This window comes from Thermobia domestica, chromosome 6, assembly GCF_964235325.1.
Source record: "Thermobia domestica chromosome 6, izTheDome1.hap1.1, whole genome shotgun sequence".
NCBI classification, from domain to species: Eukaryota; Metazoa; Arthropoda; class Insecta; order Zygentoma; family Lepismatidae; genus Thermobia; species Thermobia domestica.
Window position 1 is genome coordinate 66,767,081 of NC_137459.1, and position 72,089 is coordinate 66,839,169.

Below are 72,089 nucleotides of genomic sequence, written 5' to 3' on the forward strand. Positions count from 1 at the left end.
ATATATATATATATATATATATATATATATATATATATATATATATATATATATATATATATATATATATATATGTGTGTGTGTGTGTGTAACCAGTGGACACATTTTTTTAATTCAAAAATCAGTTTAAAAAAGTCCGGTTTTCTATCCAAACCGGTTTTGGTGGAAAAACGAAACCATTTTAGAGATAAATGAAATGTCGGTTTTCCGTTTTTTTTCTGTAAATCGGTTTTTGCTTTAAAAAAAAAACAAAAGTCAGTTTTGCCCATCCCTAATACGTACTATAATGTGTCAAGCAATGCTTATTTGTTAATGCAATATCACATAATCTATTGCAGAAGTAGATTTTACTTTACAAGGTGAGTCAAAATTCTCATATAAAACAAGAAAGTTTCGTTTCACATTGTTAAACTATGTAAAACTTCCGAACTATTGAGCTCCAATTTTCTAACCAGAAAATCACCGATCTATCAGTTCATGTTTTAATGAATTGATATAGGAGTGAGAAATGAAATCTATTCTCGGGGCGGTAAATTTATGTCAAGAACACTTTCCGATTGTTTCTTACTGTTTTTTTATGGTAAGAAAATCCAATATTATTTAGCGAGACACTTCCACAATTTTCGTTTTATATAGAGGGAGTAAAGCCGAAATTTCATACATATTATTTTTTTATACATGCAGACGAACGAACGGACATAGCCAGTTTATAAGACGTTCTATACTTTGTGTAGCATAGTTCGGAAATCTAAAATTCATTATATATATATATATATATACAATATAATAATTTAGTTATTACAACACTATACGCTTACAACGATAGATGTGGGAATAAATTTTGTTGACACGACACAATTCAAATTCGTTCATATAATAATTACTGTTGACAGTCTTGGTTACTCCCAGTTCAAAATGTGCTTTGAATGCATGATGAAAACAAATTATATTTATACTTGAAATCTGTACAGCCCTTGTGGATGATTTTGGTTGTTTTATCTGGTTTTAGCATCCCTTTTCGGTACGGGTGCTATATATGAGACGTATAGGAATTCGAACTACCATAATGCATTCACATTTTAGCATTTTTTCACCGGAAATCAAACCCGAACCCTGTGCATTAGTCACTAGGTCACCGAGGAATAGGTGTATAACATTTCGTATTGACATTTGCTGAGATGTGGTGTTTCGGAAATTTTAGAAAGTTAGTGATAAAAATAATCAAGAAATCCATGTCATACACATTCATGCGTTTATAGACTTTACAACAAAAGGCGCAAAAAGCAATATGCAGCATCACAACGTCTTGTGTCAGAAATACATAAATAAATAAATTAAATTAAATTAAATTAAATAGCAAGTCTTTCGTTCTTGATAACTGCTCTTTCAACTTATTGTTGACTCTATATTTACTGACTTTCTGAAGCGCAACGAAGTGCAAAGGGCATACGAGGACAGATATCCAAGAAATACAGAGCTAATGTATATACATAGAAATTAGTTCTCATGTGGAATGTACAGAATAATTAAACATTATCAGTATAGAAATTAACTTGTTTTCATGTACCGAAGTTCAAAAACCACAGAGGTGACCTACTTATATAGTACTAACAAGTAAAACTGATCGCTCCAGAGAAACGAAAACAAGTTGGCGTGTTCTGCTGTACTTTAGTTATTATTATACAATATGTATGTGGTCAAAGAACCAAGTTTTACTTAAGAGGTAATTATATTTAGCGCTTTAAACTTTCCTTATTGGATGTTCTTACTAACAAGTAGTTAATGCAGCATCAGACAAGTTGCGAAACAATAAAAAAAAAAGTTCACATTTCAATATAAGAACCATTTTCTATTAATAATCCAGAGTCTTTGTAAAGTTGTATTTAATGCCTCGCAGAATCTGCGGTCTCAGAAAATTTCCTTACCTTTTCTTTGATGAAGCTATCCAGAACCTAATTAGCGACTGAAATCATACTTCTCTTAAAGTACATAATCTCTATTATTTTTGCTCATCCCTTACACTAATTAATATTTGCTCTATGCAAACAACAAAGTTTGTTAAAGGAAACAGTGGCATTCTACGTTACTTTGAGAAGGACTTGGAACTCTATTGTCTACGAAACTTCCGATGTTGGTATTTGTGGCTACTTTTGTGCGATAGAGGCCACAAGGAAAAATATCCCTCAGTAGCATCAGTAAATTATAAGGAAATGCTCACCAATACATGTTGAAGTTGGTTATTTTATTTTATTTTATTTTTTAAGAGTTCCAAAGCAGACTATTAAAACTTGTCAGATGATAAATTTATTTAACTAAATATGAACATTACTAAGTTAATGTGCTAAAGGAAACTAAACTTCAAATAATATTTTCTTGCCCGAAGCTAGTATTAAAAAAAGAGTAAACCAGGATTTCCTCTGCTTTATCAGCAACAATACTTTGACATATTTCTTGTTTACCCTAATTACATAAACTTCTAAACTTGTACATTAGTTCCGTTCACTATTATTCTTCTTCTTAGTCATTAAAATAAACTACCGTATAACACAAGAGAGTTGAATTTTCTCTAAGTACTAAAACAACAGATACATTTATCGTACACTGTAAAAAATGAGGTGTTGAAACAACACAAAATGACTACCACTTTAGCGTGTTACTTGTGTGTTAAATCAGCACAAAGACATCGCCTTCCGAGCATATCAAAAATAACTAGTTACTACCTGAGGGAATTTGCATTGGTATTTATCGTTTAATATGAGCAACGTATTGCGAAATATTTTTGACACTTCTGCCAAGTAACGAATAATGTTCTATGTTTTCAGTAATCGGTCACAATAATATTGTTTAAACCTGTGAATCGTCTTACAGTAATAGCACAGGCAACAGTTCTGCGATCTTATGTTCATATATGCTAAGTCACAAGAATAACATATATAGAAAACAGATGGAAGCACAACTATCTGTGTAACTGTTGTCAGATGATGTCTTTTTTAGATGCCGATTTGTTTCCTATTTTTCTCCAATTATAGTAATTTTCTGCGATTAACATAACTAATATGTACAATTCCTTTAAAAAGGAACCTATAAACCACATCTACCAAATTTTTCATAAGAACATAAATTCTGTCACCTCTTGCAGAGATCTTGGTGTTACTATTGACAGTAAGCTTACTTTTGCGAATCATAAAAACAAAATATTTTGTACTGCAATAAAAAATGGGATTCCTTTATCGCTTATAATAAATCCTAATTCTTTAAGCTTGTTCTATAAGTTACATGTTCCCACCAGTGGCGGCTCGTGAAATAAAAGATAGGGTGGGCCAGGTCTCAAGATAGATATTTTATGGTTACTACTACTACTACCAGTGGCGGATTCAGGATACGATCAAGGGAGGGAAACCATAGTTACCGCTTTATCCAGTGTAAAGCAGGATTGAAGCCCATTTTATACAGTGTACAAGCTCGTATACCTGACCGTGAAGGAGGGGGACTCTAGCCCCTATAGCCCCCTTGGATCCGCGCCTTACTACTACTACTACTAAGATATTATTGCTGTTATTATTTGATTATTAAGTGAATTGCTTAAAAAAGTCGAAATTACAGTCAGAAAAACTTATCATACGAATACATTAGCTATAATCACAAACAGCAACAACATAACATACAATATTCTCTGTAATAAATGGTGCTCACCTATTTATCTGTGCATACACTCTGCTCTTCTGTGCTTAAGGCTGGAGAATTTCTTGATCACGTTTGTGTTGAATTCCTTTATTGTGGTAATATAGTATTCATGTGTAGAGGGAGCTCCTTCGTGGCTAAGCAATTACTGTGCGCGCCTTTGGCATGGGAGACCCGGATTCTGTTCCCGGCGGGAGACCATGTGGTTTCGATTCCACGTTAATCAGTAGCTCCCGTCTCATATAGCTTCGCTGCTGAAAGGGACGTCAAACTGAAAATCAACTCAACTCTTTATGTGCAGACAACATTGTTCGTGCATTGAGTCTGTCTTGGCTCATCGAATTCTTTAGAAAAATCTTCACCCTTTTTAATGTACTGAAACAACGTTTTGATGCTGCTGTAGCTGCAGGCGTTGTCAACACTATGTCCACCAGTTTTGACACATCAGGGAACGTATTTGTTAAGTCGTTGTTACGTAGAAATATTAACAAATCACTGGTGTTATTAATTGTGCGAAGAATATAATTGCTGCATGAGGTCGATAGTTCGGATTTGAGTTTTTTTTTTTTTTTTTAACATCGGATAGGAACGGGATACAACTGTTTAAGTCATTTTCCGGGAAGGGATGTTTAAAAGTGGAAAAGTTCTGAGTATTCACTATTGAAAATGAGCGTAATACTTTCTAACAACACACATACTTTATTCTTCTTCGCACTACCAAACGAAAACACATGGGAAAAATAGCATAAACGACACTAAGAAAATTCAATCTAAACTGAGGGATAGGCACGCCATTGATTTTCCATCACTTCAGTAGAAGTAAGAGAGAGAGAGCAAGGTCAAGGGACAAAACAAGTGAAAATATGGGATCAACAACCTCTACAGACAGCGAATTTTGGTAATAACAGGCATGCTTTAAACCTTTTCGTTCGGAAGGGGTCGGGAGGAATCATGTGATGAGGGCCAACGATTCTTGGCCCATGCCACTCACATTCAAGCTGTGTTTTCACGTTGTTTGCCACTCAATGCAATACGATACTAAGTCCAGACTGAATCAGCTCAGGCCCTTTCTGCCTTTACTTTGTACTGGCCCCGTGAATAGTGTGCCCATAAGCGTAAGTAGTACGTGGAAAAGCTGATTTGATGGAGTCAACACTACTATTTTTGGTTCAGAGGGAAATTATAGCAACAACAGCAGCAGGATAACCTAAGATACATATATTTTTCTACGATAATACAAAAACTGTGGGAGAGCTGGGCCCATTGGGCCCCTTGTGATGGACCGCCTCTGGTTCCCACTATTTAGTACTGTTCTTCTATCTGGTCTCTGGCCTGCCTTACTCATCAAAAAAAAAAAAAAAGCTGTAATTAATTTATTTTTAGCCATTGTATCCTACTGAGTGCCTCAACTCTGAACACTTCCGAAAAAATGGCCTCTTAAAATCCCTCAATACCAAACTCACCTAGTGAGAAACAAAGTTCCCACTGGGTTTCTGACTTAATAGCTTTGCATAAAATTGTAAATGGCCGTATATCATGTGAACAGTTATTAAGTCAGGTCAAGTTTCTCGTCCCGCTAGAACAACAGATTTGGGTACAAAACCTCGCGGTGACAACCTCGCGGACCAAAACCTCGCCGCCCAAAACTTCGAGGCCGAAAATCTCGCCGGGCCGAAATCTCACCTGGCATAAACCTCGCCAACCAAAACCTCCCGGACCAAACCTCGCCGCCCAAAACCTCGCGGGTCAAAATCTCGCCAGGTCAAAACCTTGCCTCTCCAAAAACTTTGCGGGCCAAAATCTCTCCGGGCCAAAACCTCGCGTCCCAAAATCTTATCATACCCAAAACCTCGCCTGGCCAAAACCTCGCGGTCCTGATTTCGGGACACAGAATCTCGCCTGGTATAAACTACACGGGACGTAATCTCGCCTGGGAAGAAATGTTGTCAGTATAAAATGTCGTCACGATGATTCCTTCGATGTAGAATGCTCTATATATTGCTATACGTATTTTGTAATAACACATAATTGCATTAAAATAATGAGAAGAGAAATTCTAACGCGTGCATTGAAAATCTATCCTATATAAACATGAAAATGACTATATTTGTGACCTCTTACCTCTTGAACTACCCAACCGATCTCGATCAAATTTTCAGCATAGATTTGGTTCAGGCCTGGGAGGTATTTTATAATTTCATTTTGACGGCACAACGAAGGGGGAGATATTTAAAATGGGAGGGGTGATATTTAAAAATAAATAAAACTTAATAACTTGAACCACGAGACCAATCTCGATATAATTTGCCACACAGATTAGGTTAGGGCATGGGATGTTTTTTATCATTTCACTTTGACGGGAAGGGGAAGACATACAGAAATAAATAAAAATGAAAGCGGCTGCGTTTGTGACTTAATAACTCTTGAACCACTCGACTGGTCTCGATCAAATTTTCAACATATATGGGGTTTAAGCCTGGGATGGTTTTTATTTCACTTTGACGGTGACCTTAGGAAATTATAACAAAATCTAATTATATTTATGAAATAATATATGTTTTTACGTCCGTCGATTATGCCTTGTAGGTGAAAGGAGATGTAGATGATCAGGATGAAGGAAATGATGGAATGAAGAAAGTGGGAGGAAACGGGAATACCCCGAGAAAGCCCACGCTCACGATATTTTGTATATTTTTCTTCTTCCTTTATTATTATTATTATTATTATTATTATTTGTAATATGAAATTACAAACTCATTGGGTATTAAGAAACTCATTGGGTAAATTTTAAGGAAATGTTTCATTCTACGAGGTTTTGGCCAAGCTAGATTTTGGTTTGCGAGGTTTTCGGACGGCGAGGTTTTGACCAGGTGAGATTTTGGCCCACGCGGTTTTTGGCGGCGAGGTTTCGGCCACGCGAGATTTTGGGCGGCTAGGTTTTGGCCACGCGGTGTTATGGCCCGGCGAGATTTTGGCCCGCGATGTTTTGGGCGGCGACGTTTTGGACCGGCGAGATTTTGTCCCGCGAGGTTTTAGGCGGTGAGGTTTCGGCCGCGAGATTTTGTCCGCATCCCAGAACAACCACGGTCTAGTTCTCTTTTTTACACTCGAGCTGCGAGGACAAATATTGTCTAAAGGTTCCTTCTAAACCGAATTGTGAGTACTTATAATCAGTTACCAGAAACTGTAGATTTTTTTTTTTTCAAATGAGTACACTTTCAGATCATCTATGACTAATCTATCTTTGTAATGTTGACATTGTGCTGTACCATATTGAGCTCAAATTGTTATCCTATTGTTATGTTACATAAATGTTAAAATGTTTCAGCGTAAAATGGCCTAGTGCAGTATCTGAAATCTATTATAAGTAAATAAATAAAGTAATAAAAATAACCATTATAGAAACAGCATTAGGCTTAATATAAAGCTGTATTATCCAGAAAAAAATATGGAAATGTGTTTGCTGTTCATTTCTGTAATAGGATTTTAAAATTTTTCAGTTATCCTGATAACGAAACAACGAGAAAGTTGTATTTTCACCTAAGAACCAACAATGTCCACGAGAAGGGAGCAGAAACGAAATAAAAGGGAAAAGATCTAAGTAAATCCGAAGCTTTCTTCGAAACAGTTCAAACGGATTCCATTAATCCAATGCCTTCGGAAGTTTTCTGCAGATGTCAATCAGAGAAACTGCTATGGTTTTTCACTTGCTAGGCTCCCAATGCTATTCTTTATTTTCCCCCCCTTTGGCGCGAAAATTGGTTTCCTAGCAACATGTATTGACACTTCCAACAATGAACAAACGGTCAGAGGTCTCCAAGGAAACCGGGCAGAGAGAGAGTGAGTTGAGTGTGAGTAAGTGCATGTATGTATGTTTGTACGAGACAGGGAGAAAGTTAGAAAAAAAAAATACAAGTGTTAGTCACTCGCTTAGTTGATACAAGACTATCAAAAGAGTACTTTTTTACTCTTTATTTTTAAACTTATTTTCTATATCGTATCAAACACTTTGTGACCCTGTTTTCTTTCATACTTTTGCTTTTACAAATAACATTACTACTCTTTCTGAAACGCGTATTATATATATATATATATATATATATATATATATATATATATATATATATATATATATATATAATGCATGTTGAGATTGAAACAGCCTTATTTCTTTGCAACTTCAAGAGGAAAACATACAAAATGAATCATGAGAGCAAGTTTTTATTATTTACATTCATAATACGGAAATGTATTTCACATGTATGATCGCAATTACAATATCATATATCTTTATAACACAGTGTATAAAGATAATAACGTTAATATATATATAAATTTTTAAGTGTGTTAAAAATAAAATTTAGTATTGATTAATGGAATGTATATTGTTAAGAAATACTGAAATATTTGTTAGGAGGCGTTCAATTTTTGGTGGGGGTCGAATACTACAAACCACTACGTCTATATATTATTGAACGGGTATTATTCTTCACCCGAAAAGATGATAAGTAATTGCAAAAATAATTCCACTTATATGTTCAGTTAAAAAAAAAGTGATAAAAGTAGATTTTTTTTATTTTTATTTATTTTTTTTTTACTTTTTTTATAAGAGAAAGATTACAGACGAAATGTAATATCATATTTTCATGCTACATCAAAAATCTTGCTCTTAAACAAGTATAGTTTTAATGAGAATGTGTACAAATGTATGCTGAATTAGAAAGTACTGAGGAGGTTCTTACACGATGGATCCCCCGTGGGTACACCCCTGATTAGCCTGATTTTTGATTATGATGTTAAATGGAGATGACAGCAGCAAGCTTGGGGCTATAACTATTCACGTAGACTTAAAATAGTTCATATATATATATAGATAGATAGATAATCGCATATATTTAAGTTTCCTAAATCTAATAATAGTTGGTCACTTTTCACAATTAACTGTAATCTATTTCTCGTTGCGTAAATTTTTGATTTAAGCTCCAGCTTTAAATATGTGATCACTTTCTAAAAGTTTAATTTGCAATAGTTACCTGTGCGGCACTGAATTTCACAAAGTACTACTACTACTACTACTACTACTACTACTACTACTAATACTACTAATACTAATACTAATACTAATAATAATAATAATAATAATAATAATAATAATAATAATAATAATAATAATAATAATAGTGTCGTTGCATACTTAAGAATTCTGAGTGAATAATGTTACCTAAAGATAGTCAATGTTATTAAATGAAAATAGGTATAACCTATAGTATTATTTCCTGCGTTGAGAAAACTGCAAATAATATACATAAAAAAATGAAATGAAACCTTTGTGTTTTATGATCCCCGGTTATGCCGGTTAGGCTAAAGGAGACGTGATTATGAGCAATGAATGAAATGGTGGATTGAAGAATGTGGGAGGAAATGGGAGAGCCCCGAGAAAATCCACGAGCACGCTGTTTATCCACCACAAGGTCCACACGGCGCAAGTTGCGATCGAACCACGGACCCCAAGCACTGGAAATGAACGCTCTAAAATTATATACAGAGTAATATATACTTCATTCAATTAGTAGTTATCTATTCAAAGTGAACAATTAGATTTATAGTAATTAATTAACCTAACATCGTCAATTAATGGCAGTATATGATATGATGATAGTAGCAAATTATAACATTAGTCTTACATATTATATATTAGCCTTTCATATTATTTCAATTATATACATAATGTCCAGAGAAAAAAAGAGAGAAAGAGAGAGAGAAGTTGTACATTAAATTTCCCTTCTCTAATGGTCAGTGAATTTTCGATTCTGTGCTTTGACTTGTTTCACGTTTTGTATCTGGTCCTTGTTAGGTACGTATGTGCTGTAACAGCCACAGCATTGTTGTTTCACAATCTATGGACACACACATACACATACACACAGACAAATACACATAAACTTTAATGCTGTTCCCAAGGAAGAGTATATTTTGTTAAGGAACCATAAAGAGGCTTTATGCTTGCTGATACGTTTTATGACGGACATTAACATCTATTAAGCTGCCTCGTGTAAACACGATTAAATGCAAGTGTCTCTCGCAAAGGTCCTAACTGAAGAATGTCCAATTAACTAACTAACTAGAGATAGACTCTGCGCCGAAAGAGAATCTCATGGGAATGAGGCTACCACTACATAAGTAAGTAGATGGATGGATGAAAAAAAAGGCAATTTTAAGGAAAATTAGTTTAATTAACCTTACTGCAGCTTGCGTTGAGTTAGCTACACAAAGAGCACACAAAAAACTGAACAATTAATAATTACAGATATAAAGCAATATGATTGCCGTACTATATATAAACACTCGAATTATTAGTACAGCTAGTTACCTCCCCGATTCCAGATAAATCTTCCTTCAATTATTTAATAGCAAATATTTGTTAAAATACATGTGCCGTTAGGTTATTATATGTTATTAGATTATTAATAAAACAAAAAAAATGACCAAAGCACTCACATATTGTAAAGTTTTGCATGTGCAGGAGTATGTAGTGCTTTGGTAGATTACATTATAGTCCGGAATCGACTCCAACTACAGGTTTTGTTATAAAACTCTTCTATAAACAGTATTTTACAGGAACAGTACAATAATGTAATTTTTGTAATGTAAGGTACAGAACTTGACCCAAGGCTCGATCAGCCTAGGGCAGGATTCCCACAGAGCTCCGCAGCAAGCTAGGTACTATGGATTAGGAACCCTCAATGCTCCGAAGCAAGCAGAGAGTGGATTAAAAGTTACAGAGCTCCGCAGCAAGCTAAGCGACTGAAGTTGGGAATCCCGACAAAAGTCCGAAGCAAACTAAGAGGAGGAAGGAAAATCTGGAGTTCCGAAGCAAACTAGAGGCTTGCTATCTCCTAGAGCTCCGGGCAAGCTAAAGGAGGGATTGACCAGCCGAGACTAGTAGCTGTCCATGGAATCCTCTCGGTTATATAGGAACTTCAGGTGAGGTGATGGCGCTGCTGTTTCCTCCTCGTCATGTGACTGGCGGAGTCACTGCTGTCTGCATCGTCTGCAACTGTAATACTCCATAGTAAGGTGCACGTGGCGATTGTTTTCATATAGGAACAGGTGTAGAATGTTTATAAACACAAACACTTGTTTAATGTTTGTAAATTCTAGCACGTGGTACATTACAATGTAGTAATAATACCTGTGCAACAGTTTTGGCAATGTAACATCACCTTTGTCAGGTGCGTTTAACAACTTAAATATACACATAAAGTGAAAGGACACGCTCACATTACCTAGAGCCAATTTAATTTTACCTTCACTTTTTTGACACCTATATGTATGAAACTCAACTTTTTTTAATTACTTGTAAAATACAAACTTTTCACGTAAATGTCATCCTTCTACTTTTTGTCTATATTGTAAGTTGTTATTCTTGGCTTGATCTTTCATAACGTATCTGATGAAGACAGTATTATATTACCTAAAACTGTTACATAAGTATTACTATTAATATGTATTTCGTGTTTCGATGAGTTTGTTTCATTAATACTGTAGAACATTGTCAAAGTTATAATCAACAAGGTGAACATTATTAGATTATTTCACGTATACGTTTCCATTAAATTGTATGCTGAAGTAAGGTATGCAAAATTCATAAACATTCTAACTGCACATTTGCTTTCAATTCTGCTACTTCTAAGGACCGGGAAATATGGCGGATTAACCTCTATCTGCAACAAAAGTTTTCTTTTTATTATTTTTTACGCGTCGTGCCGCGTATATTGGTGAATTGAATTGAGTTGAGTTGATTTTGAGTTGAATGTCCCGTTTAACAGCGAGGCTATATGAGACGTGGACCTACTGATTAACGTGGAATCCGAACCACATGAGCTCCCGCCAGGAATGGAACCCGGATCTCCCACGCCAAAGGCTATATTGGTTAATTGTCCTATAGAAAAATTACTCATTTTTCAGATTTTGTTTGTTTGTTTGTTTTTTTTCTGTGCAATATACAGAAGTCAACTTTGTATCACAAGTGAAGTGATTGATGAATGCCTTCGCCAATACAGGAGACTATCGCAAGTACAACTGCGTAATCATCTTTGGGTATTAGAGAATTGCTGCTGTATCATTCCAATGACCGCTCATTGGTCGTGAGACTGTAGAAGTACAGTCATGCATTACCATGATTAATGTATTTCCTTTGGTTTGGTTTGATTTGAGTTTAGCGTCCATTTCAGCAGCGAGTCCATATGAGACGTGAACTACACCTTAAAGCGAAATCTGTACAACATGAGCTCTTGCCGGGAATCGAACCCGAATCTCCTACACCAAACACGTGTAAGCCATCCACATAATCACGAGGGAACTCCAGTGTTCCTCGTAAAATAGCCTTGGTTATTCTCTTGAAACCGGACCAAAACTGCCTCCAATGTCTTCACGTTTTATTTTACCAAGGTCTGGAAATTGTTTATTATTATTATTATTATTATTATTATTATTATTATTATTATTATTATTATTATTAATAATAATAATATATTTTATCTGCTACTTTCCTCATGATGAAGTTCCACAACTGTTCACGCCGGTGTAAAAGTCCTTTTCTATCCGGCATTGAAAACGATCCAATGAATGACATTAATCATCTTGGGTATGATCAGATAAATCGTTCTACCATAACTTGAGATATCCTCCAGCCCAAAACGCTTGACATTTGCAGCCCATTTCTTCATCGTCGCGTATGATAATATCTTGATATTAATGATAGGATGAGATCGTAGTTGATTTTCTTCGATAGTAGCTTTTTCACAAAAAGAGATTGCATTATCGGACTGCTCAAATTTATGAGTATCTGCAATCAGGGCTGTAAACCTTATTTTGAAGCCCAGAAAACATTTCTCACTAAGTTTATGCAAACATATTTTTTGTACGATATATGTGCACACAACCTTTGAATGGATGCAAATAATTTGTATAGCCATGTGATTATCCCAGCGGCTGGAAATGTACTAACTCCTCTACTATTCGGTAACTTTTATTTTATTCATTTATTTGCTTTATTTTATACACAATAATTAATTTAAAACAGGAAAGTGAGAACACTTAATATGTATGTAGTGTAGGATTGCAGATGTGAAACTAACATATGGTATACAATATTTACATTATTTAAATGTCAAAACTTTTTTGCAATTCGCAATTCCGGTGCAACTAAGTTGTCGATTTCAGAGGTGAAAGTAACATATGGAATATAATATTTACATTATTTAAATGTCAAAACTTTTTTTGTATTTAATAAAATTATAAACAATTCATTACACCGCAAACGTATACTATGTATTAGACCACACGATTCTTCTTCTGCACTTGGAGTAGCATTGCCTACTTATAACAAAACCATAGGCGATACCTACTTAGAACCTATTTAAACTGGAAATTCTGTTAAAAGTATTATTTTATTTTCAGTTCAATGTGCTACGTATATGCCATGGAGCTAAATGGGACGGTAACAATGAGATGGGCGGTAATGCGAATGACGAAAGCAGTAGGGAACGTTACAATTTCTAGGAAACCCACGTACACTTTGTTTGTTCGCCACGAAGTCTACTTGGTAGTAGCTGGGATCAAACCAGGGACCCCACGTGCCAGAGGTGAGTGCTCTGCGCTAAGCTGCAGTGGCTTCCGATATAGACTAAGAACGCAATTACACTTTGGGTAGCATGATTTTCTATACTACTTTGTTTTGTTTTTCCTTGTTTTTTTAAATATGTGATGAAAAGGTATTTATGCCATTTTATTAGGATAATGTTTTTGAGTTGTTCAGCAACTTTGATTTCAACTCGTGATTTAAAATAAACTACATACAATTCATTTATTTTATTTTTCTTTAATGTATTAGCGATACATATATGCTATTACAAAAATACATTTTTTCCCTATGGTTTTCAGGTAATATACCGTGTATTATACATTCTAAGCCAACGATCCCCAATCAATCAATCAACTAGAGACTAATGCCAAACTATCGTTGTAAAAGCTTAAAATAACAACAACATTAAAGAAAACTATATTTAAAAAAAAACACTCATAGAAAGTTACATAACGTACATAACTCCGTGGTTTCACCGAATGTAACGTCGATAATCAATCGAAATATCTAAGATAAGGGGGACATCAACACAATGAAATAAATGTGTCACGCATAGAACGCTAGTTGGAAAGTCTATGAAGAAAATATATATCGGTAGGTAGAGAGGAATTGAAACTCAGCGTTCTCAGATTAATCCTGGCTGGACTGTTTTGACACGGATTCTTTTTTAACGTTACTTTTGGTTTCTGCAGCTATGAATCTTTAGATTTCTTAAACAATCTAACTCCATTAAAAAAAAAGGTCACTTACCAAGGAATTAACATCAATCCTTAGATGTTTCCGAAAGTTAATATTTGATTTTCGCATGTTCGCTCAGAAAAAAAAGGATATGCATTAATTTTTTTTTTTTTTTTCGTTGAGTTTGGTAAGTCTTCTGTCCACCTAAGTCCGAGCAAACAGAGAGAAAAACGAACGAACAAATTATTTAACAAGTAAGGCTACAATCAGAGACGTGAAGAGAAGTGACACATTTAACTTTTATGATGCAATTACCTGAACAAACTCCCAGAGCACCTAGCATAGAGGACGTTCATGGCTTCAGATGGTGCAGTAGGCAACGGGGGTAGATAGAACGTAACGAAGTTAAAGAAGAGCTCAGGGGGGACTAATACGGAGAGCGACACGCCAAAAAGAAAAAGATTCACTTTCGATTGCGCTCCAGGGAGAGGGATGAGAGGAGTGGATACAGGAGAAACATTCTTACTGATATCTTAGACTTTTCCGCTCCAGTCACGTTTCAAAACACTTTCCAGTTTGGAAATGGTTCTTCAACGGAGCATGGCTTTCAGATGTGGTTACTTCCGAAGTAACTGCAGAACCTTGTACACATTCTCAGTGAATGGCGACAATCGGCATTTGCACTTTGCAAACATTTCGTCTTTTTCTTTCTTTCTTTCTCTTTCTGTCTTTCTTGATTTAGCACAACATAATTATAGTATTCTAGCTGTATTCGTCGGCCCCATATGTATTTTTGAGGATGATGATAATGATGATGATGATAGCATCATCGCCTTCATCATCATTGTAAGTATTGTGCCATTACTGGAAAGCCGCCTGCCGTTGCTGCAGAAGTTCCCGAGTACTACGGCCTCAAACAAACTTATTATATTAACAACGAACTTACACAAATAGGATACTTTAATACCGTGCATAAATAGAATGGATTTTGAGGTTAACGTCCCTTTCAGCAACGAGGCTATATGAGACGGGACCTACTGATTAACGTGGATTCCGAACCACATGAGCTCGCGCAATGAATCAAACCCGGTTTTTTCCACGCCAAAGGCGCGTACGCTAACCGTTTATCCACGAAGGAGCTCAACACCGTCCAGATCTTGTAGTATTCTATTTTCCTTCCTTTTTATGATTTTGCATATATTCATGACCATCTCAAATCTTGAACAAAAAAAAATATCTAATCAGTTTTCTTTGCTTTTTGTTTTAATCACCTCAAAGTTATTATCCTCTTTTGTCCCCAACTTTTGATAACGTTTCCTGATTCTTTTTCACTTTCACCCCAGTTTTATTTCCTGCTTTAATTATCTCAAGAATTGCCCTGTCTTTCTCTTCAATTCTTGATGTTATTTCGTGTTTTTTTTTTTTTTGTCCCATTTTATGTTCCGTTTTCAGTTATTTCACGCATTGCGATTATTTTATCAGGCTTCTGATTACATATAATAATTTATTTATTTCAGTAGAAAAACTTTCTTCATTCTTTCCACACACACTTCGAATTCTTTTTAGTCGTCTTTTTACGTTCTTTCGTTTTGGATTTCAAACATTTTCTCATCTTTCCTTTGGCCATATTATGAATGAAAAACATAATAATACTCAACTACATAATCCATTCCTGACAACATTTAGGATCAATTCCAGGGTTAGGAACTTTTGGAAAAATGTTTGAATCAAAAGTTGCTTGATTTATTGTGTTTATTTCTTTCTTTATCTTGATTACACATATTCTGAATCTAAAGGAAATGTTATAAAATTTTATGTCTGAAATACCACCTTTTGGGTAAATAGGCCACCTCTAGTATGTTGTGGAATTTGACAAAATTTCATCATTTAATATAGCATTGAAGAGTAGTTACCATACCGCTTAATAGTTTCGCAGAATCCGTTGGTTGGTTAGATTCGAATTTAGCGTCCTTTTCAACACGGATGCAAGAAGCGACATGCACTGTAGCTAGTGTGAGATCCGAACCACATGAGCTCCCACTGGGAATCGAATCCAGGTCTCTCGCGTCGATCGGAAATATAAAGTTTCTTAATTTTAGCAAGGATGAAAGAATAGTAATCCATGAATTAAACTTACTTTCGTCCTTTTGGACCGGCTCTACAATATGTGCAACACGTGCATTTACGCGGGGTGGTAAGTTTTGAGGGGCGGAAAATATGTTATAACTATATTATTTAAAATAAATATTTCTTGTTCGAAATGTATTTTATGATGATGATAGTTAAATTTACTAAGCTCATTTTCTATCTGAAAACTACATTCAAAAACCATGTTTAGGCCGTATTAATTTAAGGTCACATTGACAGTGCTAAAGCAAATGGTCAAAAAATCCCAGTGGGAATTGCTTGATTGTTGTCAAATACAAAAACTTAACTCTCGAACAGTAGAGAACACCTCATGACTTTAGGTATTCACAACAGTCTTTGTCACCAACAAGTTCCTTATCATTGAGGGTAGAAACACGTTTTTTTTTTAAATTGTGTTTAACAGATGTAGAAGGAAAATCAAGAAATAATGATAGAAGATATAGTTGCACTAGAATTGCAAACTTATATATCGAGATTGAAGCTCGATATTAAATTATATAAATGGATTTCTATCGTCCCTCTGCAGGTGTGCTTGTTTCACCTTTCATTAACACATTAGTTTGTTATTTAAAGAAAAAGAAACAGACATATCAAAATTTACTTGTAGTGTTTAGGTCTTTCTGAGTGCGAGTGCACTTTGCCTTCTTTTCGTTGTTCATGACGGGGTAGCATACTTTAAATCGCCGCTTTTAAGATTTGCTCTTTCTGGAGAAAGGGATGTAGCAAATGATGTCAATGCACCGGGCGGCAAATTCCCTGGGGTTGGCCTTGTTTACTTTACAATCTCAACGTTATTTTCAGTGCGAAGAATGTGTTTTAAAAAAAGCAAAATAAATGTTTTGTGCATGCAGTTTGAATCTGGATTTTAAAAAGATCCGCTTTCGGCACAACAGATAAATAAAATGGTCAACTGACCAGATTATACTATAACTTATTTTATTTGAATGAAATGTAGAAAATGGTGTTATAAACATACAGTCTGTGAATAATATAATAATGATATTATTAATCGCATACATCACTAGTATATGTATGGATCCCACGTCACACTCTAGCTCCAAGTCTCCATGGTGTCAATGCTAAAAGGTACGCTAAACTCCAACCAACAACCGAGCACATATACCATATATACAAAGTATATACAATCGCTTGCATATATATTCTGCCTTTCAAGCCAATTCTGCCACACAGTAAAATTATTTGTTGAAAAGTTTATCGCAGTTTCAGAATTTTTTTAAAAAAGAGAAAATAGGACACACATTCTCTCGTAACATTGATACTTTTGGTCAATTCCCTTTTTCCATGAAAATTACCACGTTTCTGCGAGTAACCCTCGAAAGTTTTCAAACTTTTGTTTTCAAATTTAAAGAAAGAATAGATACTAGAACGGGCAGGAAAGAGGGGGAAAAGAAAGAGAAAACAATCATTATTGCTAGGCAACCCCCACGGAACGAATGAAGAGAAGGAATACAGTGTGAACCAGTCTGCGATAAGCAAAAGCTATTGTTCGTTATTACTGCGTTCCAACTCAAGCGTTTCGCTTTGTGTCTTCAAACATTTGTTACGCTTCACAAATCACCTGAACAAAATGACAACGAGACCCAATGTCTTAATTAAAACGGTTGGGCCATGATATCTCTGATGTATTCATATTTCGACGAACATTACTATGGCAACAAATCTTACAACATTAGATAACTGAGAGAAATTCTTTTCTATAATGAAATGGCGCGGAGTCAAAAGTAAGACTTGACGTTTGACATCAACAAAGACCTCAAAAGCAAGTCTTCGTCACAAAACTGAAGCTTTAGTTATACAATTAGGCTACGCATGTTTGACAGACATGAAAGGTCATTAAGACACACAATAGCATTTAAAGTGTAATGCTTGTGTATGGCATATACAAAATCGAAGTCTCTTATTGTCTCATGTTGAATTATCACAATGACGACATAAATTTAATTTATTTTACTACAATAAAAATGCCTCTATCTTTAACAAATGTACAACAAAAACAACATTGAATCAAAAGACAACTTTCAAATGTTCTGTGATTGTAAATTCATTTACGGTTTAGACATAGGAAAGACAAAAATTATTTCATTAATTAAAAGTAAAACAAAATCCTTTCGGTAATTTACAAAAACGTTAACCTTCAATCTTTCATTATTATCTTCACTTCGGACTTTCGATTGTTACAAGAAAAAAAAAAAGAAAGAAAGAAGTACTTATGAAAATTCATTTTTTTTCGCAATCTCAAATCAAACTGCTAAGAGTCCTTCACTTGTTTTATATCATTGACAAAAAACATTAAATATCTTATGAGTTCAACTGAACTCATTCCAGCTAGATCGAACTTGGCATGATGGTAGACCAAGATCTGTATACACGTTACGGTGTGCATAAGTTTGGTTCCCAAGTTATAAGTAAAGAGCTAACGCAGAACGACTTTTGTTTTCGATCATACTTAAGTTTTGTAAGTTCTTATATGAAGTTTGTGTACGATTTGGTGATTTTATTTTCTTTCCTACCTGTTCAAGCCCATATTATGATGTGTCGTATCACGACTTAAGACAGTAAAAGAAAAAAAAAATGCTGATTTCTGTTTTAATAATATGTTTTAAAAAAAGTTGAAAAAGAAAGCATTATCAGGTTAAAAGTTCCATAAGAGATTTTTTTTATTAGATATATTATTTTACCGTTGCTTAGGTTAAAAGAAATAAATGTTAAGTGAATTGAATAATGATGAAAGAATTGGAAGAATGAGAAAATAGGAAAAAAATTAAGAACTTCGACACAATCTACGGACATTATCGTATCCTCTACATACTCACATACTCTTGGAATGAATCCGAAACCTTTCACTTCCAAAACTGACCACCGCTCCACCTCGAAACAACACTTGCCAGGTTCATAATAAAGATTTTTCGTACATTAGATTCCTCCGACTACTAAGCATATTTATATGTTATACCATTACTAAGTTCTCTCACCAAATACAAACACATATTTATGTTCTACAATTGAACAGCTAATACAGCCCATTTCAGAAAACCATCCTGGGCCAAGGAAAAATAAGCTATGCTATACGCAGAACTCATATTATATATATATATATATATATATATATATATATATATATATATATATATATATATATATATATATATATATATATATACAGTGTTTGGACAAAAAACATCTGAAATGTTTGCAATCATACCTAGTATGGTGTGGGGCCTTCTTTTGCGTTCAAAACAGCTTGGATCCGACCTGGAATGGACGTATAAAGCTCCTGAATCGTGGCGTGTGGAAATTTGTATCATTGTTCCTCCAAAACGTGTTCCAGTTCCTTAAGGGATGCTGGTGGGGGGTAATGAGACCGAACACGCCTTTCTAACTCAGATTACAATGGCTCAATGATGTTCAGATCTGGTGATGTGGGACTCACGGGAGGTGTGATAGCTCCTGGTCACGCTCCTCAAACCATGATTTCACCGTTTTTGCAGCGTGACAGGGTTCCAAATCATCTTGGTAGATGCCATGTATGCCATCACCATTAGGGAACAATATTTGAGCCATGGATAGAACCTGGTCCCCCAAATGGCCTCATACGCGTTAGCATTCATCATTCCATGCAGGGCTATGATGGGATCTGCGGAAAACCACGATATCAGTGCCCATACTGTTACAGAACCACTCCCATGCTTTGCATTTGGGAGCAGACAATCTGTATCATAGGCCTGCGATGGTGTTCTCCATACGTAAACACGACCGGTTTTGGAAACAAGGTGAAGGTCGATTCATCGGACAACATTACGTGTGTCCACTACTCACGAGTCCACGCCCTCTGGTACTTGCGCCACTGGATACGCCTCTTCGCATTTACTGCTGTGACCAGGGGTTTGGCGATAGCGGCCCTGCCATGAATTTTCATTTTATAAAGTTCCTGTCGCAATGTTTTCGATGAAACCGGGTACTGTACGCCAGAATTGAGTTCAGACGTAATTTTCATTGCAGTGTTATTCTTTTCAGCTGCTACGATCCGTTTTAATGCCCTCCGGTCCCTATCTGACAGGATTGTCTTTCGACCACTGTTGTGCTTTGCAGACGCCATGATTGTATATGCCCTCGTGACATTGGAAAGAGTGCCTTTTGACACCACCACAATGTTCGCCACTGTTTCCACTGAAGCTCCAACCAGACGGGCACCAATGATCATGCCTCTTTGGAAGTCTATCAGGTCACCCATTTTACCGCACCACTTTCACACCACGACACTCACAGGTGAACTGGTTGCTGCTGATGGAAGAGGAAGGTCCACATGACACATTGAAGTGTTTTTATATTTTTTGTCTACCTCATATGAGTGTATAGAGATTACCATAGTGTGTGTAGATTGTGTCAATATTTATCAGTTTATCCTATTTTCTTGTTATTCAAATTACGTTATCTTCATTCAACTAATTTATTTATTCCTTGTAACCTAAGCAACGTTAAAATAAAAATAATAAAAAAGTATATAGCCTTTATAAAAGTGAAAGAGACAAGTTGAAGAATTGCGCAGGTTAAACAAGCATACAATAGGAAAAATAAAACTGCTAACATCAAGAAATGTGTCGTTGGACGTTCGAAAACGATTATTAAGATTTTAATATGGAGCGTGGCGCTTTCCAGATCAGAGACGTGGATATTGAGAAAAGCTTAAGTATCCGAGCTGGAAGCATTTAAAATCTGGTGTTGGCGCAGAATGCTGTGCATATCATGGACCGAAAGGAAAAGGAATGAAAACGCACTGAAGGAAGGTAATGAAGGACAACAGATCATGAAGATAATAGGAAAGATAAGAAGAAACCGTGTGCTTGGCCATCTTATTCGGTACCCCGATTGGATCACTAAGTTGATAGAGGGAAAGGCTGAAGAAAAATCGGGGAGAGGAAGACCAAGGATAGAATATTTAGATGCAATTACGAAGAAAAGGCCTTATAAAGCATAAAGTATAAAATAGCTCTCCGAAGGGAGAGAATAGTTTTGAAATGTCCTTGTTGCCCACCAAGAGATGGTTGAGGTGAGTACGTGTCTTGAGCTGAAATGCGTACAAGCGAAGAAGAAGAAGAAAAAAACATACCCATAGCTCTCCTTATGCCTCGTCTTTAAATATAGCATTGGTCACGCAGGAGTGTGGTGCTAAAAACTAGTAACACGTTCATCTGGTTTTCTCTCTTGTATTTCTTTAAATATCACTCATGTTTTAATAGTTATGGCAGTCAATGATTATGCTAGTAGTTTACAATAGAATATGGAAAATAAGCCAAGAAGAGTTAACGTGCTTTCAGAAATGTGTGAATGAACAAGAATGTTACAGCATACAACGTCCTTGTATTTACTCTTTAATATTTCTACTCTTTAACGTATTTTCAAGTTTTGAAATTTTAATATTTAATCGCCAAACACTCTGTACAATGTTTTGCTCAAGTTTTTCTTTCGAAAGCTAAATTACCAGTGATTCTAATTAAAGCACGGAGACGTTACTAAATTTAATTTGAAGTCAAGGGACTTGCATCTGTTCCCCACACAATTCGTCCTCCCATAACTTTGGTAAACTTGCTTAAGAAGGCGACATTATTTGAATTTTTCATCAGTTCTTATGTTGGGGTTGTGTAGGACAAAAATTAATTCAGCGTCTGACTTCAGTGGAACTGTGGTTCTCCGCTCAGGTCACATTTTGCAGCCTTTGACAGTTTTTTTGTCTTTCCTTTAAAAAAAAAAAATATATATATATATATGCATACATCCATACTATATATATAAGAACTGTCAATTTGGGAGAAACTAATAAATGAAAATATTTCTTGGGACAGGCAGGATTATTGTTCTTAAACAGGCAACTACGGTTAAAAGTTATTGTGACTTCTCAGCCAACACTAAATATTGATCTAAAGGAAAAAAAATGAAAATACAATTATGCGCTTTGTATACGGACTATATGAACAATATTTCATAACATTCAAATTTATAAGGTAAAATGGTTCTAAGATTACACACGAATACAAAAAGTATGTTGTGGTTAAAAGTTATGAGGCAAAATTATATATATGAATAATTTTATATTACAAAGCAAAACAAAAGTACGCTACTACCATTTGGTTTGACAAACTAACTAGGCATGCAAATAAATCGTTTTATGTTTAATCTATGTTACAATCTCTGTTTTTTTTATTTTTTTTTAAGAATGCAAGGGAGAAATGCCAATATTTTTTCTTCTTATTTTTGGTTTTACATACATATCTTAGATATAGCTATTGAATAATTATTGTTGAAAAATGACTAAAAAATTCAGTAACGCCACTTCAATTTTTGCCAGGGGTGGGGGGCAAGATTATCCAGTGACATAGAAGTTTCACGTTTTTGTTTATTTTATTAATATACAATTTATTTTAAAGAAAATATGTTTCTGAAATTCAGGGTGCCAATATTTCCCGCACACCTTCCCCAAATCACGCCCCTGGAATAATTTAGAACTACTTTTCACCTCACTATTAAGTACAAATCCAAATTGTAACCCTAACCTGACCAAAGACAGGAATCAACATTCTGCACAAGAAACGTTTGTGACAATTTAACAATTTAACAAACAAAGTAGGGAAAAAATCAGAGAGTTTATTGCCGGAGAAACAAACTTTTGTCATTAGATACTATTCTTGAAAATCCAATTCAAATCAGGATTGTTTGTATTATTTTCTGTCTCTAAAATTCTGTTCTATATTTTATTCTCGCCTTCTTCTTCCTCTTCTCACATTCAAAGCTTGTTTTCCCAATCAATATCACAATAAATATTATGTCATCACTCGTAGGTCTCTTTCCACAAGTTGTTAAGTTACCATGCAATCTGGCACCTTTACACCTTAACATAGGTGCTTGAAACACTGGATATCAATTTGTCGTATTTCTCTCTTTTAACATGTTATGCTTTAACCACATCTTCTATTACGTCCTTCACAATGCAATTTCTTCCCAAATAATAGCCAAACAATTACTTCGCCTTCACTTGATGTTGCTACTTAAAAAGAAGCAATCACAAGAACAGTGTGACTACGTAAAGGATACACGTCATCAAAAGTTAAAAATTGAGAGATGAGATCTTTCAGTTTAACGTCCCACGATTATGCCTGTTAGGCTAAGGGAGACGAATGATTAAGAGAAATGAATAATGATGGAAGAATTGAAGGAATGTGAAAGTGGGAGGAAACGAGAGTACCCCGAAAAAATGCACATACACGATGTTATCACAAACTTACTTCGCCTGGGATCAAACCAGGGCCCCGATGCACCGGACATAAGCGCTTTACCACTGAGCAACGGTGCCTCCTAGTTATAAATTAAGATTGCAATTGTATATACAGGAAGTTTCGAAACAATGCCGACAACGTTTGGAAGGTGAATTCTGATACCAAGATAAGACGAAAAGTACACAATAACCTGAGTGTATAAATGCTTCCTTTCAAAGCTATGACAACAGAAAATTTGTCAGAAGAATGCAAAAACAAGCATAACTCGAGAACAAAATGCATTATCAAAGTCGAATATTCATTATTTTAATCGTATATTCCATTAATGTACGACTGAATATTGAGTGGGGGCGGCACAACGATGACTTCTAAATAAACTAGAGAATATCTTGGGTATTTTGTCAAACTTAGAATGAAAAAAAAAAAACAGTCAAGTACAATATTTCAACGATCGGAAAGCATAATTCGTAGTACAAGTTAGAAGATTACCGTTAAAATTCGAAAAAAAAGCAAAAATATATACATGTTTGATCGATATATTTTGTTTCAGTACAGAATAAGTTCTCGGAGCAAGAACTGAAATCAACCAAACACTTTAACGTCTTACGTTTATGTCTTTCAGGGTAATGGAGATGGATGATAAACGAAAGATAATTATTAAAAAAAATAATGCACGAAATCACAGTGTAGGATAAAACGGTAAATTCCTGAGAAAACTCACAGACACGATTATTTACTACAAACGTTCATGGTCTAAGATCGAACCAGAAATGAGGGCTCTGTCACTGAGCTACTCACCATGCCCCCACTTTGAGGAAGAACTATGATGTTGATAGATTATCGATCATAGAGTTGCAAATAATAATAATAATAATAAAAACAGTATGTTCTTTTCAAACACGCCTTTAAAAATCGTCACGAGTTGTCGTGTTTTCTAAAACTAGTTTTTTAGACAAATGTAAAAAAAAAATGTCTTTAAAAGCAAATAGAAAACAAAATGGTGCTTAGAATTGTACTAGAAGCTAAGATTAAATTGTAATATAGATTTACGGAAGAAGAGGAATAAAATTTGAACTTAAACCCCACATATTTTCTGTACAATAATAAAAAAAAAATGTTTAAAGTGTATTTTTATTTTAGTTATATTAACAATTTAGAATTCTTAAAATTATGGTAAAACAGTATTGAAAACGCAAACATATTATCATTTCTACATACTTACATTTTCTGACGTTTTCTTTTTTTTTTAATATGCACAGTGAAGAAACAAGAACTCATTTTAATATTGCAGTATATTTTTGAAGTTTCTAGAAATTCAAATGAAAAAATGAAAATATAATAATTCATTATTACATCTAGATTGGCTATCTAGAAACTATTTAACTAAAATAAAAACATAATATAAGAAAGAAACTTTTTGTTCTGGGAGCTAGCAAGAATTTGACAACAAACAACGATCCGATTCATGTTACAAAATCATAAAAAAAGGAAGCAAAATAATATGTTGTTGTTTCGTTTCACTGCTTGATGGTCAACACACATTAACAGCTGTTTCCAAATCACTCCACAAACAACGTAAGCAGCTTATGTGCTATTCGTGCTATAATAGTCTAATCTTACAGAAAACCTTCCATATACTAAACTAAATTGTTTTAAGCAGAAATAGTTTCCTCGAAGTTTTAGAGGTATTCAACATATAAGAAAACGGATAGGTATCAACCAGAAAAAAAAAATCAATATTTAATTTAATGACCTTAGAATATAATGAGAATTTCGCAAGATAAAACAGACGGCACACACAAATGTCTCACAATTTACAGGTAATCTACAGCCTATCAATCATATGAGGAAAGTTGCCAGGATAGGGACTCGTTGTATCCTGCAATACTATAGGTAAAACTGCTGAAGAATTTGATACTACACACGATTTGTATTCAGAAAACTTGTCACAAACTAGTTTAAAAGTTGTTAATGTAGTTATGTAATAACGTTCATAGTGATTTGATTTTCATCTACTGTATTCTGATTAGTAGGATGAATAAATATGCATATTAGACTTCTATTCTTACTACAACGTGTCATGGAAGGGCACACCTAAATCAGTTGTTGTTTGTAATGCTTCGTAGATGTATGTATATGGAAGCCTACAAGTGCATTTATTTACTTTAAATTTTGTTCGTTTTTTCTTCAAAATTCATATTCACATTAGGGAATGAGCTACACAGTCTTTATTTAATATTATATATATATATATATATATATATATATATATATATATATATATATATATATATATATATATATATAAGAAGAACATTGTTTGCTAATACTTTATTTTTCAAATAGAAACTGAAGTTCATCTTCAAAGAAATACAGTGAAATAAAATGTTTTTCTCACAGATTCGTGTGGAGAAACAATCCAATTTCAGGTGCAAAGAAACTTAAAAAGAAGGAACATTTATTACGACCCAAGACAAGTTAACGATTTGGAATCTTTTTGTGGGTGCTTATTACATGTGGCTACAGCTTCAACTACAAGAAACGTTTCCTAGACTACCCCCACTATAAGATATCTTCGTCACGGACGATCTAATTACCTGTTTGAGGAAGCGAACGCCAGGATTTCTAGCTCGGCTGATCTCCCTACTCCATGCTTTCGGGGTTACCCACTCCCTCCTTTCTCTGCTCCTTTGTTGCAACATTCAACGAACGTAATTAAAACTTAACACGGCAATTACACCAATTGAACTTAGCGGACTGCCTAAGGGAGAGGGAACCTGAGGGACAGCTCGTGGTGCGGGTGGAATCTACTTGACTTTTGCTGTGGAGAACAGCTCAAGAACGGGTGTTCTACGTTTGATCGTACACGCTATGTTCCATCCGATAATAGCTAAAAATAAAGAATTAATACCCACACCAGGATACAGTCATGAATACTATCAATGTTTGATCACTCTTTTACTTTATTACACATTCAATTATATTACACAATTTTCTCTCTTTCTTACCTTTTTCCAATGTAAGGTCGGATTGGATATACACGTTTTATTTGCTTTGTTTCACATGTTATGTTTTATTTGTTTTGTTTTGCATGTCGCGTTTTATTATTTTCCTTGATTCATAACTTAGGTTACATTAAACATGTAATTAAATTTGCATTGAACCTAGAATTTCTTTAATTTGTTCTTCACTCCCAACAAGTACGCGATAACAAAATAATGGAAAGTTTGAAATGTTATTTCGTAGTTATCTTATTGAATACATGGTCAATGTTGCTGAATAACTGAAAAATCATAAATAAAACTAGCTGAACCTACTCTCTCTACACAGTGCATCATTCACATACGAGCATAAATCTTCTGGTCATTTCTCAAAACATCTGTGCATGCTCCTTTACAGACACAAGTTAAAGAAATATTGATAAAAATCGGCAAGTGGTACTATAGTCAGATTTTGTTTTCGATTATTTATCCAATATCTCGCACCGCTTGCAAGATATGAGCCTACTTCTTGTTGAAGATTCTAATACAAGTATGATTACTGTTTTTTTTTATTTTGCATGCAGTATATAATAAGCAAATATATTACGCACACAATTAATTATAGTGTCAATTATATGTAGTGTTCATTATCATCCGTTTTTCGTTATCATTTGGCAATGAAACAAACATCTGAGAGATAAAGAATCTGCATATATAAGTTTGTGGTGTTGGAAAGTATAACTCGTAGAATATGCTGTTTTACTTATATATATATATATATATATATATATATATATATATATATATATATATATATATATATATATATATATATATATATATATATATACTTCCAGTGTACCCCTAAAAATATAATTAATAAATAAGGGCCTTTTTTTAAATATTCAGTTGGAACTGGACAACCTATACTAAATTTGGAATCGACCAGTGAAAGCGGCACGTTTCTAGCATTTATGATTTTCGAGATGTCATTGTCGAGAGAATTGGAGACAAACATATAAACTTTTTTCTTGGGAGACAAACATACCCAAATAGCATTTTTTATATATAGACTAGCTGAACCTGCGCTCCCTACACAGCTCATCATTCATATATGACCATGAATCTCCTTTTCATTTCTCACAACATCTGTACATGTCCCTTTACAGACGCAAGTGAAGGACGTCTTGATAAAAATCGACAAGGGGTATCATAAAGGGGAGATTTTTTAATATGTCGCACCGTTTGCAAGATATAAACCTACTTCCGGTTGAAGTTTCTAATGTTTTCTTTCTTCTTGCATGCACTACGTAATAAGAAAATACATTACACACACACAATTAATTATAATGTGAGAGATATATATACTGTTCATTGGGCAAAAAAAAAAAAAAAAAAAAAACTCCAAACAAAGATTCATCTTAGACTGGAGAAATGGATATTCGTTTTTCATTATCATCTGGCCATGAAACAAACACCTATAGATATGCAACCCCTAGATACAACTATGTTGCTATGTTGTGTATATATACAGTGTGCATTACCTCTCTGAATAACGGACACCAATGGGACGGGAATTTTTGTCCGTTACTAAGAGGTGTCCGTTACAGAGAGGTTGCAAAAATTTAATTTTCTCAATGGTAATTGTATGCAGTAATCTACAGTAAATACATTATGTATGAGCGTAAATACGTAAAATTCAATATGAAAATATTTAGTACGTATTTGAATTAATGGGACGGATGAAGGAGAAATCATCATTTCTGTTAAATAATATTATTGTTGGGGAATGTGCTAATATGTTCGTATACTGCAAATGATAATGCGTGTATGGTAATTTTCTTAAGGACATATCATCATCCTGTAAAAAACCCATTAATTCACTTACCGCCTATATTAAATGTAAAAATAGCTTAAAAAGTATGCAATATTATTATTAAATACTGAAAACGTGGAGAAGAAACTCACCAAATTTTTTGGGGAAATGTCTGCAGTAGTTGTCTGCCGTGTACATCCTACGGACACTAATTTATGTTCCAAAATTGCTTGCAACTGTTGAATGAATTGGAGAACTTCTATTTCACCGCGATTAATGGTAAATTTCTTTAATTGTTCAACTGTTTGACACACCAATTTGTACAAAAGAAAAATTTTGCTTTTCCAAAAAAGTGAGAGAGAAAACATTGCTCGCTGAAAAATGTTATTGCAAAATAAACAATGTTTCTTTTGTTATCTATGAAATTGTCCGGAAAGATGCAAGGTCCAGAGGGAAAAGCACTCAATTTGTTAGGGAAGGGAAGATCCGCATAGAATTATTGACCATACGACTAACCCTGCATGAGTGTTAGTGCTTATTGAAGATTTTCTAGGATTTCCACCAGAAAGCAGTTTATTGCGGGCAGAAAAAAAAAAAAAAAAAACATTTCAAGTTCAGCTTGAAGGTGTTCTGTTTGATGATAGATACACTTGTGGGGAAAAGACGTTTCTGTCTACTGTCAAATGTCGCAGAACCAAGAATAATTCCTGTCAGTTATGAAGAGGTTATTGAAACGTTTGGGGGTAAAAAAGGACTGTTCGCGTCCGTATCTGAGAGTGTCCGTAAAAGTGAGGGTTTTGTTCCGTAAGAGAACATATATTTTTGCCGGGACAAAAAAATCTGTCCGTATTATAGGGGTGTCCGTTATTGAGAGGTGTCCGTTAAGGGAGGGTTTCACTGTATATATATATATATATATATATATATATATATATATATATATATATATATATATAGAACTGGACAATCTACACAAAATTTGGAATCGACCAGTGAAAAAGACATGTTTCTAGCACTTGTGATTTTCAAGAACTTATTATCGAAAGGATTGGAGACACATATAAAAACGTTTCTTTGGAGACAAACATATGAATCTAACATTTTAATATATAGATGCTTCAGATCTATGCATCCCAAAATTCTAGATTTTCAGGAATAGCGCCACACCTTGTACTTTCCTCTTGCTACTCTAATGATCGTAGCATCAGTGAAGAAAACAGCAACTGCTTACGATGTCCACATTATTTGAAGTGTTGAAGAGAATCTCTTGTTCAGGGATTTCAGGCTGGAACAGAAGATAAGGTTGGCAACAGAGTTGTAACTGACAGGGATACGTGCCTCGTACTCGTTTGCTCATGACAGTTGCTGAGAAGGAGTAGCTCAAATGATTTTGAATAGAGAACTTTTTTTTTTTTTTTTTTTTTTTTACGGTTGAGAAAAATACATTACCTGAGAGTATGTTCTTCAAGCAGTGAATCATGGAAGCGGACTTGCTGAGTTTAAAAGTGTCGCATACCCTTCAAAAGACAATTTCAGTATGTGTTTATTAGACTTCCAAACTATGTTATGCACAAGTATCGGAAGTACTATACAACGGCTTTGTCCGACTATCCGCCTGTCGACACATATCAGAGCAATAACAAGAGATATCGAGATATATATATATATTGTATTTTTGCAATCGATTCAGTATCTCAATGATAGATTCAATTTTCTTCGTTAATTCTCAATTAAACAGGAAGTGGTTCAAATTGGTCATTTCCAGTTTCAAAGTTTATAGCCATTAAAAACAAAAGTAACAGATGACGAGAAGAGTTCTTTTGCGAACGATTCAGCGTCCTAAGGCAATGCACCATGATTATCCTAAAACTCTACCAAAACCGGAAACAGTTCAAATTTAATGTCACTTCCGGTTTCAATACTGACTTCCACAGAACAAAATACATCAGAATGTGATATTCTGCAATTGATTCAGAGCCCCAAGAATATGTTCATTCTCTTTCAATAACCTTCTATTCAAACAGGAAGTAGTTCAACATCTCCATTTCCGGTTTTAACGTTTATGCTCATAGAACAAAAACGGTAACAGATAGCGATAAGGTTCTTTTCCTCTTTTTTGCAAAAGATTCAGCGTCTCCAGGCAACATGCCATGACTATTCTGATCACTCTACCGAAACCGAAAGTTGCTGAAATTTGCTATTGTTACCGGTTTCAATACTGTTTACTAAATCGAAAACGGTAAGAGATATTGAGATTTTTTTTTTTTTTAAATTTCAATTCAGCTTCCAAAGAATACGTTTTGTACTTTCTTCTAGCCTTTTGTTGAATTCAGAAGTGGTTAAAATTAACAATTTAAGGTTAAAACATTTATTGCTATGGAACAAAAATGGTAATAGATAGTGTCAAGCTGTTTCTTTTTTCAATCTATTTAGAGTGTCAAGAGAAGATACAATCCGCAACATTCTACCGAGAAGTTGAAATTCACCACTACTTTCAGTTTCAACACTGATTCTCGTAGAACCAAAATAATAATAATAATAATAATAATAATAATAATAATAATAATAATAATAATAATAATAATAATAATAATAATAATAATAATAATAATAATAATAAAGTGAAAAGAAATATCAAAATGCAGTTTCTTACAATTGATTCAGCTTCTTAAACCATCTATTCAAGCTAGAAATGGTTCAAATTAACGATTTCAGGTTTCACCCTTTATCACCATAAAACAAAATCAGTAAGGCATAGCGAGTAATGGCTTTCTGATATGGATTCAGCGTCTGAGGAACAGATCCCATCTTTGATCTTCTTAATCTATTGCAAACAGTAGTTATAGATGCATTACTTGAATTTTCAGTAGTGAATTTCCATATTCTAGAAATCTACCTTAGTTTCACAGTATGAAACGTAACTCACTTATATATAATTTTCAGCAATAGAAAATTACGTCACGTGTGTCTAGTATGGTAGAGGCACAGCCTAAAATTTCAATTATTTAGGAAATAATAAAGTAAGTACTCATGCAGATTGGTTATGTTGGTGATTCTTTTGTTGTAATGCATGCTCAAAGTGAATACTAGCTAAAAATCAATGGCGTACCATTTTTTTTTTCTTAGTGTTTCAGTAAAACCCACTTCTCTGCCTATTACAGTTAGGCCATGTACGTATCTGGAATACCACAGAATACTGCAAAAAATGAGATATCAATGTAAAGTTGTAAATTTATTCTCAAATATATACCGTGAAAGACAAATCGTATTCTCCTCATAGAACGGGAAGGAAGAAATCTGCATTTACGCCTACTCATCTTAAGATGGTTTAACTGCCTCTGAAGACGTTAATTTGAAACAATTACATCTTAAAGAGAACATCAAATCAGCTACTCAAACTGTAGCCCAATTTAGTCTCTTGAGAAGCAATGAATGAAGAGCGATAATAATAATAACAGCAAAACATAATGGCTTTGTCGGAAGAAGCCGCGGAGAAAAAAAAAAAAAAACTCTAAAACTACTACAAACAATTAGGACCAAGCTTTATTATGAGGAAAAGAAAAGTTTAGCAATAATGCCGTGTAGTAAGGAAGGTAAATGGAATGTTGGTCATTTCTCCCCGTGAAAAATAAAACATATAAACGATGACAAAGGTCTGTTTCTTGTCACAGCCTCCACTGAAATTGCCGAAAAAAAAGAAGCTAGTAACAGGGAGGGGTTCTGAAGCAATATGAACAGCCAAACACGCTCAAGCAGGCAAGCAATAAAAACTTGCTGTCACTGTAAATTGTCCAACTCTTGCGGCTTGGCACTTTTTGTCAGAACCAACAGCACTCGGTTACGCAGACTAAATCGCTTTCTAAATGGAAACAAGACCAGTGGTCTTCATCTTCTTACCACACAGCGATAAGGAAACAGAAGCCAAGCTGTACTTCCTTGCAAAATAAAGCCATATAACTAAAAGTACAGAGACAAGTACTACTATTCGCGAAAGGAAAGAAGTGGAAATTTTCTTCGTAAGAAAATATTCCATCAGAGACATTAAACTTGAAAAGAAAGGCATTTTTGGGTTTTGGGTTTTATCAGCTTGTTTATCCGCTCTTTCGTCTTCAGCAAGCTCGTTTCTTTCTTGCAAGAAAATAAAATGGTAAGCTACAGGGAAACGAAAATAACAACTATCCTGCAAAGAGGAAATGACAACGATTTTATTATTGGTATTTTTTTTATAGTGAAATGACAAAAAATATCTCGCAAAAAATCATAACATTATATGTACGATAATGTAAGTGAAATAGAGATGGAAAGAATCAGATGTTTTCAATGGCATCTACCGTATTTATATAAGCTTTAAGGTAATAAAATACATGGGACTGAGTGACATCTGCGTGAAAATGTCCCAACTCTCAACTAAACAGTCCCTCGGCATACTAAACTTTACCAGCGATTTATAATAATGATTTGTGTAACAATTGCTAATGACGGTACGAACATTTGTATATATATATTTTGGCAAACACGCAGACCTATCAGAAATTAACTTTCTACTAGGAAATAAGTGTTTTTTTCGCCTTTCAATTTTTTAATCAAACACAAGGATAATATACGTTGTACACGATTAATGAAACTAATCTTATCTTGATCAAACTTAGACCTAGATAATCTTGGTATGTATGTGAAATCTTATAATTGCTAGGCAAAGTTACTATTGGTTTAGTCTAATTGGAATGATCGATTTTACATCTGATGGGGAATCGCCCTCCACATCACAACCAATTAACGGACTGAGGTCGCACGTACAATGCAAATATAATGATAAAAAGCACTATGGTAAAACGTAACAGTGGAATAATAATCTTCTTTTGACGGGCCTACGCGGCAAGGACAAAGAAATGCCCACGTTAGCATGAAAAGTAAAATGAGTCAAATACTTGTCGGGATTGATAATTAAAATGGAAGCAAAAATGCGTTGAATGACAACAAACAGGAGACAAACACATAGGAGAAAGCAATAAATATATTAAGTATAAACATTAGGACAATCACAGTACGAGTACGACATCGAGATGACAAAAGAAACATAAAAAAAAACTTAAAAACAGGTAGTCATTTTACAAGAATCCTGTAACTGTCATTACAAAAAATGCAAACCGATCTTTCTATTTACTGTTTACACATTACAACTTTCTGAAAGCAAGAAATATATATCCACTCATGCAGCACTGCACTCTAGTGGACAATGAACATCCTGATTAAAAACGTGAATTTTGGAGCTCTTCCCTTCCCCTTTCACAAGAATTCGTCGTTTCGGAAGCGGCAAAACTGCTTCTTCTTCTTTTTTTTTATCTTTATGCCAACGGGAGGTCGATAGCAGGTAGCAAGCAAGACAACCCAGAAAGTTGCATATGATTTAACTCCTTGCAAGATGTAAAAAGAAAAAAAAAGTATGTCCCTTTTAATAAATATAGTAGGGTTGCAAGATTTTGTTTATGACAGCTACAATATATCTTGTAAAATGACAATCTGGCTTTAGACATCGTTTGGCGATCATCTTTGAACAGTGTGGAATACTTTGTCTAACTCCACAGGTCGCACACAGTTTTGGGTCTTCGCCACGAAGTATAAAACCCATGTGTTAGGTGTGAATATCCAATGTGAAGGCGAGTTAAAATTCGTTTCTCCTGTCCAGAAGATGATGCTTGAGCTGATAGTTCAGACACCAATTGCATGTTTGAATACATATAATTTATTGCTCACAAGCTGGTTCCATTCGAACTGATGCAGCTGAGCAGTAAATAACGAACACAGATTTGTGCTGGATCAGGGGAGATGAAGTTATATTTCTTCATGGGTTTCAACTTTTGCTGCATAGTCTGCCTCCTCATTACTAGTTATGCCAACATGACTCAGAACTCAGCAGAGTTGTGCTTTACATATCTATCCTAATAATCTATAACATGATAGGATGATTCGCTGGACGAAAATATGTTTGCTTTGCAGATCATGGAGGCTACTCAGAACATTTTGTGAGTGTCAATAGATTAAGATTCCGGCCATATGATATGTAATATTCGGAAAATGGCAACTAGTTCAGCACTGAATTTTGAAGAGAAGGTGTGCGATTTAAAACCGTAAATACATGGGTTGTAAAAGAAAAGCATACGACAGAATCAGTATCTTTGGAACCAACAGTAAAAAAACATAAAATAAAAATAGAGTAAAGTATTGAAATCACTGTAAGAGAGAGCGAATCTCTTCCTGAAGTTCGCGAGAACTAGTGATTGGCTTCTTGTACTGGAACAGATGGAGAGAACTTGCTGGTCGAAGTATATTTCACGGAGGTGTAGGTAGAAAATACAGTTAATATAAAGGGGAAAATTCGATGGCAAGACCATTTAAAAGTTGAATGAATTCCGAAAGGCCTGCTAACATTGATAATGATCTTAAGCTTTCAGTGAACAAGATAAAAGGTGGCGAGGCATTGATTTTAGTTAAGCAAAATAGTAGAGCATCAACTGATGATAACACTTAGTATATTTCCTCATACACGCTGGGAACATAACTAATATGGGAAGCGCCAGTTGCCAAATGTAAGTCAAGATGATGGACAATATTTAGTTGTATGTGACAGTGAAACGTGGTGAGTCTAGCAGGATCCATAAACAATGCATCCATAGTACAACTTGGAGCGGATTAGGATATGATAAGTCGTAGAAGAAAAAATATGATCAGTGCGCCAAGAAATATGGAACATCATTTTCAGAATATTGAGGGCTCGTAGACAGTTATTTTTTTTCTCTTTCAGATGTACTGCCCAAGAGAGGCGATGATCAAATTGAAAACCCAGAAATTGGATGTTGTTAACAATAGACAAGCATGTATAACCTAGATAAAGGCCTGGATGATATGAGCAGTTGCGTAAACAACAAAAGTGGACGCTAGTCTTGTCGATAAAGTAAATTCAGAGGTCGTTGACCAACACGAAAACCTGTTCAAAGTGAGCTGTAATTGTCTAGCAGCAGCACGGATATCACAAAAGAGACAATAAATTTCCAGGCCCTTCACATACAACATTCCATGAACGGGAGTTAGTATATGTGTGATAGAACTATTCAACGCCACAGCAAAGATAGTCACACTTAAGACATTGCCTTACGGAAAGCCATTTTCTTGCACGAAATGGTTGCATAGCGTGGATCCCAGTCAGACTCGAAAATACTAATAAGAAACTGGTGTAGAAAGGGGGCCATATAGCCCCGTACTCCCCAAAGTGGTAGCTGAAGTAAAATTCTACAACGCCAAGTGGTGTCATAACCCATTGCAAGATCAAAGGAGATGGTGATCAGATGTTGATGATGGCGAAAAGCATCCTGAGTTGCACTTTCAACATGAACGAGATTGTCAGTAGTTCAATGGAACTTCTGAAAACCACACTTGACTGGAAAGCAAGGAGTAAGTTTCAAAAAATCATACTAAGCGTACATAGATCATTTTCTCAAATAACTTGCATAAACAACTGGTTAAGGCAGTTGGCCTTTACGTGGAGCTGGACGCAGCCGATTTCCGAGTTTTAGGATAAGAACAATACAAGTATAAGTTTCACGCCAGGCAACAATAATGGATCCCTCAATCTAGATACGATTATAGAGGTCTAAAATATACTATTTACCAGTGGCAGGAACATTGCGAAACACAGCATAATGTATAGAGTCTAGTCCAGCGGCAGTGTTTTTAATGCTGGCGAGAGCAGTGGTAAGTTCAGCAGCAGTTAAAAAAAAAGTAATCTTCATTATTTAGTGGTGTACACTGTAAGGGTCTATATTCGGCTCGTACTACTTGTAGAAAGTCAAGTAAATAGTACAACTAGGAGCTGCAGCAACATTCTGGCCCAATTAATTGGTATTCTGTTTCTGGTCAGAGATCAGTTCGTCTTCCAAAAGGAGTACAGAAATGCAGACGGAACTGGAATAGCTACGGGGACGACGAATAGCTACGGTGTTTGGACCAAACACTCGCTGAACTATCTGCTGTTAAACTGGAGACACTCACACTAGCTACGTCGTTTTTTTTTTTTTTTTCAATTTAATCAAGTAGCGTGCTCCGGTACGACGGTGACAAAACTGTCAAATTCTCTGCAGGAAGAGCACGATTAACAAAACCAAGTGGCTGGCGTCATACAATAATAGCTCGACGTATTTATTTCGACTACCAATGAATAGTATGTGTTCAAGGACATCCATGTAACAATGGAATCGAAACATTAGAAGCAGATACTGCACTTGTAAGAAAGGCCTCAAAGTGTTCATCAACAAAGTTGGGGTCTGGAAAAAAGTAAAAGGAAAAGCTATCAAAAATAACTGAAACCCGTCTGCACGGCAGAGATTGTAACGAGGCAAATGAGTAATTGTAAAGCCCAATTGCAAAGCAAATGAACAATCAGTAAATCTTCTCTCTTAACTATCCATCTCCATTTTAAGGTATCTACTAAAACCTGATGAGCCCCCCACCAAAAAAAAAAAAATCCAGATTCAATGTGGATCATTATAGAACAAAAATGGTAATATAGTAAGAATTAAGCGTCGCAAGAATATATAGCATATGAACTCTAATATTTGTTTTAAAACCGGAATTATTATAAATCCACGGCTTCCGGTTTAAATATTGATCGTTAGAGTGAAAAAGGCAACAGACAGTCACGTGGTTTTCTGGAATTAATTAAGCGTCCTAACAATATCTCAACATCTCTAACATCTCAACGAAAACAGGAAGTGGCAAAAAAAAACAAAAAAAAAACATCAGCAACGTTATAGAGCGAAAGTGGTACCGGATAGCTAGATACAATTTTCTGCGATCAATTAAGGTTCCCGAGAATGTATTCCGTTTCCACCCTAAACTCTCTACTCAAATCATAAACTGTCTAAATATGTTAATATTTCATATTCAATAATAATTGAAAAAAAAATATCACACCATAAAATAATTTCTTTACGTTGTATACACGTGACACTGCTACTTGTTATTGTTCTTATTTGTTTTAACCGCTGTTCATGAATTGATAACTTACGTTATTTTGTATTATTCCTTCATTCCTCTTTATCTAAGAAAGGAGAGAATACATATATAAGGCAACTGAAATAATAATGCTTAAACCTTATAAAATATATGAATTAATGTATGATCACGGGAGCCCGAAGAAAATCTTCTAGGGGGCATCTCCCTGGTTATTATATTAAGTTTGTTAGTTTTCTTTTGTTTTTATTAAGAAAATCTTAAGAAATTTAACTTGTGTTCGTGAGCCAGGGAGCCCGGCCCCTATCCTCTTCGGGAGTCTATGCGTATGATATATTGCCAGACTTTATTTTCATATACTTAATTAAATTATAAGGACTTTTCTCTGCTCCTCGTTTTACTTGCATGATCAGATGGTACAACTTACGTATGAAAACACTTTGCTGCTCGCTCTTTCGCTCTTTTTGCATGCTGTTTCCCTCCCAAAAATTGTCCTGGGTTCGAAAAACGTTTCATATTCACACATACTAACCATACTGCAATTAAACTTGGCAAATGCATAGTGTAATACGTACTAGGTATATCTCGTGTGAATACCTGAAACTGGAAGTTTGACAAATGCGCCCAAATTTCAGATTTTTTGGGGGGAGGAGAGGTTTATGCTTCGAAAAAAAAAAGAGCATCAAATTGCTTACGAATATGTGAATCGTAACGTATACGTATCCCACTCAAACTGCTGTTTTACTCTGAAGACAATGACACACGAGGTAATTAGTTAATAGCAGGAACTTCCTAAGTGATAGCCCTTTGCTTCAAAAACCGTGTTATTTTTTTTCTTACTTTTTAAGATTGAACCAAATTTATACGAACAAACAAGTTGGATGATGTTCATTTTAATGTGACGTTTAGTAACATGAATACTCTTTAACTACGTCACAGCGCCTAGGCATCAAGAAAATAATCAACAAGATACACAATGATGAACTTATTACGAAGGAAGACACATTCAGTTTATGAACACACACACACACACATGTTTACATTCCCACATGGGAACACATATATACATACAAGAAGAGCCTGAACATTCCTCTGCTATCGCTAACGGTCACAGGAAGCAAAAGACTAAGGGTTTCAATTTAGCCGTAGGTAATCTCCTGAGACATTGAGGAGAGATGGGTCCCATGAGATCATCCGAATGTGCCCCAAGTGGCCAAACCACTTGCCCAACTTTCGATTTATGATTCCATTTCAGCGGAGATCACCAACGAACAAGGTAGAAAGCTATCTATGATGAAGCCCTTACTACATAACACATTGGCGTTATATATATATATATAAGCATTTGCTTGTTGACGTTAAAGCTAACTGAACACAATTTTAAACACCAATGCCAAATCATAGACCCAAACCAATTTAGCAAGTTAAAAAACGGAATTGTGCAGTATTGCTATTATCACTAGAAATAAATTTTATTGAAACACAAAATAAATACAACAAACTGGCTATATTTTAAAGAACATTTCTTGTCTTTTCACAAGTTCAAGAATCAACTCTATAATTGTAAATTTATACTCTGGTGCCAAAATAGTTATTGGTTTGTCACATTTTAGCTGTTGCATAAGGTGCACATCAAAAGTACGTGCCGTTTCGTTCTATTAAAAAAAAGAAAATACAGGAACTAACCTGTGTATATTTCTCAATACACCCCCCTAGTTCCAATTGCTCCGTCCGTTTTGTGTAGCATGTGGCACTCTCATAGCTGGAGATATGTTTTAGATACCGGAAAATAACACTTCCCAGGTATGATCTACTGGAAAAATGGCGCCCACGAAGAGATTCTTTCAGGTTTGGGAACAATTAAAAATCACTCAGGAACAAATCTGGTAAGTAGGGTAGCTTTGACAGAAGTACAATACCGTGATCAGCCAAGAATGAGATCACAAGCATAGCACAGTGTACATTGTCCTTGTGGAGGATGAAGTTGCAATTTGCCATTTGTGGACATTTTTCATTCAATTTTCGCAATAATTATGTATCCAAAGTATGCAAAAACAAAAACAAATGTACAATATTTTTCAACAACTTGGAACAATATCGCTCCCTGGGAATTCCAGAAGAGAGTGTACAGCACCTTCTCATTGGATGCCACCTTACTTTTTCTTTTTTTCAGTGGTGAATCTGCTTGTTTCCACAATGGAATACGTGATTCATCCATTGCTACAAAATTTTCCAAGAAATTACGTCCCTCTCTGATGCGATACAAATTTGCAACACTTGACCGAATCCTTGCCTGTTTTTGTTCGTCATTAAGCATTCGTGGAACCCAGCGAGAATAAACTTCCCTTAGGCAAGTTAATTTGTAATTACTCGTTGTATAGTTTCCGTTGTTATCTTCAGTGTATCACAAATCTCCAACATGGTGACACACACATTTTCCATTATGGCATTTTCAACAACGGGCAATGTCAAAGTCAGTTGATGCTGTTTTCGGACGTCCCGACCTCTGCTCATTTTCACACTAGTTTACCTTGTTTTGAACTCACGCACCGATTTTCTAACAGCGTTTTCTGCAACCAACCAAACCCCAATCCAACCAACCAACCAATCAGCTTTCCAGTTCCTCCTTTAGTAATCTATTGGAACCGGAAGTATTAGATCTAGCGCTTCCGATTACGGTTTCGCTATTTGATAATCATAGTTTAAAAGTTTATCGTAACTTCACTATCTAGCTTCATAATAGCTTCATAAATTAAAAAAAAAAAAGATGTTCATAAGTAGAGACCGGATGTTTAGGCACTAAAAACCTGCAAAATAGGCAGGCAAATAGGCACTTAAAATTTAAAAAAAATAGGCAGTAAAATAGGCACTAAAATGTAACTCGAAATAATGAAGATAAATACTCAATACCATTAAAAAATAGATTCAAGTCATAGATAATGTTCAAAGAATATAGAAACATATTTGTTTGTTAAAGAATATCTTCTTTTACTGTATATACAAAAACGAGGCATGTTATGCATTCTACATACTGGGTGAATCTGAAAGATGTGCATATACTTCGGGAGGTGATTCGTGACATGAAAAGAAGACAAAAAGTTCTGTTGCATGTTGTCCAATTCTGCGTCGTGTTCGAGTGGCAGGAGTACCAACTTGGAATCGAAAATTGAATCCTGACAATTGGAACGGGACATAAAGTTGCGCACATACTTCAGGAGATGATTCGTAACATTCAAGAGGACTTTTATCTTCTTTTCATGTCACCTCCCGAAGTATGTGAACATCTTTGAAGTTCATCCTGTATATATATTGTAACGTACGACGAGCTTGTGTTTACAAACGCATAATATAAGTGTGTGCATTATATTACATAAATTATATATTATCCCAATGAAGGATTATTTTGAAGAAAATGCATAGAATAAGCAATATTAGGCTTTAAAGCGATTATTTAGGCAATAAAGGTCGAAATAGGCAAAATAGGCAAAATAGGCAAAAAATCGCTTAAATCGAAACTATAACGCCCCATATAAACTTTAAAACGTTGATTTTGATCATATCTTTAATATTAAAGAATAGGCATTTTGCCTAACATCCGGTCTCTATTCATAAGCTAAGCGATTCACCTTGACAACAATCTAATAATAATATACTATATTAATATAATACAGTATATTATTGGATAACACTCAACTCTACAAATGGCATAAGTTAGCCACTGCTGGGCAAACCATATTTAATTATCTTTAATAATAGTAAAATAATGCATCTCTCTCTCTCTCTCTCTCTCTCTCTCTCTCTCTCTGTGTGTGTGTGTGTGTGTGTGTGTGTGTGTGTGTGCGCGCGCGTGCGTCTGTGAAGAGGATTGCACATTTTTTTTTAAAAAAAAAAGGAATGACCTATAGCAACCAAATTTCGTACACAGATCTTATTTCCAACGAAGCCCTTTCTTCGAATTTGGTCAGGGAAGGCGAAAATGAATAAATATTTTGGCGATTTTCTATAAATGCCTAACGTGTATGCAACCAGCACTGTACCGTTATGTTGCGGGGTTACGTAACAGCATAGGATAACATTTGAGAAATGGGATGGTTGTGGAAACCGTATTCGTTCTGTCATTGATTCAGGTTCTGAATTAATATCGGGCAATAACGGATTCTTACATCAATAACATATATGTTTGTGCGTGTCTCCTATCAGCTTTCTGCACAGAACAAATCAACTAGAGCCAGCGTACTTAATAGATTTTCACCAGACCTAATCGAGTACGAAGCAGTTTGTTTTCACTTTTTTGGCTCGGGGGTTTTCAAGGGTGTCAAGTCTATAAATTTTCTCGTAGTCTCTTTAGAAAAACGCCTTGTCTATATATAATCGACATTACACATTGGTTATGCGGGTTTACTGATAGTAAAGAATAAACACCCGCAATGACACAAAGGTATTCTTCTGTCCTCTCTTTTTCTTACCCAGGTTCTGAATTAAGACCCTGCAACGACTGAAGCTTAAAGCTAGTTAGGAAATTAGGCAATTAAATACGTAATTATTTTTTTCTTTTTCTTATTTTTTTCCTTTTTTCTAAACTTAACTAAGTGCCAAAACATTAATTGATGAATCTCTACTCCATAAAATGGTGATATGGATTTTATATTTATACATACAGTATATAGCGTGATATAAGGAAAGCAGTATAATTGAGGCTTGGTTACATATTCTATAGAAACAATAGCACATTCTGAATGGGTATCGTAGGATCAACTTTAATATTATACGAGCTTTCTTTTGATCAATAAAATTTTAAATCAGTATGTCCATTGTTCCCCCTCGGTTTCTTTCTTTTCATTAAAACAAAGAAGAAAATCCAAGCGGAAAACGAAAACTAAACTTCCCAATCTGTTTTGCACCCCCCCTGCTGTCCCTCCCCCTCCTTCACTATCGCCCGCTTGCGGTAATGGATTGCGGTTTCAACGTGTTTAGCTTCCCGATTTTTCAAAATACCTTTAGGGAAAAGTGCATTACAGAGCTTATCCTCTTCTGTGGTTTGGTTCAGCCAGCACCGAAATGAAAGAGGAGGAACAGTGGCATTGCTCTTTTGCTTTTGAAACGTTTAAACCAAGGTCTTTGTGATTTATGAACAACGATAAAGAAAATAGAACAGAACAAATGAATATAAAGGTACAAGAGAGAATCATTCAAACAGAAACATTCTCCTTTATCTTCGAATATTATATACAAATTCAGATAGACTATCAATATAGTTGAATATATATATATATATATATATATATATATATATATATATATATATATATATATATATATATATATATATATAATGCAAAGCAACATATCATATATATTAATAGTGCTTGTGTAAAAATTTCGGCAATGTAACATTGTGTTCATCAAACACGTGATGAAAGATCTGTCTCAGAATGTGAACATAAATACAAACAGAAAGTGAACGGAGGTCACGCTCTCTCACCCAGAGACAATCAAGATTTTCCGGGGTTTTGGGAGGGGAAGTTTTTCCCACTTGAGGTGTCGGCCACGACGTTTTATACCAAAATCTACACTTAGGACAACTGTATGTCATGGCGAGTCAGTCGACGAAAGTGATAGCATTCTGGAAACGATGTCATTTGTCATGAAAGTATGCATGGATCAAAAATAATCTGATCGAGTTCCTTGGGTTGAATCAAAATTGTGTGAAATATACGGCGTAGATCAGTGATCGCCAAACTTATAGAGCTTATGAGATACCATACCGTTTTTAAATCCTAGCGTGAGCTACCAATTAAAAGAACTACCAACATAAAAAAAAAAATAAAAATTGTTTATGGAGGAATCAGTGAAGGAACCAAGGTTAGCGAACCGGAGCATTAACACGATTTACCGAAAATGTCACTGTGAGCTTCTAATAGCTCGCGATCGACTGTCGTAGACAATGTGCTATTTAACTCAAGGTCGCATAATTATGATAACTGTACTAGACTTAATTTGCAATGTGCAGAAAGCAGTGAAACATTTCTTATTCTTATCATTGAGAATCAAATATTACGTGATAATAATTGTAATCATGTGCTACTAGTCGATCATAAATTCCTAACCTCAGGTTGTTAAATATATATTTTGGTACGCTTTCAAAAGTAACCCTTCTTAGAGATTTTCCCCTCAATTGTCTTAAACTCACTAAAGATGTAACCTACAAAGTAATTCAAGTCATGTTGTTGTTTACATTAGGGAGTTTTGAACATCTCTGTCATTTCAGACTTCCATATAATTGCAGCCGCTTGGGAAACATAAATTCTAACATTAAATAGAATAACAATCTTGTAAGTTGGGTTGGAATCGACTATGAAACAAAACACAATTACAATAAAAATAAAACGTGGGATAATAAGAATAAGATTTTGTAATCATGGAAAAAATAAGCTGTAACTACTTACATTTGCTCCGTTTTATATTGCTTTCAATTATATTCAAAATTATCTGCAGTAACACACCAACAGCAAAATTCTATTGATATTTTGAACTAATAATCTGAAGGGTTCGAATAACTACAATGGTGTGAGGAATTCAGACCCGTTACTTTCACTTCTGTAGCATGGGTTGTAACCAGCAGAGCAATCAACTGTTTGGTTGAATATGGCTCGAAGAAAATAATTGAAGAAACCTGTTATATCTGAAAATTCTACTTCCCAAAATTATACAAACAGTACATGTTAAAAATTCGTTGTTCCAATTATCAAACAACTGCAGTGGTTTATTTGCTGCGTTCAAAAGAAGCGAATTCCGATTTTATCCTTTGTAGGGGAGAATGGGGGAATGGCGGTCACCTAAGCAAAAAATCGTTATAACCCCATCAAGATCTTGCCGCCTATAGTGGGACAATTTGCCCATGCTGACCAGATGCCGCAGTCGGATTGCCGGCGCCGGACATCGGAGTCTTTCCGTGCGATTTTCGACCGAGACGAATAGTTGCCTTTCCGATAGGGATGCGCACGAGACGAGTCGAGACAGGATTTTCCTGACAAAATTCTAGTCGAGACACGGCACTTCCAATAGAAAAATATACATTTTTCGAGTCGAGACTCACTTTTACAGCAAATTTTCGAGACGAGACAGCCACAAATCTTGTCTCGTGCGCATCCCTACTTGCCGGAAATGAGCATTAAATGCGTGGGCGTCGCTGTTGGAATGAGTCCGGCATAAGAAGTCGGCAGAGGGTCGGAAAGAGACCTTTCCAGTTGTTTTGCGGACTCTGACGGTCGGCAACAGTCGGCAAAGGACATTTTATTTTACGATTTTCGACCGGTTGCGGCCTTGGCAAAAGGTCGTCAACTTTGAACAAGTAGATAGTCGTGTCGCCGCGGACAGGTGCCGGCTGCCTCCAGCGGCCCGCCGCCCTCGACGGCGGCAATCCCTCTTTATGACTGCGACTTCCTGGTGGGGAATCTAGCTTCTGGTGGGGAAGCACAAAAAGTTTCCGCGATAAGTCGATCCTATAGGTAATTCTATCTAGTTTATTGTGACCAATTTCAAAGTACATCTCTTATTTCATTGTCAAGCTAGAAACGAAAATATGAGCAAACTCAATTGACCGTTATTTCCCACACGGTCGGGTAATGGCAGTCAGGGATTTCCCCTATGCTTTACATATGAAAAAAAAAAAAAGCTTAAACACCATTAACGTTTCAAATTTATTCATTAACTTTAGGAGAGTTGGGTATCTACAAGGACAGATAATAAACCGCAGTTTCGTGTAAAGAAGGTTTAAGAAAACTACCTGTTCATTGAATTTACATATATTTTTCGTCAACTCCTTAATATATTTGAAATATGAATCTATTGGTATTGGCAAAAAATCATCAAACGAATATATACGCCTGGATCCAGTGGATGTTCCTTGTTCAACTTTATCATCTATGGCCTCTGAGTTAGATGACACTGAGTTAGATGTTCGGGGATTGACTGTCAAGACTTCTTTATTATCGTTTATTTTAATGTCGGGGAGCCCCGGTCACTGACTGCCATTACCCCATCCGTTTGACCGGGGCTACCCAAAACGCATGTTTTGAGTAAAACAAGGTCAACACCAACATATAAACAAATGAATGCATTAATTTATAGATTGCTTTAGAACTATATAAGCTTACTGTCTACCTAAAAAGCCACTTAATAAAAATATCAAATGAAATAGCACTTACAGTGTCGAATATTTTGCCTAATATTACATCAAAAGCAGCGAAAAATACAACACATCTTCATTTAATACCTATCACTCCTACAATGGCGTCGCTCTCAAAATTACTTTATCTGACAGCTGACAGTAAGGCGCCATCATCTGTTTCTATTTACGAAAAGTTTTATCGAACTGATTGGGGTTACCTCCTGACAGGGGCTACCACTCTCTCCCCTAGGACAAGCGTAAGTCCTAGTTTTTACATTGCAAAATTGAAAGCTTGTGTTCCATAAATGTTTGCCACACATTGAATGGAGACGACCTAAACACAATAATTCCATTTTCTGAATCGCTCCTTTCATCGGAAGAAAATAGGCAGTTTGTTTGCAAAAATATATGATGTGATAAGGCACAACTAAAACTAAATTGGACGATTAACCAGGCTAATTATTTATACCGGATCCCGGAAAATAAACAAATTCATGTGAAGGAAGCTGTCAATTCTGGAGGATTCAATGTTTGGTAAGGGGTATTATCAAGGGTACTCAATGGCTGTTTTCTCACTTGGAGGTTCTGAACACAATGAATTTACCATCCATTATGACTACGTTTAGTGACGATAGATTTATTATTCAACAAGATTGTACTAAACCGCATTTTCATGCAAATGTGCACGCCTACCTGGATAACATTACACCAGAACGTTGAATGCGAACAGGGCACCCTATTAAGTATCCTTCGTTCGTTTGATTTAACTCCCAGTAGTTTTATTTGTGGGGGACAGTGAAGAAGTTAGTGTATAGTAAGAATCAGTATCGTAGCCAGGATGTGTGTTTGGGGAGGGCCCAAGTGCTGTTATAGGTACATATAGAAAAATTACAAACACGAAGTATATAAACATAAAAATATATAAACATTACAAACATCAAAGTACCAAAGCGCATTGTCGGACCTCTTTCGGGGGCCGGCCCCTCTGGGCCCCTCTTCCCTACGTCACTGGTAAGAATCCCCAATCACTAGGGGAACTGTGCCATGAAATTGAAATCTTTGACTGTGACTGAAGCAATCACTGTGACTCCTTTGGAAGATGTCACCGACAATGCAAAGCATGCTGCCCAAAAGTGTTTGAAAGTTTCTAGGTTGTAGCCTGAGCTCTTATTATAATTGCATGAAGAAAATTGCGTCTATGTTGAAAGTTTTCTTTGTATTGATATAATACTCATAATAATAGGGCAGTTATTTTGTTTTAAACTGTGTACATTTTCTTTGAGCAGTCTAATTATAAGACAGTCATTTCCAACCGTTTGGTGTGCGAGAAAGAGAATCATGCTATCACAATCAAAGAAATAACATAAAAACAAAAACAACAGAGTAGTACAGGAAAGGGGGGGTATAATGTAGGATAACTGAACAAATAAATGTTGACAAAGTATGCGTAGGCATGGCTCCACGAATACTACATCTAGAAAACCATCAAATACCTGTTGATGCTTAGTTTGCTTGTCATCACTGTTCTCTCTCAAAACCATATTTTGTGTCTGCTTATTATTCTCTCCATGCAATTTACTGAGATGGGAGAAACAAACTGTGGCATTACAGAGCATCCAGCTCTAAATGAGTGCACAGAAGTATTTATTTATTTTTGAACAAGGTCTCAGAAATTGCGCCTGACACTAAATCCAGGAAAATCTTAATTCATTATTTATTTATTTTTTGTCATGTATTTGGTGTTCAAATATATATATATATATATATATATATCAGTAGGACAGTGTATATTGCAGTGGCCAATGGACCTCATCCGATCTTTATTTAAGCAGGGGTAGTGATAGGACTTTAGGACCTTAGTATATGATACACTTCGACGATACTAATATGATCTCAACGAAATTTGTTATGCTAATAAACCTTATGCAGCTTAGCATATTCGTGAAATACTCTGGTATAGAAATTATTGGTTCTCGAAATATTGACCACTAAATTTAGGCTAGGATATTGCGAAATGAAGACTTTCACTAAGCTACGATTGAAGAAAATAATATCATATCATGACCGAATTTAGATTGGACTGGACTGAACTTGAGTTTAGAATGCCTTTCAGTAGCGAGGTTAGAGAGTCGCGTGAAGTTGGCCCAACCACATCGTAGAAATACAAAAAATTTTATGTCAAGATTTAGTGCTTAATTAGTGCTAATTAGTGCTCAAGACCGCAGAATTAGTGCTCAATTGGTTTTCGAGATATATTGATTATTAAGATGGTTGGGCCAACTTCACGCTTTCTAAAAGTTGTTTCAAAATTCAAATTAAACGGTATAGGTAATTAGTGCTTAATTAGTGCTCGTCATCCCACATGGTCCCAGAATTAGTGCTCAATAAATAAGGGTATACGGGGCATATGTATTTTTGGGGTAAATGTGAGTTGGCCCAACCACTTCGAAAGAAATCAAAAATTTTCATGTCACGAATTAGTGCTTAATTAGTGCTTTCAATCCCGCATGGTCCCAGAATTAGTGCTCAATTTATTCTCGAGATATATTGATTATTAAGATGGTTGGGCCAACTTCACGCTTTCTAAAAGTTGTTTCAAAATTCAAATTAAACGGTATAGGTAATTAGTGCTTAATTAGTGCTCGTCATCCCACATGGTCCCAGAATTAGTGCTCAATAAATAAGGGTATACGGGGCATATGTATTTTTGGGGTAAATGTGAGTTGGCCCAAACACTTCGAAAGAAATCAAAAATTTTCATGTCACGAATTAGTGCTTAATTAGTGCTTTCAATCCCGCATGGTCCCAGAATTAGTGCTCAATTTATTCTCGAGATATATTGATTATTAAGATGGTTGGGCCAACTTCACACTTTCTAAAAGTTGTTTCAAAATTCAAATTAAACGGTATAGGTAATTAGTGCTTAATTAGTGCTCGTCATCCCACATGGTCCCAGAATTAGTGCTCAATAAATAAGGGTATACAGGGCATATGTATTTTTGGGGTAAATGTGAGTTGGCCCAACCACTTCGAAAGAAATCAAAAATTTTCATGTCACGAATTAGTGCTTAATTAGTGTTTTCAATCCCGCATGGTCCCAGAATTAGTGCTCAATTTATTCTCGAGATATATTGATTATTAAGATGGTTGGGCCAACTTCACGCTTTCTAAAAGTTGTTTCAAAATTCAAATTAAACGGTATAGGTAATTAGTGCTTAATTAGTGCTCGTCATCCCACATGGTCCCAGAATTAGTGCTCAATAAATAAGGGTATACGGGGCATATGTATTTTTGGGGTAAATGTGAGTTGGCCCAACCACTTCGAAAGAAATCAAAAATTTTCATGTCACGAATTAGTGCTTAATTAGTGCTTTCAATCCCGCATGGTCCCAGAATTAGTGCTCAATTTATTCTCGAGATATATTGATTATTAAGATGGTTGGGCCAACTTCACGCTTTCTAAAAGTTATTTCAAAATTCAAATTAAACGGTATAGGTAATTAGTGCTTAATTAGTGCTCGTCATCCCACATGGTCCCAGAATTAGTGCTCAATAAATAAGGGTATACGGGGCATATGTATTTTTGGGGTAAATGTGAGTTGGCCCAACCACTTCGAAAGAAATCAAAAATTTTCATGTCACGAATTAGTGCTTAATTAGTGCTTTCAATCCCGCATGGTCCCAGAATTAGTGCTCAATTTATTCTCGAGATATATTGATTATTAAGATGGTTGGGCCAACTTCACGCTTTCTAAAAGTTGTTTCAAAATTCAAATCAAACGGTATAGGTAATTAGTGCTTAATTAGTGCTCGTCATCCCACATGGTCCCAGAATTAGTGCTCAATAAATAAGGGTATACGGGGCATATGTATTTTTGGGGTAAATGTGAGTTGGCCCAACCACTTCGAAAGAAATCAAAAATTTTCATGTCACGAATTAGTGCTTAATTAGTGCTTTCAATCCCGCATGGTCCCAGAATTAGTGCTCAATTTATTCTCGAGATATATTGATTATTAAGATGGTTGGGCCAACTTCACGCTTTCTAAAAGTTGTTTCAAAATTCAAATTAAACGGTATAGGTAATTAGTGCTTAATTACTGCTCGTCATCCCACATGGTCCCAGAATTAGTGCTCAATAAATAAGGGTATACGGGGCATATGTATTTTTGGGGTAAATGTGAGTTGGCCCAACCCCTTCGAAAGAAATCAAAAATTTTCATGTCACGAATTAGTGCTTAATTAGTGCTTTCAAACCCGCATGGTCCCAGAATTAGTGCTCAATTTATTCTCGAGATATATTGATTATTAAGATGGTTGGGCCAACTTCACGCTTTCTAAAAGTTGTTTCAAAATTCAAATTAAACGGTATAGGTAATTAGTGCTTAATTACTGCTCGTCATCCCACATGGTCCCAGAATTAGTGCTCAATAAATAAGGGTATACGGGGCATATGTATTTTTGGGGTAAATGTGAGTTGGCCCAACCCCTTCGAAAGAAATCAAAAATTTTCATGTCACGAATTAGTGCTTAATTAGTGCTTTCAAACCCGCATGGTCCCAGAATTAGTGCTCAATTTATTCTCGAGATATATTGATTATTAAGATGGTTGGGCCAACTTCACGCTTTCTAAAAGTTGTTTCAAAATTCAAATTAAACGGTATAGGTAATTAGTGCTTAATTAGTGCTCGTCATCCCACATGGTCCCAGAATTAGTGCTCAATAAATAAGGGTATACGGGGCATATGTATTTTTGGGGTAAATGTGAGTTGGCCCAACCACTTCGAAAGAAATCGAAAATTTTCATGTCACGAATTAGTGCTTAATTAGTGCTTTCAATCCCGCATAGTACCAGAATTAGTTCTCAATTTATTCTCGAGATATATTGATTATTAAGATGGTTGGGCCAACTTCACGCTTTCTAAAAGTTGTTTCAAAATTCAAATTAAACGGTATAGGTAATTAGTGCTTAATTAGTGCTCGTCATCCCACATGGTCCCAGAATTAGTGCTCAATAAATAAGGGTATACGGGGCATATGTATTTTGGGGTAAATGTGAGTTGGCCCAACCACTTCGAAAGAAATCAAAAATTTTCATGTCACGAATTAGTGCTTAATTAGTGCTTTCAATCCCGCATGGTCCCAGAATTAGTGCTCAATTTATTCTCGAGATATATTGATTATTAAGATGGTTGGGCCAACTTCACGCTTTCTAAAAGTTGTTTCAAAATTCAAATTAAACGGTATAGGTAATTAGTGCTTAATTAGTGCTCGTCATCCCACATAGTCCCAGAATTATTGCTCAATAAATAAGGGTATACGGGGCATATGTATTTTTGGGGTAAATGTGAGTTGGCCCAACCACTTCGAAAGAAATCAAAAATTTTCATGTCACGAATTAGTGCTTAATTAGTGCTTTCAATCCCGCATGGTCCCAGAATTAGTGCTCAATTTATTCTCGAGATATATTGATTATTAAGATGGTTGGGCCAACTTCACGCTTTCTAAAAGTTATTTCAAAATTCAAATTAAACGGTATAGGTAATTAGTGCTTAATTAGTGCTCGTCATCCCACATGGTCCCAGAATTAGTGCTCAATAAATAAGGGTATACGGGGCATATGTATTTTGGGGGTAAATGTGAGTTGGCCCAACCACTTCGAAAGAAATCAAAAATTTTCATGTCACGAATTAGTGCTTAATTAGTGCTTTCAATCCCGCATGGTCTCAGCATTAGTGCTCAATTTATTCTCGAGATATATTGATTATTAAGATGGTTGGGCCAACTTCACGCTTTCTAAAAGTTGTTTCAAAATTCAAATTAAACGGTAGTGCTTAATTAGTGCTCGACATCCCACATGGTCCCAGAATTACTGCTCAATAAATAAGGGTATACGGGGCATATGTATTTTTGGGGTAAATGTGAGTTGGCCCAACCACTTCGAAAGAAATCAAAAATTTTCATGTCACGAATTAGTGCTTAATTAGTGCTTTCAATCCCGCATGGTCTCAGCATTAGTGCTCAATTTATTCTCGAGATATATTGATTATTAAGATGGTTGGGCCAACTTCACGCTTTCTAAAAGTTGTTTCAAAATTCAAATTAAACGGTAGTGCTTAATTAGTGCTCGACATCCCACATGGTCCCAGAATTAGTGCTCAATAAATAAGGGTATACGGGGCATATGTATTTTTGGGGTAAATGTGAGTTGGCCCAACCACTTCGAAAGAAATCAAAAATTTTCATGTAACGAATTAGTGCTTTAAATCCCGCATGGTCCCAGAATTAGTGCTCAATTTATTCTCGAGATATATTGATTATTAAGATGGTTGGGCCAACTTCACGCTTTCTAAAAGTTGTTTCAAAATTCAAATTAAACGGTATAGGTAATTAGTGCTTAATTAGTGCTCGTCATCCCACATGGTCCCAGAATTAGTGCTCAATAAATAAGGGTATACGGGGCATATGTATTTTTGGGGTAAATGTGAGTTGGCCCAACCCCTTCGAAAGAAATCGAAAATTTTCATGTCACGAATTAGTGCTTAATTAGTGCTTTCAATCCCGCATGGTCTCAGCATTAGTGCTCAATTTATTCTCGAGATATATTGATTATTAAGATGGTTGGGCCAACTTCACGCTTTCTAAAAGTTGTTTCAAAATTCAAATTAAACGGTAGTGCTTAATTAGTGCTCGACATCCCACATGGTCCCAGAATTAGTGCTCAATAAATAAGGGTATACGGGGCATATGTATTTTTGGGGTAAATGTGAGTTGGCCCAACCACTTCGAAAGAAATCAAAAATTTTCATGTCACGAATTAGTGCTTAATTAGTGCTTTCAATCCCGCATGGTCTCAGCATTAGTTGTCAATTTAGTCTCGAGATATATTGATTATTAAGATGGTTGGGCCAACTTCACGCTTTCTAAAAGTTGTTTCAAAATTCAAATTAAACGGTAGTGCTTAATTAGTGCTCGACATCCCACATGGTCCCAGAATTAGTGCTCAATAAATAAGGGTATACGGGGCATATGTATTTTTGGGGTAAATGTGAGTTGGCCCAACCACTTCGAAAGAAATCAAAAATTTTCATGTCACGAATTAGTGCTTAATTAGTGCTTTCAATCCCGCATGGTCTCAGTATTAGTTGTCAATTTAGTCTCGAGATATATTGATTATTAAGATGGTTGGGCCAACTTCACGCTTTCTAAAAGTTGTTTCAAAGGTAAAATTATACTTGCTAAGTAATTAGTGATCTTCATCCTACATGGTCCCAGAATTAGTGCTCAATAAATATGTGTACACGGGGCATATGTACGTTTGTTGTAAATGTGAATTTTGCCCAACTACTTACTGTTAGAACAGAATAAAAATTTGTCATGTCAGCAATTAGTACCTGATGTTTGCTCTCAATCCCGCGAGGTCCCAGACTTTTTGTTTAATAAGTAAGCACATATGCGACATATTTAGTTTGGGGGTATATATGACGTTGTCCTAAACACTTACAAGAAAATGGAAATTTTCACGTTAAGAGTTTTTGTTTGATTAGTGTTTTGAATCCCACATTATTCCAGAATGCTCAATGAAGAAGGGTACCGGTATACTGCTTATATGTACGTTTGGGGTGAATGTAAAATTTGGCCATCCGCTTAGAAGAAAATGAAAAATTTTCGCGTCAGGTTTTAGTGCCTAATTTGTGCTTTCAATCCCGCATTGTACCATAATTTGTGTTCTATAAATGAGGTCATAAGTGTCACATTTATATTTGGGGTAAATTTGAAGTTGACTGAACCAGTTACAAGAAAATTAAAATTTTGCACGGCAGGTGTTAATGTATAATTAGTGCTTTTTGTCCCAGATAGACCGAGAGTTAGATCTTAACAAATAAAGGCTTGGAGGGCATTTTTATAGTTTCGACATATGGGTATGTTACCCAGCCAATTTTGGAAAAAATAATGTAAGTTTTTCTCAGGATTTAGTATTTTTTTTTTAGAAGTCTTCATTTAACTTCCTTAGAATTAGTGCTCAGGAAGTAAGAGTTTATCTGGCATATTTATGGTTTGGATTTACGTAAAATTAACCCCACTGTTGTTAGGATGTAGTACGGATTTGGACCGAGGTGCTTTGCTCAAATAATGAGGTAATCGTAATAGCTTTGTTTAAAGTATTGATTTTTAAGTTGTTTATGCAAGTTGTCATGTTTTATGAGGCATCAAAATAATTTACACTTCACTTTACATACGAGAATTTATAGTTTCACTCTAGATTTATTTCTTGATGGCTACTGACAGAATCTAAATGATTTGTAGGGCAAGTAGTTCATCGTCTGGGGGATGAATCTCGGTGTGCATTTAGTAATAATGCGACATCTTCAAATTTGGATTTAAGTAGCTCAGAATTTTGTTGTTTTTGTACCTTTTTGTACCAAAAAGAAAAGATTTTGTATCATTCAAATAAACGAGGGAGGACTATTTCTAAATATTGGCCACTTCGATCACTTTCAGTGCAACGTCTTCAACTTCGAAATTTTACTTGGTTAGAATTTTGTACTATTTTTGTGCCTTTTCATTCCACGAAGAGACAAAATGATACCATTCAAATAAACGAGGGACAGCCATTTCAAAATTTTTAGGGCCGATTTACTTGTAGTGCGACATCTTCAAATTTGAATTTTAACTAGCTCATATCTTTGTACTGATTTTGTACCTTTTTGTTGCAAGCATAACAATTGTGCCATTCAAAGAAAGGTGGGAGGGCCATTTCAAAATTTGGACTGCATTTAGTTCTAGTGCGACATCTTCAAATTCGAATTTGTTTCTTCGTGGAACGAAAAGTTACAAAAATAGTACAAAATTCTGGTCTACTAAAAGTTCGATTTTGAAGACGTCGCACTGAAAATGATCGAAGTGGCCAAAATTTTGAATTTTTAATGATGTATACATTTCCTAAATTTTCGGGAACGCCTACTTTTTTCTATCAAAAACTTATCAATTATTTCCTGATATTAAGGTACTTTTCAGTAATTTATCCTACTTTCCGTGATAAGAATCAAATTTTCTAACATTTCCTGTAGGGGCTCCGTAGACAAAATAATAGTAAAAAGTTCTGAGCCAGTCAAAATTCATGTTTCAGATGTCATACTACAACTAAATGTACTCAAAAAGTTTTGGATTGGCCTCCCTTCGTTTATGTAAATGGAACAGTTTTTTTTCTTGGTGGTACAAGAAGCTACAGGAATAGTACAAAATTCTAAGCTAGTTAAATTTAGAATTTGAAAATGTCGCACTACAACTAAATTCACCCACAAATTTTGAAATGGCCCTTCCTCGTTTACTTGAATAATATCATTTTGTTTTTCGTGGAACGAAGAGGTACAAAAATAGTGCAAAATTTTGGGCTAGTAAAATTTCGAATTTGAAGGCGTTGCAAAGAAGGTGATCGAAGTGGCGAATATTTTGAAATAGTCCTCCCTCATTTATTTAAATGGTACAGTTTTTTTTCTTGATGGTACGAAAAGGTACAAAGATTGGACAAACTTCTGAGCTAGTTAAAATTCGAATTTGAAGAGATCACACTATAGGTGATCGAAATAGCCCAAATTTTGTAATAAGCCTCCTTTGTTAACTTGAATGTTACAAATTTTTTTGTTGATTGTACACAAATTGTACAAAATTATGAACTAGTGAAATTTGAATTTGAAGATGTTGCACTACAACTAAATGCAACCCCAAAATCTTAAAATGAGACACCTTTTCGTTTATTTGAATGGTACATTTTTTTCTTAGTGGTACAAAAAGGTACAAAAAGTGGAAAAAATTCTGAGCTAGTTAAAATTCGAGTTTGAAAATGTCGCACTACATTTGATCGAAGTGGTTCAAATTTTTAAGAGAGCTTCCTTTGTTATCTGAATAGTACATTTTTTTTGCTTGTACAAAAATATCCAAAAAATGGACAAAGTTTTGAGCTAGTTAAAATTCGAATTTGAAGATGTTGCACTACGTTTGATCGAAGTGGCTTTTTAATGAGCCTCCTTTGTTTATTTGAATGGTACATTTTTTGTTTGTTGTACGAAAATGTACAAATAATAGACAAAATGCTGAGGTAGGTAAAATTCAAATTTGAAGATGTCCCACTACAACTAAATATTCTTTAAATCTTGGTATATTTGATAGCTGAACACGGCCAGACAGAGGTTTGGCTCGAAAGGAGAGGAGGTATTCCATAGCTCTGCACGTCGGGAGCTTCTGAGTTCGGTTCATCACAGCTTGATACATTTTATATTTGTCTGGTTGTTTCACTTTTATTCTTATGATGTTGTTCTAAAAGTAAATGTTAAAATTTGTGTTGCTCACAACTGTGTAGCATAACACGGAAATTTTTGTTGGGAAGGTTTCGATAATACAAGTCACTATGTATTTCTAGTATCTAATGGGTATTATTCAACAGCGGAAAACAAAAATATAAATAATTTTTAAATACTAACAGCTATACTTTCACGAAAAATGATAAAATTAGATTGTTTTTATCAGAAGAGAAATAGTACAGATGATGAGTAAGGTCAAATCTTTAGCCTATATCAAGGATTTATCTGCTAAGCATGTATAATTTTATTAAGAAAGGGTGCAAATGTACACAGTATATTGGAAAAATAACGTAACTTTTTAAATTAAACAAAATGAATTAAGTATTTTACCAATTGTACTTTTTTAATTCAAAATACATCCCTTCCGCATCAATACACCGCTGAGCACGTTCAACCAATGCTAGCATAGTTTTTAATGTCCTTTATTGGAAGCGCCTCAATGACCGTCGTCACGGCAGACTGGGAGTGTGTAACATTGTCATAAAAGGTTCATTTTATGGCCAATTTTAATTTTGGGAATAAGGAATAATCACACAGTGATAAATCAAGCGAATACGGAGGATGCAGAAGCAAAGTCACGAACTGCGACGGTTCTGTGACATGGTGCATTGTCGTACAATAAAGACCAACTGCCTGACGCTTGACACTCGGACCTTACGCGAACGATTTGCTTCCACAAACGCTCCATAACACCCAGATAATATTACCATTTACGGTTTGACAATGTGGAACGAATTTCCGAAGCATAATACCTTCGGAATCATAAAAATAACTAAAAATGAAAAAATGAAATGAAATTTTTGAGTTTTACGTCCCACGTTTATGCCGGTTAGACTAAAGGAGACGGTGATGATGAGAAATGTATGAAACGGTGGAATGAAGAAAGTGGAAGGAAACGGGAGAACCCTGAGGAAACCCACGCACATGGTGTTTGTCCACCACAAAGTTGACTTGGCGAAAGCAGGGTTTGAACCGAGGCCCCATGCATCAGAGGTAAACATTCTAACAATGAGCCACCGTAGATCTAAAAAAAAAATACGCGTGTCAAGTTAGATCAACCACCAACACTAAAACGACCGGAACATATCTCAGAATTATGGGCTATTTATGGGCTAATTAGTTGCTCTAATCCCAATTTTTGGGCTCCTACTGTTTAGCGGGAAATCGGATTCAAAATGGGCGAATCTTGCTTGATATCAAGCTAGAATCCACCATGTAGTTACAATGGTCCGATCGAAAAAACCAAACGCCAGAATTATGGGCTAATTAATTGCTCTAATTCCAATTTTTGGGCTTCTACTGTTTAGTGGGAAATCGGATTCAAAATGGGCGAGTATTGCTTGATATCAAGCTAGAATCCACCATATGGTTACAATGGTCCGATCGAAAAAATTCAAACGCCAGAATTATGGGCTATTTATGGGTTAATTAGTTGCTCTAATCCCAATTTTTGGGCTCCTACTGTTTAGTGGGAAATCGGATACAAAATGGGCGAGTCTAGCTTGATATCAAGCTAGGACCCCCCATATGGTTACAATGGTCCGATCGAAAAAATCAAACGCCAGAATTATGGGCTAATTAATTGCTCTAATCCCAATTTTTGGGCTCTTACTGTTTAGTGGGAAATCGGATTCAAAATGGGCGAGTCTTGCTTGATATCAAGCTAGAATCCACCATATGGTTACAATGGTCCGATCGAAAAAATTCAAACGCCAGAATTATGAGCTATTTATGGGCTAATTAGTTGCTCTAATTCCAATTTTTGGGCTCCTACTGGTTAGTGCGAAATCGAATTCAAAATGGACGAGTCTAGCTTGATATCAAGCTAGAACCCCCATATGGTTACAATGGTCCGAGTGAAAAAATTCAAACGCCAGAATTATGGGCTATTTATGGGCTAATTAGTTGATCTAATCCCAATTTTTGGGCTCCTACTCTTTAGTGGGAAATCGGATTCAAAATGGGCGAGTCTAGCTTGATATCAAGCAAGGACCACCCATATGGTTACAATGGTCCGATCGAAGAAATCAAACGCCAGAATTATGGGCTAATTAATTGCACTAATCCCAATTTTTGGGCTCCTACTGTTTAGTGGGAAATCGGATTCAAAATGGGCGAGTCTTGCTTGATATCAAGCTAGAATCCACCATATGGTTACAATGGTCCGATCGTAAAAATTCAAGCGCCAGAATTATGGGCTATTTATGGGCTAATTAGTTGCTCTAATTCCAATTTTTGGGCTCCTACTGTTTAGCGGGAAATCGGATTCAAAATGGGCGAGTCTAGCTTGATATCAAGCTAGAATCCACCATGTAGTTACAATGGTCCGATCGAAAAAATCAAACGCCAGAATTATGGGCTAATTAGTTGCTCTAATCCCAATTTTTGGGCTCCTACTGTTTAGTGGGAAATCGGATTCAAAATGGGCGAGTCTTGCTTGATATCAAGCTAGAATCCAACATATGGTTACAATGGTCCGATCGTAAAAATTCAAACGCCAGAATTATGGGCTAATTATGGGCTAATTAGTTGCTCTAATCCCAATTTTTGGGCTCTTACTGTTTAGTGGGAAATCGAATTCAAAATGGACGAGTCTAGCTTGATATCAAGCTATAACCCCGATATGGTTACAATGGTCCGAGTGAAAAAATTCAAACGCCAGAATTATGGGCTATTTATGGGCTAATTAGTTGCTATAATTCCAATTTTTGGGCTCCTACTGTTTAGCGGGAAATCGGATTCAAAATGGGCGAGTCTAGCTTGATATCAAGCTAGAATCCACCATGTAGTTACAATGGTCCGATCGAAAAAATCAAACGCCAGAATTATGGGCTAATTAGTTGCTCTAATCCCAATTTTTGGGCTCCTACTGTTTAGTGGGAAATCGAATTCAAAATGGACGAGTCTAGCTTGATATCAAGCTAGAATCCACCATATGATTACAATGGTCCGATCGAAAAAAACGCCAGAATTATGGGCTAATTAATTGCTCTAATTCCAATTTTTGGGCTTCTACTGTTTAGTGGGAAATCGGATTCAAAATGGGCGAGTATTGCTTGATATCAAGCTAGAATCCACCATATGGTTACAATGGTCCGATCGAAAAAATTCAAACGCCAGAATTATGGGCTATTTATGGGCTAATTAGTTGCTCTAATTCCAATTTTTGGGCTCCTACTGTTTAGTGGGAAATCGGATTCAAAATGGGCGAGTCTACCTTGATATCAAGCTAGGACTTCCCATGTGGTTACAATGGTCCCATCGAAAAAATCAAACGTCAGAATTATGGGCTAATTAATTGCTCTAATCCCAATTTTTGGGCTCCTACTGTTTAGTGGGAAATCGGATTCAGAATGGGCGAGTCTTGCTTGATATCAAGTTAGAATCCACCATATGGTTACAATTGTCCGATCGAAAAAAATCAAACGCCAGAATTATGGGCTATTTATGGGTTAATTAGTTGCTCTAATCCCAATTTTTGGGCTCCTACTGTTTAGTGGGAAATCGGATTCAAAATGGGCGAGTCTAGCTTGATATCAAGCTAGAATCCACCATGTGGTTACAATGGTCCGATCGAAAAAATTCAAACGCCAGAATTATGGGCTATTTATGGGCTAATTAGTTGCTCTAATCCCAATTTTTGGGCTCCTACTGTTTATTGGGAAATCGGACTTAAAATGGGCGAGTCTAGCTTGATATCAAGCTAGGACCCCCATATGGTTACAATGGTCCGATCAAAAAATCAAACGCCAGAATTATGGGCTAATTAATTGCACTAATCCCAATTTTTGGGCTCCTACTGTTTAGTGGGAAATCGGATTCAAAATGGGCGAGTCTTGCTTGATATCAAGGTAGAATCCACCATATGGTTACAATGGTCCGATCGAAAAAATTCAAACGCCAGTATTATGGGCTATTTATGGGCTAATTAGTTGCTCTAATCCCAATTTTTGGGCTCCGACTGTTTGGTGGGAAATCGAATTCAAAATGGACGAGTCTAGCTTGATATCAAGCTAGAACCCCCATATGGTTACAATGGTCCGAGTGAAAAAATTCAAACGCCAGAATTATGGGCTGTTTATGGGCTAATTAGTTGCTCTAAGACCGAATTTTTGGGCTCCTACTCTTCAGTGGGAAATCGGAATCAAAATGAGCGAGTCTTGCTCGACATCAAGCTAGAACCACCCATACTGTTACGGCTACAATGGTCCGATCGAAAAAATTCAAACGCCAGATGTATGGGCTATCTATGGGCTAATTGATGCTGCAATTCCGAGTTTGGGGCTTCTACCTTTTAGCAGGAATTCTTTATACTATAATACTCCGATGAAAAGAATCAAAACGTCGGAATTATGGGTTATTTGCATGCTAAATTGTTGCTCTAATGTCGATTTTTTTCTTCTATCGTTAGCAAGAAATCTCATGCAAGATTGATATTGATTTTTAGATAAGGTGGTATGATACTTTCAAAGTTGCAGTTAGAAAACATCGATGTTTATTAACTGAAAATTGATTTATTTGCACTCTCCGCAAATGTAAATCCATATCTCTACTAGTAAATCTATGAATTCTTTTTTCACGTGTTTATCTTCATTATGTTTGCAAGTAAGTAGTGTGTATAGATAGAATTTATCTAGTGAAATATCATTATTTTTTAAATAAATTTTTTGTGCAAAAGAAATTCTTCTTCGCCGTTGCTGGGGGCACAGTAGCACAGAGGTAGAGCGTTTACCGATTGTGCGTGTGATCCCTGGTTCGATCCCAGATCGCGCCAAGTGATCTTTGTGGTTGACAAACACCATGTGTTTAGGTTTTATCGGGGCTCTCCCATTTCCTCCTACTTTATTCATAATGAACATGAAAACGTGAAAATACAATTCATGGATTTACTAGTAGAGATATATATTTGCATTCGCTGAGAATGCAAATAAATCAATTTTCAGTTAATAGACATCGACGTTTCCACACTGCAACTTTGAAATTATCATCCCATATTATCTAGAAATCAATACCAATCTTGCATGAGATTTCATGCGAACGATAGAAGAACCAAAATCGACAATAGAGTAACTAACCAGCACACAAATAACCCATAATTCCGGCATTTTAATTTTTTGATCGGAGTATTATAGCAGTGAGTTTGTAGCTAGAAGTTAAGCCGAATCCCACAACTTAATGAATAATTCCTGCTAAACGGTAACACCCCCAAACTCGTAATTGGAGCAATAATTAGCCCATAATTCTGGCGTTTTAATTTTTTCGATCGGACCATTGTAACCATATGGGGGGTTCTAGCTTGATATCAAGCTAGACTTGCCCATTTTGAATTCGATTTCTCGCTAAACAGTAGGAGCCCAAAAATTGGGATTAGAGCAACTAATTAGCCCATAAATAGCCCATAATTCTGAGATATGTTCCGGTCGTTTTAGTGTTGGTGGTTGGTCTAACTTGACATGCGTCCAAAAAATAAATCAACATTGTCTTCTCACGTGACTTTTGAAAACGCAATTTTTTTCACATTCGGACGACTTGGGGACTTCCAAGTAGCACTTAAAAGTTTTATTTGCGAGTCGTACTTGAAGCATGAAGTATCGTCAGCAGTTACAATCGATTTCAGGAATGTTCTGTTCCATCCGGCTGTTTTAATCAGGTCCTTGCAATGTTCAACGCGAGCAATTAAGGTGTGCGGAACAAATCGAGCACAGACTTTTCGTTTCTTTAAAGCCTTTGGTAAAATTTCGTGAACCATGTCTTTTGTTGTATTTAATTCCTCCGCCATCCATCTCACAGTCAAATTCGCATCGTATACGATCATTTCTCGCACTTGTTCCACCAGATATTTGTTTTCCGGTCTGCCTGATTTTAGGACGTCTTACAAGGACTCACGACCGTCCCAAAATCGCGTATACCTCTCGAACACACGTATACGAGATAAACACTGATCGCCATACACTTGTTTCATCATTTCCAATATTTGTGTAAATGATTTACGTAGCTTGAAACAAAATTTAATATTGGCTTTTTGCTCCATCGTGTTTTTGTAGCAAGGTGATACCAGATACACTCACTTTTCTTGCTATAACTTGACACTGTTAATCGGTTCTCATGATTGCAGTTTTGTTGAGCAGATAAGTTGCTTCAATAGATGGAGTTAGTGGTTATCTGTAAAGAAAAAGTTCCGTTACCTTTCCTACATATTGTATATATTAAGTTACGAAGTTTGGGGGAGGTCCGGACCCGGTAGACCCTCCGTAAGTGCGCCCTTGCAGTGTATTGTCTGTCTTTCTAAAGTTACATGTTTTAAATTGGTGACTTTGGTGAATGAAATATGATAATTTAACATTTTCCTAACTCTCCGTCGTAAAGATGGGATGTATGACTTATAGTTGTAACTACTAGATGACTCCACGGGTAGGAAAGCAAAAAAGCAAAAACAGTCAATAATATATTAGTAAAATCATATAATAGCAATATTATATCCCAACTCATTAGAAATGTGCTAAAAATATAGCCAAAGCTATTTGAGGTGATGGGGTGCAATACACCCCATCGTTCAGTGGCGTTGCGCGAACCTACCTTTATAACGGAGGGTTAGTTCTGGGGTAAAATGTTTTATGTAAATTTTTGTCTAACCATCTGTAAACAAACAAAATGCAAGTATGATTAAGACTGTTTTATTTGTGGTACTGTATTATTGTGTGTGTGAAGACGTACTAAAGGAACTTAATGAAGGACGACAGATCATGAAGATAATAGGAAAAAGAAGAAACAATATGCTTGGCCATCTTATTCGGCAATCCGATTGGATCATCCTGTGGATAGTGCGAAAGGAAAAAGGAAAACGAGGAAGAGCAAGGAATCTAGATACAGTTACGACCTTATGAAAGTATTAAAAAAGCTCTCGTAAGGGAGAGAAAAGTTTTAAAATTTCCATGTTGCCCACCAATCTATGGTCGAGGCAAGAAAGAAGAGAACACTGTATTATAAAAAAAATAATCATTTTTATTACTTTTATAATTAATTTTCGTTATTAGATACTGAATTATAACATGAATTTGGGTAAGCTTTTATGTAGAATAATGAAGACCTACCGGTACTTCGTTTTATGAAAATTTATTGTACGGTATTATAAGAATTGGAACATTTGCATTCTGAAGTATGTCTGGTAACATAAAATATAACCAATATTAGGGAGTTTTTTTCTAGTGCTATTGCACTGCTAATATTTCACTTACTGTATAAGTTATGATCGTTCATATATCCTATTATGTTATAAAAATCTATTTTTTTCTACTAGTCTCTAGTGTCTATTTTTCTTTTCATTTTCTTCCACTGTCAGACATCATATTATAGTAATTTTCCTTTCATCCTTTTTACTGTAAGCTGAAAATTAAGCAAAATTCTGATAATGTTGCATTCATTTTTCAATACTGTTAGCGTTTTAAGCGTTTCAAATAAAGAAACATAGCAAAACCAAATCCAATTGTTGGAGCAATGGAAGGCATGTAGTAACAATATTGTTTTACTTAATGTAAGTCATGGAGTCCTTTTCCTTTCCAAATACCTCATACTTAAAAACTAATTAGCGTTTAGATGTCAAATGGTGATGATTCTTATGCTGCAAATGCATAACAGAATGCAACTGTAATCAGAATAAAATACTATTTCTAATGCAATTGTAAGTGAACTGTTGGCAGACGTAATTGTTTTTGCAGGGGAGGGGGAGAAAAAATTAAATAAAGATAAAATATCGTTAAACTGCTTTTGATTCAATAGTACATTCTTGAGCTGAAAAACGCTGACTAAGATAGCAAAGGTACCGATGTTGATAACTGTTTCTAGTTTGATTTGAGTTTAGCGTCACTTTCAGCAGCAAGACTATATGAGACGTGGACATATAGCTTAACGTTGAATCCGAACCACATAAGTTCCCGCCGGGAATCGAACCCGAGCATCCCGCGCCAAAGGCTGTTGCTCATTGTTATTAACTATCCTCACGTATTAAGTCGAACTATCCGATTCTTATTGTAGGCACTTCTATTAGAAGTGACACGTTTTCTTACAGGCGTCAAACGCATAGCCCTAAATCCAGGCCCACACCCAAAAATTTTGTTGGGAGGGGTTCAAAGTTTTCGGGTCAAATACACGAGGCACTATATTTAGCATTGAGTCGGTGTTATTATAAAATCCTAAAGACAATAAGTTATTTTTAAGTGTTGGTACCCAAATTTTTATATAAAAAAATATGTAACTTCATGCAGAGGTGTTCATTTTCGCAAGGGTGACCCCCTTGAGACCATCTTCACCCTCAAATTTCTTTGCCCACAATGACGCGAGTGCGGGGGTACACGAAGGCGAGGACAAGCTTCGAGAGGGAGGGCGAGATTGCACGAGGGAGAGGACAAATTCCCAACACAAGGACATGGGCGAGGAAAAGCCCCAGACAACTCCCTTCGCGAGGGGGAGGGTGAACGAGCGTGAGGGCCACTGCGAGGACGAGAATACGCAAGGACGAAGACAAGTTTCAGTACCCCAAACAGAGTGAGGGCAATGAATAAATTTTCCCGCGAGGGAAAGGGTCAACTGCACTGCGAGGACGGAGAAAGGTCGCAGTACATCATCTATGGGTACATGTTTTTTATAAGAAAAGAGATACTACAAATGAAATGTATGAAAAAATCTTTAGGTTACAAAAATATTTTCTATATGTTTAGAAATATTTTCTATAGGAATAAGTATAGCTTAATTAAGAAACTTCAATTATAACCCAATTCTAAATATCGTCCGTATGCCTTTATTTATTGAGCACTAATTCTCGATCATGTGTGATGAAGAGCACTAATTAAGCCAACTACCTATTCTGTGAATTTTGAAACAATCTTTAGAAAGAGTGAACTTGGACCAATCATCTTAATAATCAATATATCTCCAGAATAAATTGAGCACTAATTCTGGGACCATGCGGGATTGAAAGCACTAATTAAGCACTAATTCGTGACATGAAAATTTTTGATTTCTTTCGAAGTGGTTGGGCCAACTCACATTTACCCCCAAAATACATATGCCCCGTATACCCTTATTTATTGTGCACTAATTCTGGGACCATGTGGGATGACGAGCACTAATTAAGCACTAATTACCTATACCGTTTAATTTGAATTTTGAAACAACTTTAAGGAAGCGTAAAGTTGGCCCAACCATCTTAATAATCAATGTATCTCGAGAATAAATTGAGCACTAATTCTGGGACCTTGCGGGATTGAAAGCACTAATTAAGCACTAATTCGTGACATGAAAATTTTTTGATTTCTTTCGAAGTGGTTGGGCCAACTCACATTTACCCCAAAAATACATATGCCCCGTATACCCTTATTTATTGAGCACTATTTCTGGGACCATGTGGGATGACGAGCACTAATTAAGCACTAATTACCTATACCGTTTAATTTGAATTTTGAAACAACTTTTAGAATGCGTAAAGTTGGCCCAACCATCTTAATAATCAATATATCTCGAGAATAAATTGAGCACTAATTCTGGGACCATGCGGGATTGAAAGCACTAATTAAGCACTAATTCGTGACATGAAAATTTTTGATTTCTTTCGAAGTGGTTGGGCCAACTCACATTTACCCCAAAAACACATATGCCCCGTATACCCTTATTTATTGAGCACTAATTCTGGGACCATGTGGGATGACGAGCACTAATTAAGCACTAATTACCTATACCGTTTAATTTGAATTTTGAAACAACTTTTAGAAAGCGTGAAGTTGGGCCAACCATCTTAATAATCAATTTATCTCGAGAATAAATTGAGCACTAATTCTGGGACCTTGCGGGATTGAAAGCACTAATTAAGCACTAATTCGTGACATGAAAATTTTTGATTTCTTTCGAAGTGGTTGGGCCAACTCACATTTACCCCAAAAATACATATGCCCCGTATACCCTTATTTATTGAGCACTAATTCTGGGACCATGTGGGATGACGAGCACTAATTAAGCACTAATTACCTATACCGTTTAATTTGAATTTTGAAACAACTTTTAGGAAGCGTGAAGTTGGCCCAACCATCTTAATAATCAATATATCTCGAGAATAAATTGAGCACTAATTCTGGGACCATTCGGGATTGAAAGCACTAATTCGTGACATGAAAATTTTTGATTTCTTTCGAAGTGGTTGGGCCAACTCACATTTACCCCAAAAATACATATGCCCCGTATACCCTTATTTATTGAGCACTAATTCTGGGACCATGTGGGATGACGAGCACTAATTAAGCACTAATTACCTATACCGTTTAATTTGAATTTTGAAACAACTTTTAGAAAGCATGAAGTTGGCCCAACCATCTTAATAATCAATATATCTCGAGAATAAATTGAGCACTAATTCTGGGACCTTGCGGGATTGAAAGCACTAATTAAGCACTAATTCGTGACATGAAAATTTTTGATTTCTTTCGAAGTGGTTGGGCCAACTCACATTTACCCCAAAAATACATATGCCCCGTATACCCTTATTTATTGAGCACTAATTCTGGGACCATGTGGGATGACGAGCACTAATTAAGCACTAATTACCTATACCGTTTAATTTGAATTTTGAAACAACTTTTAGAAAGGGTGAAGTTGGAACAACCATCTTAATAATCAATATATCTCGAGAATAAATTGAGCACTAATTCTGGGACCATGCGCGATTGAAAGCACTAATTCGTGACATGAAAATTTTTGATTTCTTTCGAAGTGGTTGGGCCAACTCACATTTACCCCAAAAATGCATATGCCCCGTATACCCTTATTTATTGAGCACTAATTCTGGGACCATGTGGGATGACGAGCACTAATTAAGCACTAATGACGTATACCGTTTAATTTGAATTTTGAAACAACTTTTAGAAAGCGTGAAGTTGGCCCAACCATCTTAATAATCAATATATCTCGAGAATAAATTGAGCACTAATTCTGGGACCTTGCGGGATTGAAAGCACTAATTAAGCACTAATTCGTGACATGAAAATTTTTGATTTCTTTCGAAGTGGTTGGGCCAACTCACATTTACCCCAAAAATACATATGCCCCGTATACCCGTATTTATTGAGCACTAATTCTGGGACCATGTGGGATGACGAGCACTAATTAAGCACTAATTACCTATACCGTTTAATTTGAATTTTGAAACAACTTTTAGAAAGCGTGAAGTTGGCCCAACCATCTTAATAATCAATATATCTCGAGAATAAATTGAGCACTAATTCTGGGACCATGCGGGATTGAAAGCACTAATTAAGCACTAATTCGTGACATGAAAATTTTTGATTTCTTTCGAAGTGGTTGGGCCAACTCACATTTACCCCAAAAATACATATGCCCCGTATACCCTTATTTATTGAGCACTAATGCTGGGACCATGTGGGATGTCGAGCACTAATTAAGCACTAATTACCTATACCGTTTAATTTGAATTTTGAAACAACTTTTAGAAAGCGTAAAGTTGGCCCAACCATCTTAATAATCAATATATCTCGAGAATAAATTGAGCACTAATTCTGGGACCATGCGGGATTGAAAGCACTAATTAAGCACTAATTCGTGACATGAAAATTTTTGATTTCTTTCGAAGTGGTTGGGCCAACTCACATTTACCCCAAAAATACATATGCCCCGTATACCCTTATTTATTGAGCACTAATTCTGGGACCATGTGGGATGACGAGCACTAATTAAGCACTAATTACCTATACCGTTTAATTTGAATTTTGAAACAACTTTTAGAAAGCGTAAAGTTGGCCCAACCATCTTAATAATCAATATATCTCGAGAATAAATTGAGCACTAATTCTGGGACCATGCGGGATTGAAAGCACTAATTAAGCACTAATTCGTGACATGAAAATTTTTGATTTCTTTCGAAGTGGTTGGGCCAACTCACATTTACCCCAAAAATACATATGCCCCGTATACCCTTATTTATTGAGCACTAATTCTGGAACCATGTGGGATGACGAGCACTAATTAAGCACTAATTACCTATACCGTTTAATTTGAATTTTGAAACAACTTTTAGAAAGCGTGAAGTTGGGCCAACCATCTTAATAATCAATTTATCTCGAGAATAAATTGAGCACTAATTCTGGGACCTTGCGGGATTGAAAGCACTAATTAAGCACTAATTCGTGACATGAAAATTTTTGATTTCTTTCGAAGTGGTTGGGCCAACTCACATTTACCCCAAAAATACATATGCCCCGTATACCCTTATTTATTGAGCACTAATTCTGGGACCATGTGGGATGACGAGCACTAATTAAGCACTAATTACCTATACCGTTTAATTTGAATTTTGAAACAACTTTTAGGAAGCGTGAAGTTGGCCCAACCATCTTAATAATCAATATATCTCGAGAATAAATTGAGCACTAATTCTGGGACCATTCGGGATTGAAAGCACTAATTCGTGACATGAAAATTTTTGATTTCTTTCGAAGTGGTTGGGCCAACTCACATTTACCCCAAAAATACATATGCCCCGTATACCCTTATTTATTGAGCACTAATTCTGGGACCATGTGGGATGACGAGCACTAATTAAGCACTAATTACCTATACCGTTTAATTTGAATTTTGAAACAACTTTTAGAAAGCATGAAGTTGGCCCAACCATCTTAATAATCAATTTATCTCGAGAATAAATTGAGCACTAATTCTGGGACCATGCGGGATTGAAAGCACTAATTAAGCACTAATTCGTGACATGAAAATTTTTGATTTCTTTCGAAGTGGTTGGGCCAACTCACATTTACCCCAAAAATACATATGCCCCGTATACCCTTATTTATTGAGCACTAATTCTGGAACCATGTGGGATGACGAGCACTAATTAAGCACTAATTACCTATACCGTTTAATTTGAATTTTGAAACAACTTTTAGAAAGCGTGAAGTTGGCCCAACCATCTTAATAATCAATATATCTCGAGAATAAATTGAGCACTAATTCTGGGACCATGCGGGATTGAAAGCACTAATTAAGCACTAATTCGTGACATGAAAATTTTTGATTTCTTTCGAAGTGGTTGGGCCAACTCACATTTACCCCAAAAATACATATGCCCCGTATACCCTTATTTATTGAGCACTAATTCTGGGACCATGTGGGATGACGAGCACTAATTAAGCACTAATTACCTATACCGTTTAATTTGAATTTTGAAACAACTTTTAGAAAGCGTAAAGTTGGCCCAACCATCTTAATAATCAATATATCTCGAGAATAAATTGAGCACTAATTCTGGGACCATGCGGGATTGAAAGCACTAATTAAGCACTAATTCGTGACATGAAAATTTTTGATTTCTTTCGAAGTGGTTGGGCCAACTCACATTTACCCCAAAAATACATATGCCCCGTATACCCTTATTTATTGAGCACTAATTCTGGAACCATGTGGGATGACGAGCACTAATTAAGCACTAATTACCTATACCGTTTAATTTGAATTTTGAAACAACTTTTAGAAAGCGTGAAGTTGGGCCAACCATCTTAATAATCAATTTATCTCGAGAATAAATTGAGCACTAATTCTGGGACCTTGCGGGATTGAAAGCACTAATTAAGCACTAATTCGTGACATGAAAATTTTTGATTTCTTTCGAAGTGGTTGGGCCAACTCACATTTACCCCAAAAATACATATGCCCCGTATACCCTTATTTATTGAGCACTAATTCTGGGACCATGTGGGATGACGAGCACTAATTAAGCACTAATTACCTATACCGTTTAATTTGAATTTTGAAAGGGGCCGCGGTGGCTCAGTGGTAGACCGTTCACCTCTGGTGCTTGGGGTCCCGGGTTCGATCCCAGCCCCGCCAAGTGAACTTTGTGGTGGACAAACACCGTGTGCGTGGGTTTTTTCGGGGTTCTCCCGTTTCCTCCCACTTTCTTCATTCCACCATTTCATTCATTACTCATCATCACCGTCTCCTTTAGCCTAACCGGCATAACCGTGGGACGTAAAACTTAAAGATTTCATTTTTTTTGAATTTTGAAACAACTTTTAGGAAGCGTGAAGTTGGCCCAACCATCTTAATAATCAATATATCTCGAGAATAAATTGAGCACTAATTCTGGGACCATTCGGGATTGAAAGCACTAATTCGTGACTGGAAAATTTTTGATTTCTTTCGAAGTGGTTGGGCCAACTCACATTTACCCCAAAAATACATATGCCCCGTATACCCTTATTTATTGAGCACTAATTCTGGGACCATGTGGGATGACGAGCACGAATTAAGCACTAATTACCTATACCGTTTTATTTGAATTTTGAAACAACTTTTAGAAAGCATGAAGTTGGCCCAACCATCTTAATAATCAATATATCTCGAGAATAAATTGAGCACTAATTCTGGGACCTTGCGGGATTGAAAGCACTAATTAAGCACTAATTCGTGACATGAAAATTTTTGATTTCTTTCGAAGTGGTTGGGCCAACTCACATTTACCCCAAAAATACATATGCCCCGTATACCCTTATTTATTGAGCACTAATTCTGGGACCATGTGGGATGACGAGCACTAATTAAGCACTAATTACCTATACCGTTTAATTTGAATTTTGAAACAACTTTTAGAAAGCGTGAAGTTGGCCCAACCATCTTAATAATCAATATATCTCGAGAATAAATTGAGCACTAATTCTGGGACCATGCGGGATTGAAAGCACTAATTAAGCACTAATTCGTGACATGAAAATTTTTGATTTCTTTCGAAGTGGTTGGGCCAACTCACATTTACCCCAAAAATACATATGCCCCGTATACCCTTATTTATTGAGCACTAATTCTGGGACCATGTGGGATGACGAGCACTAATTAAGCACTAATTACCTATACCGTTTAATTTGAATTTTGAAACAACTTTTAGAAAGCGTGAAGTTGGCCCAACCATCTTAATAATCAATATATCTCGAGAATAAATTGAGCACGAATTCTGGGACCATGCGGGATTGAAAGCACTAATTAAGCACTAATTCGTGACATGAAAATTTTTGATTTCTTTCGAAGTGGTTGGGCCAACTCACATTTACCCCAAAAATACATATGCCCCGTATACCCTTATTTATTGAGCACTAATTCTGGGACCATGTGGGATGACGAGCACTAATTAAGCACTAATTACCTATACCGTTTAATTTGAATTTTGAAACAACTTTTAGAAAGCGTGAAGTTGGCCCAACCATCTTAATAATCAATATATCTCGAGAATAAATTGAGCACTAATTCTGGGACCTTGCGGGATTGAAAGCACTAATTAAGCACTAATTCGTGACATGAAAATTTTTGATTTCTTTCGAAGTGGTTGGGCCAACTCACATTTACCCCAAAAATACATATGCCCCGTATACCCTTATTTATTGAGCACTAATTCTGGGACCATGTGGGATGACGAGCACTAATTAAGCACTAATTACCTATACCGTTTAATTTGAATTTTGAAACAACTTTTAGAAAGCGTGAAGTTGGCCCAACCATCTTAATAATCAATATATCTCGAGAATAAATTGAGCACTAATTCTGGGACCATGCGGGATTGAAAGCACTAATTAAGCACTAATTCGTGACATGAAAATTTTTGATTTCTTTCGAAGTGGTTGGGCCAACTTACATTTACCCCAAAAATACATATGCCCCGTATACCCTTATTTATTGAGCACTAATTCTGGGACCATGTGGGATGACGAGCACTAATTAAGCACTAATTACCTATACCGTTTAATTTGAATTTTGAAACAACTTTTAGAAAGCGTAAAGTTGGCCCAACCATCTTAATAATCTATATATCTCGAAAACCAATTGAGCACTAATTCTGCGGTCTTGAGCACTAATTAGCACTAATTAAGCACTAAATCTTGACAAATTTTATTGTATTTCTACGATGTGGTTGGGCCAACTTCACGCGACTAGGTTAGAGGACACATGAACCTACAGATTAACGAAGAATCCAAACCATATGTGTTCCCGCTTGGTATTGAATGAATCCTGATCTTCCACGCCAAATACGCGTATGTTATCCATATAGTAATAAGGGAGCTCTTGGTCAAAGTTGGTAGAGTAGTAAGGGTTGACGAGCTTTGTACACATTCGCACACCAAATGGTTACACACCATGGCACTCACAAACAGAGGGGGGGAGGATATGTGGTGTACGTAGAAACGTAGGTAACATGCTTAAATTATGCAGTTTTGAACTCAACACACGGTTATTTGTAACATTCTGCACCAAACGTATAACTAAAACGTGTTTT